Genomic DNA, 55,776 nt, shown 5'->3' with positions numbered 1-55,776 from the left:
TGTGTGTGTGTGTGTGTGTGTGTGTGTGTGTGTGTGTGTGTGTGTGAGAATGCGTGTTTGTGAGAGAATGCGTGTTTTGTGAGTAAGTGTGTGTGATGTGACACTTTATTATTAATATTTATGGTTGTTAAGTGATATGTGTTTAAGAAGTGTCAAGGTTATTACTCACTTTATTAGGGCTAAGGGTCAACTCAACACTACAAAAAAAAACACAATTGACAATGACAATACTTAATGATCACAATTAAACATTAGTGTACCTGATATGTATGACGGGTGTGACAGTGTCACACTAATACCTTATAATTAGTAGTCCAAAAAGGGCTGCTGCTTGATGTCGTGTTGGTAGTAAAAAATATTGTGGAGGTAGTAAAAAAGGTAGTAAAAGGTAGTAAATTCATCTCTATGAATCCTGCAGATACCCTGGTATATAAGTGTATATTTATAATGGTGTTAAGTCTTTGATATTATATTGCTACATCATCTTACTGATTATCAAATCTTCAATTGTTGCTTGTTCAAGAGCTGTGATTTACATTTTTTATTTGTAATAGGTTTTTATAAAAACAGTTTTTGACTTTGTACTATTTGTTTGAAAATAAATCCCCGAATGATTGTCTTCTGGAAAATAAAAGATTGGCATGTAGTTAAAACACACTGCTGTTGTTTTATGCATTTACTTTGAGCATTCTTCCCGTAATATAAACTAAACAAAGTTGCATCACGTCTGCAGTTCAATCCCTGAGAGGCAGTGAGAACTGGTTTTCAAAACAGACATTTTCTACCATTTAAAAAAAAAAAAAGAAGGTTTTTTTGATGTATAGTTACATATGATGTCTAAAGAGCTACATGTGTCCGGCATCAGCTGCATCTCTCACCCCTGTTCCTATGCATTTATTTACAGATCACTGTAGTGTACATTTGTTACACAGCTACCGAACCACCAGGGGGAAGCACTGAGCCGTGGGGAAGTGAGCATAAATGGGGAAAGAAGTGAAATGACCCTTTAATTAAAACAAGAGGGGAAATGTGTTGAATTCACATTTGATAGGAATACAGATATGCTCAAACACATGCATTAGTCCACGTGCTCATTTTTAATCATGTTTTTTAACATTAAATTCAAGTCCTCAAAGAGGCAGTGGTGGACAGTACTTCACTTCAGTACAATTTTTGAAGTACTTTCTCTGACTTCTTGAGTGAGTCCCTTATCTGCTACTTTATAGTCATACTCCACTAGACTTCAGACACAAATACTCTGCTTCTGACCAACAAATATTCAGATTATTAATGCAAAATATAATTGAAAAATCCCTTATCCTGTATTATTATAGGTTTTGATGATCAGTGGGTGAAATACACCGCGCAGTGTGTAAAGTAGTTAAAGTTAACCCCGCCCCCTCTGGCTGCAATATGAAAGCGATAAATCGAAAATGTTAAATAAAAATTATATAAATGATTCTGGAATAGATATAAGTGTAAAATGACTACTTTTACTGTCTGTGCAATAGGTGCATTTTGAAGTGAATTTCAATTTGAACAGAGTATTTACTTTAAAAATGTATATTACTTCCAGCAATGCAAAGAGGATTGATTGATACATACATTTGCTCTGATGCTTAAAATGTATTTCTAAGGCAAATAGTGTGTGATTACCGGAGCAAATTAGAGATCTCAGAGAGGTGAAGATGACACAAGAAACGCAAACTGTATTTCCTCAACTTGTTTGCAACATGTATCATTTGTCAGAAACCAGTTGCGAAATGTTCATAGATTTCAAAAGCTGAATAGCGTTACTTAAAGTAAAGGCTCACCCCACACCATTCAGTCATATGACATACTTTAGGTAATGCAAATTCGGGAGGCATCCAGCGATAGTTAGTCCCAACACAGGACTGTTTGTGTGATTTGTTGTTGTTGCTCGGAGCAGTGCTTTATGAATCTAGTCCCCCCCCCCCCCCCGCCTCAAGTCCTGGTAACCACGTCTGATCTTCATGAAACTATATGAAAGAACAGCCAATTCTTCTTCACATGGAGAATAGTGACACTGGATTCTGCAGCCAGCGTCATGTGCCTCTGCAGAAACACACAGCTCTGTGTTATTCCCTCTTTGACGTGTTAACATAACCTCTGGCATGTTTCCAAAAGGTTCATCCTTTAATCTACTTGGAGTTTGCTGTAAATCAACTCACCATCTCAGCCTTCTTTAGTTTGAGTCACACCTTTAACCCCAGAGAAAAAAAATGGAGTAACATTTGTGACCCATGTCAAATTAGGTTTTTTAAGTGCCTCATATGATCTCTGTTATATAATAACCTAACCCCTCTCTGTCTTTGACTTCCTGCATCACGTTTCTCAACATTTTCATATCGACTTGTTGCCAAATCAAATGCAACGCAGCAAGATGAGAGATGGCTGGATGATACATCTGGAGAAAGATGCAGGACATTTTGCTCAGTGGTGGAAGAAGTACACCTAAGTTTTAAGTAAAAGTAGCAATATTGAATTATATTGTAACAGTTATTTTTTCCTTCAGGTGTGCACATCCTGTCATTCATAAGGACAGACTACAACCAGTGATGGAAGAATACTCAGATGTATACTAGAATAAATGAAGCAATAATGAAATGGAAAAATACTACAATTAAAACTCCCATTTATTAGTTGAATTATATGTTGTATTAGGTAATAATCTGAATCTGTGAAGTAACTTGAAACTAAAGATGGATACATGTAGTCGAGTTTATGTTAGCTAGAGGTGGTAGAAGTACTTAGATCTTGTAATTGGGTAAAAGTAAAGTACCAGAGTGGAGGAATACTCTGTTACAAGTACAAGTCCTGCAATCAAAATGTTACTCAAGTAAAAGTACAGAAGTATATGCATCAAAATATACTTAAAGTACTAAAAGTACTCATTCTGCAGATTGGTCCATTTCAGAATAATATGATATGTTTTATAATGATTGATCATTAAAGTGTTCTCAAAGCTGGTAAAGGTGCAGCTAGTTTGAATGACTTTGTATACTGCAGGGTAACTTGTGAATTTACTCCAGGTGGAACTAAAGTCTGATTTAAAGGTTGATTATATTTCACATCATTAATCCACATCTGTAGAGTAACTAAAGGTATTAAATACATGTAGTGGAGTAAAAGTACAAAGTATGCAAGTAGGATACCTCAAAATTGTACTTTGTTCTCATTGGAGTAAATCTAACTATTTACTTTATACCACTGGGTTTTAGTACTTAAACAATGTTGGATGGTTTAATCCATACCAATTAATCATATTTTAAAAGTCTTTCCTAAAATCAAAATGTATAAAGTAACTAGTAAATAAATCTGTAAAATAAATGTAGTGGAGTAAAAGTAATAAAGTAGCATAAAATGAAAACACTCAGTTAAAGTGAAAGTACTTCAACATTGTACCCAAGTAAATGTACTACATTACCTGCCACTACTGACGCCAGTGAGCACTGCTCGCACGCACGGACGCGCTCAAACTCCCGTCACCATCGGGAACGCGCATTTGATGCACACCCCTCTCTCCTCCCTTGGGCGGAAGTGGGTCCATTTTTTCTCAATCGGATAAGAGTGGCTCCAGGAGTTGCAGCTCGAGCACCACGGCAGCGCACACACCTTATGTTTATGTTAATCCTTAACCAACCGGGAGTAAACAACGGCAACAACAACGCAGTACGGGACGCGAATCCTCTCCGTACGGCCGTCGGGACCGAATTTTTCGGCACCGTTTTCCACGCTGCCAGTGCGCATTCCTGCACGCAGAGAGCCAGAGATCCAGCCCGGCCAACGGAGAGCTGCTAGCGTTCCCCTTCACAACCCCGGACTGGTGCATTCACCCCCGGAGGCTGGTGAAACACACCTCTGATGTTTGGGCTTTACTGGAGACTCCATGCGTTTGTTGTTTTGGAGACCCAAGGTGCACCATGGGATGGTTGCTCTGATGAATACGAGTACGGTCTTGCGTTCCGAGTCGACTGACCGGTGGCTGCGCCCGACGCCGCCTTCCAGGGCCCCGATGGTGGACTAGAGAGGAGGAAAACACAACCACAACACGGGCCTTAATTGTAGAAGAGGAAAGACCCATTTAAATCCTTTTTACGCTCGTCTTGGTGCTGTTGGAGCTCCGCAGTCATGGGCAGGAGAGACGGAGCCTCCGGTTTTTCGTCGCCGATCCAGTGTCACTCCAGTTTGGGGTTTATTTTATGAGCCTAAACAATTTTTCTCGACCATCGTAAGATTATTTGAAAAGAGGGACGCGGATGCTTCACCCTCGCCTTACACACGTGAATGATCATAAACGCCTAAAAAAGTGTTTTGTTTTTGTTGCCTCATCTTCGGAGAACTGCCTACCTCCTTGTTTCGCATTAGGTCAGAGTTATATAATACAGAGACAAATCTGTAAGTCCATGAGCACCGTTTCCACTGTTGAACTGACTTTGATACCTCATGAATCTACCTCAAATACACGTTTTTTCGCTACACCTCACAACTGGCCGATGTGACTCCAGATAAATACCTCAGATTGCGCATGTTGTAAACCTGGGTTTGGGTAAATGCTGCAGATGGCTTCGTTTCCAGACACAGACCTGCAGACCTGCCCGCTCTGCAAGGAGCTGTGCGGGTCCTCTGCTCCCATTTCCTCCAGCTCTTCTACCTCTTCATCTTCCTCGCATACCTCTTCATCTTCCTGCCAGACCACCAGGAGGCTCCACGTCCTGCCCTGCCTCCATGCCTTCTGCAGGCAGTGCCTGGAGGGCCAGCGGAGTCCCGGGGAGCCCCTGAAACTGCGGTGCCCCACCTGCGACCAGAAGGTGTGCATCTCAGAGGCCGGGGTGGACTCCCTGCCTTCCTCAAACTTCCTGTTCAGCAACTTGCTGGACGTGGTGGTGAGCTCCGAGGAGCAGATCCAGAACAAGAACGGCCACCACAACCACCTCAGAGGAGGCTTGGGTGGAGGCTCCTCTGGTTTCCATCACCCCCATGGAGGCCTGCTGCACCCCAACCACCTGGGAGAGCCTGGGTGCAGCTCCTGTGACGAGGAGAACCCGGCCACCTCCCACTGCCTGGACTGCCAGGAGTACCTGTGTGACAACTGTGTGCGGGCGCACCAGAGGGTGAGGCTGACCAAGGACCACTTCATCGAGCGCCTGGGGGAGAACCTCCACCTGAGCCGCCTCAACGTCAACAGCAACTCGGGGCAGCAGTCCCTCGCCCAGTCTCTGCAGAACAACTTTGCCCTGCTGTCCCTCTTCCAGGACCACATGAGCTTCTGCCAGCACCACGACAACGAGGTGAGTGGGGATAAAACTCTGGATGTCCATTCATGTGCAAAACACTCCTGACAAACCAATGAGAAAAATTTGCTCAGAAATAATCATCTTTTCTGATCTATTTTGACACATTTTGCATTGTCCTTGTTGAATGTGTAATTACATATTCTTTTGACATATGCTCCTATAGTGTAATAGCTTTATGTGTGTATTATAGAACCATACTGGGGGCCATATGGCCTTGGGTTCAAAGGGAGCTGAGTGGCTCTTCACCTAGTTCCCTAGAGACGAACAGGCACGTGTGCTGAGCTGGATTTACACACACACACACACACACACACACACACACACACACACACACACACACACACACACACACACACACACACACACACACACACACACACACACACACACACACACACACACACACACACACACACACACACACACACACACACACACACACACACACACACACACACACACACACTCACTCTGTGTAAGCATAGACACATGCAGAGTCTGGTTAATCTGTACCACACCATCCATTCAGGGCGGAGAGAGGCCCTTGTAGTAACGGCACACATGTTTCTATGACTGTTAGAAGTCCTATCCATGGACACATTATGGAGATCTAGGTTTTCTCTGATAATGGGAAAGACAAGTTGGAACTCGGGGCCCAAAGGGCTTTCTTTTCTTTTTTTACTGTGTGATCTGGGTAAAGTAACTACAAAGGCCTGTAAAACAGGAAACCAGCTTTTTCTTGGTTTAGTCATATGGTCAGGAAGAATAACAAATAGCATTGGTAGGGGGTCTTGGAATTTCATTTTTGATCCACTTCTGTTTACTGTTGAGCAGCTCAAGGAGTTTCTCCTTCCAACAAGCGCAGGGACAATAAATGATTGTATCTAAAAATTTGCAAAAACGTCTGTTATCCTCAGTCAGGTAAGTCAGCAAATGTAATCACCCGATATATTTGCACCTAAATGATTAGATGCATTACATTTTGTAACACTTTTGCAAGAGTTAAAGCACTGCTAACTTTCCCACATAACCAGTTATCAGACTATACATGTATCTTTCAGATTACAGTAGCATGTCTTGCTGCCTGTCGCACACAAACACCCCCGAGGGCGCAGCAGGATCCCCTTCATTGTTAACTGAACCTTGAAAATAATGCTGGCGCTGCCTACTGCGATTAAAGCCTCATAATACTTCCAGTGGTACAAAATGGGAAAATTGAGAGAGGTTGGACTAGTACAACCTGTTATACACGTTTTGATTGCCTGCAGATTAGGCTTCCTAATAATTTATGATATAGTTGCTAGGACTTGTTTAAGAAAAGCAATGCAGCCGTGTCCAGAGTTGTAAAAGAGTCCATTAAAAAGTTCTCAAAAGGCATAGATGTAAAGAAAAACTAAATCTGTCTGACATTACCAAACATAAAGTGCCCAGTCACAAAACCCCAGGTCACATTTTCAATTAACTTCCTGTCCGACCTGCCCCCCCTTCCCCCCAAACTCCCCATCCTTTGCCAGTAAATAGGTGAGTGCAGTTTTCCAGTAAGGGCTTCATTTCCCAGTAATGACTCACTCACTCACTGTGCTTCAGCCCTGGGGGAGGGACTGACACAGGAGAAGGCAGCTCTGTCTTTACCTTTGAGCACCAAGCAGGCCGTCATTGTCCGTCAGCTAGCTCCACATCCATCACATATTAAAAAGGTTCCTCATATATATACATATACCCAGTCATTCGGTTGGTATGCTCCGTAATCATTATGCCTTTGGAAAGTCCTCTTTATGTATTCTCAATTCTGATTTAATCAACGTACAAGTTGCCATTTATTAGTTTGTGAAGGAGCCAGTATGCTCCTGTTTCCAGTTCTCTTAACTTTCCAAAAGCGTTGATCTGGTCTTCATGCCTACTTAAGCAGTGCATTGGTGAGGAAGAAACCAGTGTTCGTACTTGTCTCTTTATCCCATTTTTTCCATTCTATTCCCAACTATTTATGTCTCTTTTCTACTGTCTCAAACTGGTCTATAGGCAGGACTAATAAACCTCGTTACTAAGAATATTGTCCAGCAAAGCCCCAACCAGATATTCCAGTCATCTGTTTTTCTTGTATAGTGGGAGCTGGTTACTGGTGAAGACAACAGAGAGCTGAAGTACTGGTTTTCGGACAGGATTTTTTTCTATCCTGTCATTCTATTAATCTAGATTTCCAGTGACGCAAACACAGTGGACTTCATGTTGTCTACTGTCTAGTTATGCCCTCTCACGCAAGCCCAGAATCAATCTGCAGTCAGCTGGCAGTCAGCTGGAGCCTCTGCTGTGTGTTCATCTCTTAACATAACACACAAGGCATTACAAAGCACGCTTTTGTCTAGGTGCTCCTTTGAGGTATGTCAGGGCCCTCATACCAATATAAAGACTGAGTAGTGTGGAGCAGGGTATCATCCAGGAGCCGCGTCCGACCCTTCCAGTGTTACGCGAGCCGGCCGAGGAATTTCCTCCTCTCCCAGGAGAGGATGGTTACTGCTCAGGAAGATTTTGTTAGTGAAGTTCTTGTGGAAGTGACCAGTCCCTCGGGTCTAAGAGGAATACAAGGAGAATTACATTCAGAAAGGGTCAGTAGAAATCCAAATCCCGTTCCCCTTTACTGGAGATTTTGTTGCCCACAAGACGTAGGGTTGGTTAAAAGGGTGCAGCAAGAATAACGGTGTAATTAATAACATTAACAGTGCCTCGATATATCATGGAACAATACTTAATGTCATAAACAACACCTCATTTGACCTTTCCTGGAGAGAGTTTAAATATCTGCTTGGAAATAGACTTTAAATGACTTACTACGTCAAGCAAAATGATACAGTGCTATGTTGTGTATAGTCTTAGCAAACGTTAGCTTAGACTGATCGGCTGAGGTTTTTCACAGCTCTGTATTTCTTGCCATCTACAAGTTGTCGGTCATGTTTGCCAAAGGGCTTGACTCTCTGCGACGTATGGAGCTTTCCATCTTTACGCCATAGATTTGGATAAGGGAGAGGTTATGTTTGTTTTCCCTCTTATGGAGGCCGCGGAGCAAATATCACATTTATTTGCTTTGGCTTGAGTTTGTCTCCCAATTATTTGCGCACCAGTTTATCGAGGTTAACCCGTTGTTATTGTACACTCCTCAATGGAGTATGATTTTGTAGCAGAATTGATTTACGAATGCTGGAAACAGAAGGATTGACTGTGAAATCAAGGGGTTTCAGTGGGAAGATAAGGCAGTCCGCTACACACTGATAAGAATATATAGGTTTTGCACACATGAGTGAATATGTTGGCCTACTTAAAAGCACGAATGTCAGTTGTTACTCATCCAAAGAGGCCCTGCTCATCCAAAAGGGGGGCCAAGTTGTGTGTGTGTGTGTGTGTGTGTGTGGTTGTAGTGGAAATGGAAAATTGGATTACATCAAAAGGGTGCCCTCTGCTTGCTGTGATGTCAGCCCTCCAACACACACACACACAACTCCATCAGAGGCACGACTAATGATATGATAATCCCACAAAACATCGCTCTGTGCTCTAGATTAAATGGTTTGCTGTGCACGTGCGTGGCTTCTCGGACACACACACACAAATAGCCCTTATAAAGTAGAGTGGGAGATGGGGGGTGGGGGGGGTTGCAGATACAGAGTGGTTGCTGGGCGATGAGCCTCTACAATACATTGTGTTTATAATGTTGAGGTGGAGTCGAACCAATCAGTCCGACAGTGCTCTAATTTCTCGTCCTCATTCGGATGTTTGTTTGCAGTGGGAGCTCGAGGAGTGACATTTTATTTCAGAATAAGAACAGTGTTACAGCAAAAGTGGCATAGCAGGTAATAAAGGCATACAGTAATACAAAAGAAAAGTACCCATTGGAAGAAAAATCTGAGAATCAGCAAAGTATGTCAAACTAAGTGACATAAATAACCTATTTCAACCTTAAAAAAATGTATACACAACATTTATAATCAGATTTTTACATAAAAGTGACTACACCACCACGGTACCATTGCAAACAAGCGTTAATATTACACACTGCAGGTTTATTGCACACGATTGTCCACAATTACACAAGTTTACAATCTATGTAGTTCTGTATGGGGAAGACAATCACTTGAAACACATGCTGGGCTGGCTCTCTGATCACCAGTTCTGCTCCCCCTCTCTGGAGCTCACTAGCGGAGAATGTTTGTAAGGAAACCTAACCCAACACTGACGCTGATACAAGGCCAGAGGAATTCCTGTAACTTGAGTTTATACCTCCTGGGTTCTCTTTTCCCCTTCTCTCTCGCTCACACACCCGGGGTATTTCCTCTGGCGACTCCTGCCTTTCTCATCAGCGCTCTCTGTCTGCTCTATGTCAGAGACAATGGACATTATGAATGCAGAAAGTCTCCTCGGCATGATTAAGCAGCTGTTGCTGTGGAGGGGCAAGTGATTACATTTCATCACTCCTGGAAGTATCCGTGTGAGTTTGGGGCTGCAGCGCTTTCCTCTCTGAGAGCATCTCCCATCTGTAGGTAGTTATCCCCTGAAGAGGATTTTAGTGTGTGTGTGTGTGTGTGTGTGTGTGTGTGTGTGTGTGTGTGTGTGTGTGTTTCCACACAGCCAGCAGAGTATATGAAGTTGTACTTCCAGAGGTTTAATGCTCAACATGTGCCCAGTAATTAGAGAGCATTCCCTGTTTCCTGTGTGTTGTGAATGTGTTTCATGTAGACTAAGGGGGATTGTGCATGTGTGTGTGTCCGTGCTTTGATGTCCATTTGAGGACTTTGGGGCCATATAAATTTAATGGATAGAAAGGGAGGAATTTATCACATTCTCTTTGACAACAGGGTTTAAAACCCGTTCACAAAGCTGGACCCTGCCACTTCCTCCTCAGTGGTTGGGCACAAATGGCGTTTTAATTGGCCATTATTTGACCTCACTCAACGGGATTGCGCTGTTAACACATTTGACGTTAAAACTCTCAACCCTATTTGGGGGACATTGCACAGCTTCCAGCCACATTATTATTATCATTATTTATTAGGCCAAGGCTGTGCTTGTTGCTACCACATGCAGATGATTATTATTATTAGATGTGAGTAACAGTTCGCTGTTATTTAAGGTAGCCAGCCTCTTTGCTCTAAATGTTAACTCCCGGTTTTTTTCCGTTGTACAATAGTAGATGCATTTTTCCTTTGGTCCAAGGCTGAAGGAACACTCTACATTCAGTAATGCTCTAACAGTCAACAGCACCAGGGGGGAAACAATTAAACACAACTTTATTAGTTTGAATCAAAACACATAATAGATGCTAATGCCCTCAGCCAAAAAACCAACAATCAGCATCATCTGATAAAACATTGCCAAAAAGCACTGTAACATGGCAAAGTGCTCTATTCAGTCATATATCTACAAGTGCATACTCCTTGTATATCATTAGCAACCCCAATACTTCATGTTCCTGCCATTTACAGCATTGATATAATCCATCAATCCCCTTGATGGATTATAAAACGAGTGTTACCTTCCTTTCTCATAGTTTTAGAAAACACAGATTAGCCTTCAGACTCATGGATCCTTACATCAACACTGGATTACCTCATAATAATAATAATAATAATAATAATAAGGTTTAACGGATATTTTCCTTTCTTGTTTTTCAGGATATAGCTTTTTGGAAGTTGTCACTCATTTATGTTAAGTGTAATGCTCCATGTGACAGGCGTTTGCTCATGTTGACGTTTGAGCTTACTTGTGTAACAGGGCCACTTCCTGTTAAGGTAATGCTCTCTAACCTGTGTTCAGGAGTTGTTTGTGTGTGACAAACAGGCCATGAAAATATATAAGGGACAAAACAATGAATGTTTGTTATCTGTTTTGGGCGTGGAGCGTGTGAATGTCCTGTGTTTTGGTCAAGAGTTGTCACGGACTAAAGTTCATTAAACATATGGGTTGTTTATTATACTCTCTTATGTCACTGACCAGGAGTAGGCTGCTTTGTGACTGTAAACAGGCGCACATTTACATCTCAGCTGCTCCACATTTCATTCACACAGCTTCTCCATTTCACCCCGCTCTCATGTTTCCCTTCTTCACTTTGTTATCGTTGTATAACTCCCTTTCCTCTCACACTAGATTTCTATCTCCGCCCGTGTCTCCCACCCTTTCACTTCCTCCCCCTTTTTCTCTTCTTCTTACTGCTGTAGTAATAATCACACGACAGTCAGTCACGTGCTCGCCGGCAAAAGAGGCCAGCTGACTGTGGTTTGTTTTCGCTCCGGGGCCGTCCAATCAGATCGCCGGCTCACGGCCACCGCCCCCGTCCCCTGTCGTATCTGGCAGGGTTTCAAAACATCGGCAGGCATGTCTGTGTGCGTGTTGTGTCCGTGGCAACGAGCCAACAGCGTTTGAGGGCGGGGCGGCGGCGAGGCAGCAAAGGGAAAAAGAGCATCGAGAGAAGGAGAAGAATGATGGAGGGAACAGAGAGGGGAAAAGGAAAACTATATGTGAGCAAGTTATGGACTGTGTTAGGAAAAGATTAGAGTAGGTGTCTGCGAGGGCCATAAAAGGAGCTTTGTCTGGCAGATGGTGTTCCTGGGATTGCTGGGAATGTCGGGATTGGGTAGTCCACAGATAATCCCGCCTGGACATACCAGACTGGCTTAGGTCTGCTGGTGTCTAGTTGGTGGAGTAACATTGCTAATCTTTCTTCTTTCCCCAAGCCTCACAACGCTGACTATAACAGCTGGAGAGTCAGAGACAGTCTCATCGAAGACAGATACAATAAGATATTCTTTATTGATCCCAATTTGGGAATTTGTTTGCGTCACAGCAGCATGTAAAGAGACAACACATATAAACGTCTCAAAATAAAAAATATATACACAATGACAGTGATAGGTATATTTCTGAAGACTATCTGTCAAATATACACTATGAAGGGCCAATACAGCTAACAAAACATAAAAGTAAGATATAATTAACGTTGATTCTGCAACATCATTCAGAGGAAAGTCGCTGGTTCATTGTTTTTTGCTTTGCTTTGCAGGAAACGCTTCACGCCATATTTACTGCCTATGTTTTCTTTTCTATTTTTGGGTTTGCTTAAGGCATCCTGACCCCAGCCTTTTGTCTGTAATGAGGCCTTTTGTTGTTACTCATGACACTACCTGACTTCAACTCGAAACGGAAAGGATTACGAAGTTTATGACCTAGATCTTTGACCAGAAAAACAAATGGATTTACTGATTTTTAAATTACTCATCATTTACAAGTATTCATAAAAAAATAACAACAATATTTTCTCATGTTGCTGTTGTCAAGGACACCTACCAGGGCAAAGTGTACACATTTAATTATTTGTAAATCATGTCGCTGTAAAAAGTGCATTTCAAGCTCAGTGACAACTAGATAATGTATCTTAAATAAAGCTTATTTAAAGGGATAAACAAATCTAGAAGTATGGTAAATACTGAGTTTTACACACAACGTGTCCGTTTGTCAGCAGGAAAAACATATTCTTTAAGTGTCAAAAGCTGCTAAACACTTAAATCCATCAACATATGAATAGATGTCTCTTCTGTGTATGTATGCTTTGCGTGTGTAAACAGTCCACAGTTAAACTTTTATATCATAAAACTAGGTCTATTTTTGAAGTATTCAGGCCGTATTTGTTCTTGTAGGTAAGAATAACCATTCAGAAGATGTTTTGAATACATTTGACCATCCATCCCTCCCCCCCCTCCCCAGTGGCTTTGAGCAGACATTTGTCTCTCTGGGTTAAAATAATATTTGTCTAACAGTTTATTTACATATCAACTGCCAGCCCCTGCACACTGCTACTGGAAAACTAAAACCCCAAAGGAAAAGAGCTGAGTGTGATCTCATCTTTAAAAATTAGCTCACATCTACAGTATGGACCACTAACAGTATTATCTTTCTGAAATCAAACGTGTGTTTGATTTCAGAAGCTTGTGTACATGAAGTTATAATAATGTGCATCTGTGAAATGCATTTTTGGAGTAAGATGGAAACAGAGGAATCAGAAGTAGGTTTACACATACGAGGAATTTCCCTTGGTGTATATGGTGCAAACATAAACACAGCTAAAAGATGGATTGTAGGAAAAACAGCAAAAATATAAGACCATCTATAAACAACTATTATAACGTGAAGATAAAGGAACATTTTTACATTAAATAGATATACCAAACATCTATGTACTGTATACTAATGCAACATACTCCAAATAATAAAATATGTGAAGTATTGTTATGGAAAGTGGAAAGTTATGCAGTAATAAAGAGAGGTAGCTTGTTTACACATGTGCAAAATATTCAGAGGGTGTGCTGAGCTGGCAAAACTCAAATGAAATAAATAAAGGGATTGTTTGCATAGTGTGCTTTAATGTAATCGAGTGTCTGAGGCCTTTGGACTGTTGCAGATTTTCCGAGCGTTTTTCTGGCACCGCAGTGTGACATTACATGGCCCTCGTCCCCTCCCCCCACTCGGCTGCACGGGGCGAGCCTACTGGCTGGCTGAGATCGTGCCCTCTCCCCCAGTTCCTTCCCAGTACCTCCAAAGGGAGGGAGGAGAGGGGGGAGAGGGGCCGGTCCTCCTCCCCACAGTGTGAGCAGAGGGTTGGCCGTCATGCACGTACACCAACGTTGTTTTTCCCTCACAACTTCAGTGTTGTGCTCTCGACAATCAAGAGCTTGGTGTGATACTGACATCCCCATTACAGCAGGGGTACTCAACCTGCTTTCCCAGGGGGGGCATGGGCCATTTCACTGTAGGGTGGGTCTTCCCCTGGCATTTATTTTTTTGTAAACAAGCTCTGTTAGTCTATTGTGATGCCCTCTGGCTCCTGGATTGTTTATATTTAATTATGTCTGCGCTTTTGGGAGTCTGCTAATTTGTAGTTGTCCTTCAAATTCCTCACTTATCTACACTTTTACTTTGGTCTTTAGATGATATAAATGACTGCAATTAATAATGCATGACTCATTTGTCAGGAGTAATGCACTGGCAGCATTTGGTTATCTGCATTTTTTGTCTGTATAGTATTTCAATTTGTCTTTTTTGGGGGGAAATAACCTACATGTTTAGTCCAATAATATAATTTCCTAATACCAAATGAGACTTCCACACATGTATTTGATTAAAAAAATTCAAAGATATAACAATGAAAATAAAACAGAGTTAAGCAAATCTGTAAACTGAATTAAAAAAACAAGAAGAAAATTCTAGATTGTTTTTTAATTGAATAATCAAATTACATCAAATAAGGTGGTATCAAAAACAAGCTAAAACTAAAAAAACCACCCTAAAATGGTCCTGTATGATGTGAATGAGCAGCGTAATGGGCAGAGAGGGAAACATCCGGTCACTAATGAAATACAATAACTCACTTCCCCCTGCCGAGCCCCTGCTCAGAGCTCACAGCTGATCACATGTTCAGCCGCTCCCCAGCAGCCAACGGCATCACGTTCACTGCTCTGTTTGGTTTGTTTTGCATATTACACGTCAACACACTTTTATTTTTTACATTCAAGATTCAAGGCTTGTATTGTCATTCGTACATAGCTACAGTGTAGTTATGTTGATGACAGTCTTAGGTCCCAGGCTCCTCCCACAGTGCAACACAATAAAACAAATCAAATAGAAGTAGTGCCATAATAGTCTATATACAAGTGATACATGAGCCGATGCTAACAAATGACACTTGCTTTTGACTTAACTCATGTCTCTTCTGAGCAAATAATTCATCAAGTTGGACGTTTTTGTCAGAGCGTGCGTTAGGGCTGCTCGATTATGGCAAAAATCATAATCTCGATTATCTGGGTCAATAATTGATATCACGATTATTAAAAAACGATTGTCCATTTACTTTGAAAACATCAATTTTTTGGAGATTTTTTTTTTTAACAGTCTGTTTTTAACAGTTGATTACCCTGAACTTTAAGTATAACTCAACTGAAAAAAGTTATTTGAAAAAAAAAAAAAGAAATAATCGTTTCATTTCGATTACGTTGTTTTCGTAATCGTTGCAAGCCATAATCGTAATTGCAATTCAAATACGATTAATTGAGCAGCCCTAGCGTGCGTCTAGTTTTTGTGTAACAGAGATACTTTCTGTAGGTGAGTCACCTCAGCCGCCCCTCTAGGGTGTTCTCTGAGGAATTTACAACTTTGTTAGCATGACACCACGCCTACATTTCACGTCTTTCTAGAGTTGTTTTTCACATGCACTCTGGGAGTTTCTGCTGTGTGTTCTTGCTCGTGTGAGTGGAGGTATCCTATCCGGCGTATCCAGTGCATGGCCTGGCTGTGAAATTCCTGTTCTGTTCAAGTACCACGTGTGTAACGGAGACGCTGCTTTTCCTGGCATCTGGAGAATTCGGCTTGTGTGTGTTGTGCATTTTAGTCTCTCAGTTTAAATATACTCAAAGCTTGTGAAGGATGGGTGTCAGAAAGAGGCAAGCGCTAGAACAGCAGCTTCCTCCTCATGAAGACCTCTGGGAAGACGCAGTATCCTGAGCCAGTCGATAATATTGACAGGCATTCCAAGAGGCTGTGTGTTATGTAATATATGAGCGTGTTTGTGTTTCATCTTCAGGAGCTGTTTATGGCTCATGAGCGTCATCAAAAGCCTGTCGCAGGATCTATTTCCTGAAATAGGACTCCAATGTTTTGTGTTGTTTTTCATTTGGCTATTTCTCCACTTACACAAAATCACAAATGGTTACTGTAAACATGAGATAATACAATCATGAGATATTGTAGATTGTTTTGAATGGTCCAGTGTTTCCCACAGAATTTGATTCTATTTGTGGGGGCCAAAAAACCAACAATCACCCCCTCCCCCCCCCCCAACGTTCTTGTTGCTCTGTGTTGCATTGATAATGAGTGAGACACACCGGAGTTGAGGATCTGTGGGGTTTATTCTCCCAAAAATATAATTTACAATTTAGGCCTTATTCCAAATCGACTTACAATGACCAATTACAGGGACATTCTCCGTGGAGTAACCGAGGGCTAAGTACCTTGCTCAAGGGCACACTAGTAGTGGTGTTCCAGGCAGGATTTGAACTCGCAACCTTCCGATCGTCAGCCCACCTCAATATCCGTTAGACCACCAACAAAAACAAAAAATAATAAAAAAATTTTTTATTTTTTTTATGAGATCCATTTGTGGCGGACGATATTTAATTGTGACGGCCCGCCACAAATAAATCAATGTATGGGAAACACTGTGGTCCATATAAAATCGAATGAAAATGGTCAGTTTTTTTATTTTATGTTTTGTGTGTTGAATGTATGGTTTAATTGTGTTTGCTTTCGAATCTGCTATTCCTTACACATAATTAAAGCACTTTATGTTTTACAAGATGAAGACCATATTATAATCTCTGCAACAAACGAATATAGTGATTGTTCTATATTTTGTAATCATTTGGTAACCACAAGAGCATACACCTTCATTAAACAATGCACAAACACGTGCACACATGAACGCAAATCCAACTGAAAGCAAACATAAACACAGCTAAGACTTTTTTCGATAAGATTTTTTTCAAATTTCTCCACCCTTTTTACCCCAGGTTGAATTTGTCTACATGTAGAAACTGTATAACCAAGATTTAAAATACAACATTTGGGACTTTCAATGGGGAAATTAAAACATTTAAACCGTCTTATTTTTTTATGGGAGGAACAGGAAACAGGTTTTTTTGGTTATTGGGAAAATGCCGGTAAAAGGTTTTTCCACTTTGGACTTCCAAGATTTCCCACCTGCATAAATGGGGGATTGAACCACTATATGGGGGATGTCGAGGACCTTTTGAACATCCTTAAAAGTAAATTAGCATATTATATTGCACACATCCTGCTCCTCTGTTCTGTGGCAGGCTGTATAAAAGACCTGATTAGCATTCCAACGTCAATTTGAGTTATATAGCCCAAATTTAGAATTTTGCCTCAAGGGGCTTTACAATCGATCTAGCATACAACACCTTCTGTCCTCAGAGCCTTGGGTCTTCAAACAACTCTCCAAAAAGCCTTTTAAGGAGAAACAAAATAAAGAACTTCCAGGTAAAGAAAGGGAAACCTCTTTTAGGATATGAAATAAATTCTGGGATGGAGATGGTTTTAATACAAGAGAACATCATGAGCATTGATGAAATCAGGTGTGGAGACTTTGTTTGATGGTATTAAAACAATTGATTTAAGCCCAAAGTAATCCTATCCTATCTTATCTATCTTCGCTAAAGAAACAAATCATTACCAGTAAGGCTTTTTGACTGTGATCTGATGTTAGCAAAACAACAAGTGTCAGCGTTGAGGGTTTTGTGGGAGCTGCAGCTTTCAGTAATTGGCCAATAAGCAACAGTAGAGGGATACAATCGTTAGATATTACTCTTCATGTAATCGGCAATATTGGCACAGCTTCCTTTGATTAGCTGCAGATCTCTGTTTTGAAGATATTTTAGGTCACCAGAATCCCTCCCTCACCCCCATCAATCTGCCTGTCCCCATCAGCCCGGTGTCCGTCATCTCCACTTTCCTCCTCCACTCTGGAGCCCAGCTGCATTCCTGGCTTTTGTGTGTGCCGTCCCCTTGGAATTTAGGAGATGGCAATGTGGTGAGGGGGGGGTTGGGTTAGGATGGGACTCACGGGGGAGAACATTAAGTGACATAGCGGTGCAGAGACTGAAGTATAGGACAGCAGAAAGAAAAAGAAAAGGACTGAAGAAGAGCTTAAGGCAGAAAGGAGGAGGAAGTTGGAAGAAGTGTGTGTGTGTGTGTGTGTGTGTGTGTGTGTGTGTGTGTGTGTGTGTGTGTGTGTGTGTGTGTGTGTGTGTGTGTGTGTGTGTGTGTGTGTGTGTGTGTGTGTGTGTGTGTGTGTGTGTGTGTGTGTGTGTGTGTGTGTGTGTGTGTGTGTGTGTGTGTGTGTGTGTGTGTGTGTGTGTGTGTCAGTGTGTCAGTGTGTGTGTCAGTGTGTGTGTCAGTGTGTGTGTCATTAGATTATGCTGCTTCCCTGGGGGAACAGTCATTATTGATGGATTGATTGCCGGCCCCTCCCCATCCACTCAGGTCTCCTGCCATTGGAGGCCATTCATCTGGTGTCTCTTTGGGATATGATGGCTACTGCATATTTAATTAGCCTCCATTACAAACAATCAACATTCAGACAAGGGGTTCAGACCAAAGCTTAGGTTTTAGGAACAAAGGTTAAATAACATCTTGCCTTCTGATCCCATGGGGCTTTTTTCTCAACTGTGATCAGGGATGCTTTTACTTCACCTTTCATACATATTATATACCAAATCGAAGCATACCTGCCAACATAGCACCCTTTCCCAGTGAAATAAACCTCATGTGTTGGTTTAAACAATTGGGAAAGTTGATTTTAAACTGTATTTTCTCCACGCTTGTTTTTTTTGCGGTTTCTTTTCATTTTGGCGTGTCACAGACGCTTCTTTTTGGACCAGGAACCATGATTGGTAAACAATGGTGGAAGCCAGCGAAAATGTAGCATTGGCCTCTTTTTTTAATATATTTGTACTTATTCAGTTTCTTTTTCAAACTCTTAAATCATAGTTGGTGATTGTTGGCACAGTGAAGGAGTAATAAAGATGGATTAAATTAGTCTTATTGTGTTTTTGTAAAGTTAAATTAAGTGGGTTTCATGATGATCAGCGCAGTAAAATCACTGTGTGACTAAGGCCCCGTCCACACAGAGACTAAACGGGTTGTATCTGCTACAGTTCTCTATCGTATAGACCAGGGGTGCCCACACTTTTTTGGCTGGTGAGCTACTTTTGAAATGACCAGCTAACCGAGGTCTACCAACCAAAAATAAAATCCCAAATTGCAAGGGTTGCTGAATAACACGTTTTATTTTTACATGGGATAACTACAATAGGGCTGCAACAAACGACTAATTTGATTATCTATAGATTAATGAAACGATTAATCGACTATTCGGACTACTACTGTGTGCCTTGCACAATTTCTCAAACGCTCTTATTTAGCCATCAACTTTTAGATTTAGTTTGAGGTTGTTTTAGGCATGTGGAAACTAACAATGAAGACAATAAAGATGAATACTTGATTCAAAAATACATATATTATTAAATTAACTTAACAAATTGTGAACAAAATTAACATTGCTTTTTATTTGAATTAAATAAATAATATTTCACATCAAAAGAAACAACAATGTTTTAACAAATCTTATTAAATAATCTGATGACAGAACTGGAAACAGAATAGCTGAAACTTTAACAAAATAAATAACTCAGTTACCTCTAATCATTAACCCATGTTTGTATAATGTAGTTAACTCCGTGTGTTGCTGCTAGCATACAGAACACCTGAGGTGGAAACGTTACTCGTGGATGGGGCCACAGAGCTACTAGAAAGATAGTCGAATCCGGTGCATTCCTCCGTCTGAATGTGGAGCACTTTTGCTAAATGTTTAGACAAATTGCTCGTGTTACCGCCCTTACATGCTAAACACTTTTGGTGACGAGCATTGTCCACCTCAAGACGGGTAACATGTAACCACACCTTGGAGCGCTTCTCTCCACCATCTCCTCCGTGTGTTGCTGCATGTAGCAGATGCGTGTGTGTAAACTGCCCCGCCCCCTTGCAAACAGACGGGGGAGAGAGAGATCTCTTCTGGATTGGAAAGATAGAAAATACACCGACCATAGACGCATTTGTTTGTCTTTTTGCATGTTAGAAACGAGTTGGCGACACTAAGACTAAGAGATAATGTTTGTGTAGCAATAATACATGACCTTTCTCTTTCTCAACTCGCTACTCGGAGGGAAGTCGCTGTCATATGCCTTGTGAACACTCCGATAATGCCTCTCCACGTTACCTTTCTTTGGCAGAGCGACGCTTGCTTTACAAATAAGGCAAATAACCTTTGAATGTGACATCACAAAAAAAGATTCTCCCTCCCATTCTGTGTGGAAGTGGTATGTCTTTAGCTTTTTGCTCGTTCCCGCACTCATTTTGTTGTTTGTCTCTCCCGGCACTTGACTGATTTTGTATCGCTTTGCATTCTGGGTTAACAGACTGGAAAGCAATAGGTCGCTTTTTCTGTCAATCGAGTCAACTCCTGAATTAAGTGGCAGGGAGGCCAAGGGAGGAGGGATCAAAACCTGTTTTGTCTATTTTAACGGAGCTGGATTTTTTATTTATTTATGAATGACTCGCGATCTACCAGCATTGCCCCCGCGGTCGACCGCGGTCGACGTACTGGGCACCTCTGGTATAGACTATAGACGGTTCGTCTACACGAGGCCGACACGGAAACGCGTATAACGATAACGGTTCCCAAGGTGGGTAGATCTGCAGATGAAACGCTCTGGGGGTGCAAACTCGTGTGTACGCCCTATACGATAATTTCCAGATAACGATGACGCCATAGCCCCGCCTCTCCCCACGTCTGCTGCTCATCCCCGATGTGTTTCGCCAACAACAACAATCGCGGATCACAGGGTTGATTTTGTGCACCAGACGCTACTGGCCATGCCACAGATGTTAGTGTAAAATCTACAGCTCCTCTACCACAACCATCAGCAGCAAGTGGACATGGAGAACTACGTGAACTACAAATCCACCGCGGAGAATAAACAGAAGGGCAACCAGGCAGCCATGGCAACCATGCTGTGGTCTTTTTCGCTGCTTTTGGTGTATTTTGTGGCGGAAGTACAGCGCCACTTACAGGCCCGGCATATGTACTCCAGCTTCTCCAGCGGGTTGAGCAGTCTCGTGTGTACGGAAACGTTTCTGGTGCCGATTCCGTGTGGACGGAATACTTTTTTGATATCGACCTCGGTTCGTTTTCGTCTCCGTGTGGACGTGGCCTAAATGTCTAGCTTTGAAGAAGAGATAAGAGATAAATGAACGTGAAGAAAGTATAATTATTGTCTTCATCCTTATTGATTTCCTTTTATTTTGTATCACTTGTGTAGAAAATGGGCATGTCAACCCAGGTGTCATGTTTCCATCACAGCCAATCAGAACTCAGGCTGATAATTAACCATGAACACTGCAAAGTCTATTCTCCTGGGAATCAGTCTTGATTGTAAACCATCCTAATAAAGTCAATAGCCAGCTGTTAGAGATGTTTACTTAATAGTATAAAATGGTTTTCAAAGGTCTATTATTCAACATTTTAAAAAAAAATGCATGTTATTATTAAGAAATAATACATTTACAAAGAAAACAGAATGCTTTCAAGCATTAATCACTTCAGGTATTAGACTGTTGCATTGACAATATTAAATAGTTTGAATTATGTGACATCCCTTAATGAGCCTCCTCCACAGCTGTTGGGAGTTTGTTCTGAATGAGTATTGTAGTCCCTCTGTGTTTGAGAAAAAAGAGAAACTCTCTGGGGTGCTGCTGCCGATGGAGCCTCCCTGCTAATACATTCTCACTAATTAGGTGTGTGTGTGTTTGTGTGTTTGTGTGTGGGGGGGTGTATGTTGCACAATATTGGAAAATACTGACATTGCGATTTTTTTCCCCCCCTGCGATATATATTGCGATATAAAAAAATACAGGAATTGAAGAAAATACCGTTTTTTTCCCCCCCCCCCCACAAACCATCCTTTCTTGAACTTTAAGGCTATACCATTGGTATTTTTTTAACTATATTTAACCGGATGAAGGGTTTTAGTCACGGACGCCTTGATCTTAAGTTGTCAGAGCAACAAGCAACAAGCTGAGCTTGCTCGGTTAGCAGCACCGAACTGCCTTGGAGAAACACATGAAACTACTTTATTTATGTTTTTACCTTTAATCACGGGGTCCGTTTGCTTTGGAGATGTGATTGTGGTTTGCTGTGCATGCAGAGCCTGCATGTCACTCACTCAAGTACCCCTGACATGAGAGCCGCGCAAGTTTTCCTTTTGTAGCAAGCAGCAAAATAATTGTAACATGACGTGTTTGAGTCCACGCGATGTGAATATCGCACATGCGCATGTCGCGATTATCGTCACGACACGATATATATCGTGCAGCCCTAGTGTGTATTAATTTACACTTAGAGTATATTTTTGAATAGACAGGGACTTTTTGGACTTACATTATTTAAACATGAAGATCTTTAAATGTTTATAAATAGTAAGAACGTAATAGAAATGTCATTAAATTAGGCATACATATACAAATGGAAATCTGAGGGATAATGTGAACATTTCAAAATGATCGGTCAGTCTCAAGCACTTTTTGAACATGTCATAGTAGAGGCACAACATACAAATCTGATCAGAAAGCTGATTTGTCTGTCTCCCCGTTCTCCCAGGTGTTTCTGTTCTTCTGTGAAACCTGCTCGGTGCCTATCTGTCGGGAGTGCAGTGTGGGCCGTCACATGGGCCATACCTTCGTTTATCTACAGGACGCCGTACAGGACTGCAGGTCCATCACCATCCAGCTGCTGTCAGACGCCCAGCAGGGACGCCAGGCTGTGCAGGTGAGACATGAACCAGGACAGACACTTTCAAAGGGATTAACCCTCCTATTGTCTTTGTTTCCCCCCCTTACTTTGGTATTCGCTGTCAAATTTGACCGGTCCTGTTTTACCTGCTATTACATTTGCACAAAAACCATTAATCATCACCAAATGTCATTTAACACCCTTTCAAACTGTACATATTGTATCAGACTACTGGTATACATGAAAAACTGCAGTAAATATACAAAGAAAAGACACTGAACATGTATTGCGTGTGCCAGGTGTGATCCATGTGGGGGGATGGGCACATAAGAGCGGGAAATGTGTGAAATTGTTCTGTGTGTGTGTGTTTATGAGTGCCAGGTGTGATTCAGCACATAAGGAGGGGGGGGAGGGGAACACATCTAGAGTATGTGTGGGTGTTTGTCTGTGTTTTATCTGATCCGGATGGTTACTAATTCCTTTTCTTTATGGTGGTCATATTTGACCGGGTACACCGTGGGTTTTACAAAGTTGACTAAATCATCCAAAATTCAATGAAAGTGGTGATCAGCAATGTTATATGCTCAAATGTCTACTGTGAAGGATATCATAAAGCCTTAATGCTATCGAATGTAAAACAAAAAAGTTATGATTGATGAAAGTAGTAAATCGGTCAGATTTGACCCGAAGACAACAGGAGGGTTAAAACATACAATATCCTTCAGTTATTACTTTTTTTACTCCTACTGTAAAAGCTTGAACTTATGCAGCAGTCTTGAGGGAAACATAAAAGTTGCATAAAATAATACTTAGTGTTGTGCTAGAGCTAGGGGACATAAAGAAAACCATATTACTATTTTTGTCCAAATACTTCGATATCAATATTGTGACCGTATTGTAGGGTTGATGCTTTCACAAAATATTTTAACAATGAGAAATTTGACAAATATTGACAAGTAATGTTGATTTATTTCTTAGCGAGCAAAGGTTAATAATGTGATAGCTCGAACAGTCAAGTAAATTCAGAAAATGACATCCATTCATTGTAAAGCAACCTTTTAAGGCAGGAAAAAACAAAATCTAAGACGATACACATCCTCATATCAGAACATGGGTATAATATCAGATTGTCCTAATAAAAGTGTGTAAAAACGGAATATAAATTCAGGACAATACGACCAGATGTCCTTATAATTGGTTCAAAAGAAAACCTGCTTGAATCACTCCACCGGATTCAAAAAGGCCAACCTAATTTAAGTCCTTAACTGCGGGAAGCTCATCTGCATGATTTCTTCAAGGTCTGACAAAAAGACAATCCTTGTAAAGGTCAAACCGCACAAACCCAAACTCATCCATCTCCGAGAGACGCCGCGGAGAGCAGCTGTGTGTTTCCAGCCTCGCTCTGCACAGATGATCAGCCTGAATGTGTTTGAGAGTTTGACCAGTGCAGGGGCTGCTGGAACGCCTGGGGTTAGAGGTGTCCAGCTGGCCCTGAAAGGAGGTGGGTCACATGGGGTGAGGTCTGGCGGGGGCAGGGCTGAAGGTCACAGGGGTGGAGGAGCGGAGAGGAGGATGGGGGAGGGTAGATGAGGTATTTAAAGGATTTCTGAGAAAGGAACACTTTGCCCTACCCCCTTTTCAGGCACTCACCCATCCACTCCTCCCCCCTCTCGCACACACACACACACACACACACACACACACACACACGCATGCACGCACGCACGCACGCACGCACGCACACACACACAGCCTGCAATTAGGTAATTATAGATTGGTTGGCAGCCTCCTAGACCCCCCCCCCCCCCAGTTGTTTCCAAGCCATACAGTGACAAAATAAGTGAAGAAAGGGTGAAGATTAACCTCAAAAGGTTTGATGTTTTAGAGAATCCCAACCTGAACACATATACAAAAATATGCTGGATTACAAAGACTGATGGATTGTTATGTTCCATAATGCTGCCTAATTACCATAAAGGAGCGTCATTTATATAAATCAGAGAGGAAGAGATTCAGGAACTCACACACTTTTCAAAAAAAAAATGCAATTCATGTCAAGAAACGTGGTTGTTTATAACCAAATCTCAAACCCTACCCCTTCTACAATTGCCAGTTTAGCCGCTGTATTCAGGCACAGAAGTAGTCTCAGCTAAACATGAAAGTGTGCTAACATGCTAATGTTTAGCTGGAACTGTTAGCCAAGCTCACTAGCTTAGTGTAGCAAGCTAGCATGCTGCTTACATTTTCTAGTAAGCCCAAAACTCAAAGTATATGGAGGTTGTTGCTATTGGATACATTTTGAGCTCATGTTAGGGGATAATAAAAGTTATTTACGTTGGTGGATATGAATGAGTTATGAGTTGTAGCCACAGCTAAAAGGGGTAACATTACTGGATCACTCCCTAGCGTTGTCTAATGTGCCTGGGAGGTGTGGTTGTGTTATGACCCTTTCCATTAATCTTGAAATACTAGCTGTTCCACTAAGGTCATGTGACACGTGGGCATGTACTGTATCTCTTCTTCAGAGCTTGACAATTTGTGTGATCGGGTCTCGCTTTTTGCCTTAATGGAGAGATACTTGTCACTCTGGGTGTTCTGCAAATTCCCACATATCACAACACTGCCTAGTTAAATAGCAGTCACCAGGCTATGTTTAGTAAAGCTAAAGATAATACCACAACACACACGTTATCTTGACCAATGAGAGACAAATTCCAATAATGTATGTAATGAACAGCACATGGATCTGTGCTGAGTCATAAGAAACCCCCCTACCATCTGGCATTACGTTGGTTTTTCATGCGTTTGTCTATTTTGGCCCAGGTCAACATGAGAGTTAATGCTGACGCCAGATAATACACGCACGCACGCACGCACGCACGCACGCACGCACACACACGCTCCACTCTGTCCCATGAGGTCGGAAATTTCCGCCCACTCCACATCCATTATCTTCCCTGACCTCCGACCCCAGGCTTGTGACCTCCTAGCTGGTCAGAGTTGCGTCACGCTGCAATTTGGTTGGTCGGTTTCACCCTCTTTGTGTTCAAAGATGTGTCTTTCCGAAAATGTTGAGAGGAAGACACTGAGACAGGGAGGGATATTAAGAGAAGAAGAAGAAGAAGCCACTTAATCAAGGAAATTCAGTTTTTCTTTACACACATGCACAAACACATAGATTTTTTTATGGAGGGGTGTCAGAGAGAATTTGAGCTTTTACTCCACTAGGGAGCAATTGGAGGTTTTGTGCCTTGCTCAAGGAGACGTATCTAGTAAGCAGTCCACACTTTGTACTTTTTTTCCAATCGGGACTTGAACCGGCAACCATTTTGTTCCAAAGCCACTAAGAGCAAGAAGCAGTGTTAAAAAGAGAAACTGAGCTGCTGTAAAACCAATCAGAAAAAATAGGAACATTTATTATTGATTAATTACTTGACAAAACAAAAGGGATTTTGCATTTTAGAGGAACACACAAAGCTAACCGGAAAAAAGGGTGTTGGAGCATTCATGTTTCCTCCCTTTCTCTTTCCTCATGTATTGATACAACTCCCCTGATTCTTCCAAAACTCCCCCCCCCCCCCCCCCCTGCTGTTCTCTCTCTGGGGGCCGGATTTATTTGACCATTTAGCTTCCCACCTCAAATGGCCAGGGGAAAGAGAAAGAAGGCGTGCTGCCAGGCTTTGTTCCTGCAGGGCAGCAGTGGGGGAGGACGGTATGTGTCTTAAGACAGAGGTGGCAGATCATGACCTGTAGAGGTTTGAGGGACCTCTGATCCCTGCGGCTGATATCACAAAGGAGGCCTTATCCCACCTCCCCTTCGTCCCTGTGAGGTCCGGCTCACCCTGTGACCTCTCAGAAAACGCCACAGGAAAAGCCAGATAAAACACAGCGGGGAGAGGGAGGGAGACAAAGAGGGAAATTTGCATTAAGCCCAAATTGGGGGTGGTAAAAGCTTACACCTTCAGTTCATGCCATACAGCTGTATTTCAGTGCCTGGGTTTATTTGGGTAATTAAAAAACAGTGTCTACATTATTAAGTAAAAGAGATTCTTGTTCAGGGCCTAAAACACCCAAAAGAAATGTGCATGTTTTTAAAAATAGAATATCAAACATACCGAACTATTTATAGAATAAAAATATAATCTATTGAGAGTATCATTTTAATTTACATCATACAATTTAAATGTATGATTATTAAAATAAAGTTAAGTTAATAACATTTCCGATAAAAAAATATGTAATCAAGCCTAAAAAATCGTACCAAATGTGCAATGCCATTTTTTATTTCTTGACACTTTCTCTCAATTTCTTTGATACTTTTCACAACATTAATTAATCAATTATGAGCCCCAAATGTAGTGCTTATAATTCCCACGATGCCCACTTTGAATATCAGGACCGAGTCTGGGTTAAATCAGCAGGAAGTAGCATCATTTTGTGCAGTGGGAAGGGACTTCCTATTCCTGACCCCTGTTTCCCTTTCCCTTCTAAAGTAGCCGCCAAACGTGAGAAAGGAACAAATTCGCAAAGCTGAGCAGGTGTTAGAGCATGGGCCTGCCAGGAAAGATGTCCCGTTCAGTGTCCTCTGTTTTGAATGTTTCCTGGTCCTGTGCATCCTGTTTCTGGGTGTCATCTGTGTCTCACCAGAGTAATAAAACAAAGCAGGACGTGGTGTGCGTTTAGACGTCCACCTTTCCTTTGTTACACTGCAGTGAGAGATAACTCATTTCCACATATTTTTCCAGGTTTTTTTTGATGATTTTTCTGATTGTGTGTATAACTATACCAATATTACCCTCCCCTAACTCTAGCGATGCCACTATGTAACGGAAGTAAACAAAGGAGTACAATTAAGGGGTTTCAGGCAGGGGGGGTAGTGTGGGCTACCTTGGGCTTTTAGCCCTTACAGACCATTGTCATTTCTATTATACACCACAGGAAAGGGAAAACCCCAAAAAGCATAATAGGTCCGCTTCAAGGAACAATGCCGAGCTGAAACTACAACTTTTCAAGCTACTGAAAATCTCCTCTAGATACTTGGCCCTGTGACATGATGGTGTGGTTTCATTTGGGACTGATAAAGGTGGACATCAGTCATGATATAACTTCATAACCAAGGTGAAAATTGAAATAAAAAAAGGTAAACTATAAGGAAACACTTGCTAACTCTCCTTTGTGTTTTGTTTCGACAGCTAAGCATGGAGAAGGTCCAGGCCATGGCGGAGCAGGTGGAGATCAAAGCCAAGGTGGTGCAGACCGAAGTGAAGGCCCTCGTGCTCCGACACAAGAAAGCTTTAGAGGAGAGGGAGTGTGAACTACTGTGGAAGGTGAGCTGCTGCCCGCATCTTCTATCAGCGTCAACTCACTTGACCATATCATGCTAGTTTTCAGTTTCATATTCCTGTGTTGTGCCTCTACTGTGACAAGTTATTATGTTCAAAAGGCTCTTTATTTTTCTCATACTGCCTGTGCTGCAGCACCTCTGTTCACCCTCTGTCTGAAAACAGAGCCCTGTCTGCTCTGATTGGTTAGCTGGTCGGCTCTGATGTGATTGGTCAACCGCTAAGAGATGTCCCGCCCCTTAGCCTATCACGTACAATGTGTTGGAGTGCTAGGGAGGGAACAAAATCCCAATTAAACACTAAAAGTAAGGGAAGACCCCAAATATGGTCCCTTTGTGAATGTATTGTATATCCTTTGATACCCTCCTGGTACACACTGGTAGAGCCAATCGTTAGGGAGAATAAAGGTGTGCTTTTAAGGCGCATGTTATGTTGATAATCTTGTTTGCTTATTAAAGTCATAAAGAGGCATCAGTATTCAATTGAGCAGGTTCATAACCAGTGAAGAACTCCTTGTAGGTTAAACAAGAACCCTCTGAAGGCCCCCCAGGTTTAAGGTTATCCAGAGAAGGAGCTGGGTTTTGGGTGAAAGAAACAACCCTCATCCCTGAGGCCCCTCCAACTCCCTAAACCTTTTGTTGTGCTACATACATGCATGCTATTATACCATTCAAATCTCTCACACACACACACGTTCAAACACACAAAGTCTGCGTCTATTAACTACAACTGAAAACGGGTAGTTAAATGTGCGTTTATGTACATGTGGAAATGTGTTGCTGTAGCCTTACAGAACATCACGGATGATTTATCCGAACACCCACCGGTCTACCCAGATCTTATTTCCCCTTTCCTCCTGAGAGCAGGCTTGGTGAAATTTGAAAAACTGACCTGTGTATTTCTCCCTCAGATCTTACAGCTCTCAAGTGTGCATGTGTGTGTGTGCAGGTCAAAGTGTCAGCGAGGAGGTTTTCACTTACCCGTGTTCCCTCTTTAATCCTTTATACACCACTACAGTACCCCTTATCCCTGCCCTGATAAAGTCATTACAGGCAACCAAAGCACCCCACACACACACACACACACACACACACACACACACACACACACACACACACACACACACACACACACACACACACACACACACAGTTATAAATATCAATAAGTAGATGTAAAATATTTATTACTCTGAGTATTAAGGTGGGTGTGTGTGTGTGCGCACGTGAGCTCTGCGGACTGCAGCTGCTGCTACAACAACAAAGGGGCGGGGCTTAGCAAAGGGTCATTTTGTAAGAAGCAACAACCGATTAGTCATTAAATAATACATTTTGGTTAAACTAAAAATTAATCATTCCCCCTCTAACGGTAAATACATTAACCTAATCATAGATTATATCGATCATTGCCAATATACGCTACAAAATCCTCAACTTGGGACTAAAAGAACAGAAACTCCTTAGAAATAATGGTCATCTGTGACACCTCAATAATACCGAGTTTGGTCATTTGAGCTGAGTAAGACTGCAGTGGTGGCATGCTATCACGTTCCTATGCTCTCATTGACTCAGGTGAATAAAGCTTGCAAGTTGAGCTGTCCTCTGCTGACTCAGACAAGATATTGGAAATGACTCGGGTAGTGTTTCCTGTACGGTGAGCCTGTGTGATGGCCACGGGCTCACAGTGGTGTCCGGAAAACAGAAACTAAATCTGGGAAGGCGCTCTGCAGTGACTCAGCTCCGTGGCTCTGCTCTAGAGTGATCCATGGCTGTGAGATGACAGCAAAAGCAATAGTATAAAGTTACTCAGGGGTGAAATATTTGTGTAAATCTTGTGTAGGTTGTGAATGTGTAGCACCGGCGTTGGCTAGCATGTTAAATGATAAGGTGTTATTACATCAAAGAGCAGTCCTTCTCGCTGTCTCTGGGGTTTTTCCGCTCAGGACCTCTTTGAAATACATACCAACCAACAATGAGTGTGTTCAACTCAAAGTCCATGTCTGCCCATTAGACAGCCTAACTTGAGTCATTGTCCCGCGTGGCTATAAAGTGTAACTCGAGTCACACAGATGCAAATTGCAGTTCCACTTACGCCAAGGATTAACAAAAGAGCCCCTCTCTTTTGTTTCTTTCACAGTCCCTCCCCGCTATCAGAAGTCCTTCTAGCCATAGAAGCAGTCAGGCTATTGTGTTTTACTCTTTTTGTTTGCTGACGGTAAGCAAGAGCCCAATCTGTGCTTCTCAGGTTCTGCCACCCTCTTTAATGCTTTGTTCTCACCGACTGTACCGTAACTCTACTTGGCTTCTAAAGGGAACAGAGATGTGTCGTGCTTTAGTGGCAAGTTAATTTATTTTCTTCACCTTCGGATGAATACATCACTCCTGAACCACTTTTCATTTTGTGAGCTGCCGACCCTGGTATCTCTTTGTATAGTTGAGTTTGTATGCTCATTGTTGTCCTATTGTCTTCTGTTGTATTGTTCAGACAGAAGCAACAAACCTGCAATAATCCTACAACTGCTTAAGAAATACTAACTGTGATGCAAATTGGACTCACAGCTAACTATTTAGCACTTATAGAATATGCATTAGTTTTGCCCTTTTGTTTTAATGTATTACAAACATTTAAGATGTATCTATCTACAGTTGCAGTATTTCATTTTGTATGTTTGAATGAAAGGATCAACAAGGATTTTCAATTGCGCTTCCCAAAAAAAATAATATCCATATTTCCTGTATCACAATCAGGGAGTCATGAATAGTAATGACACAGGATTAAATATTATGGAACGACCATACCAAGTCAAGCACATTTTGTCAATCACATTCATTTGTTAATTACCATGTAATGTACTAGTTCTCGTCCATGCCCATTAACTTTAAGTAAACATTTAATAGTGTGTCTTGTAGATGTATCTCTGCTACTTCAAGTCACTTCACTTAACCTGCATTGTACCAGACTTTAGACACACTGATGCCCTGTTCAACTATTCTTCTTCTCCTTCCTGAATATCTGAGAGACTTGGCATGGTCAGCACATTGCTGCCACCCTGTGGGCACACTGGGTTTAGATTACCAGGAGACTTGTTTCATTCCACTTTCAATCTTATGTTTAAAATGACATAGTCATGTGTTTGCACAGAGAAGTGTGTTATATCGGGGGATCTTTGAATGAAGTTTACCAGTATGACACACACACACACACACACACACACACACACACACACACACACACACACACACACACACACACACACACACACACACACACACACACACACACACACACACACACACACACACACACACACACACACACACACACACACACACACTTGTATAGAGTGCATATAGTGGCATCACTTCAGGAACAGACAAACCTTAAAATACATAAATGTGTAATTTTTTAATATAATAAGGCAAAATAGTTTGTTTTTTAGTTGCCTATGAAATCTGTGCTGTTTTAAATATATCATACAAGATATAACCTTATAATTTCCTGCAGCAAAAAAAACTTTTTAGAGATTGTTGACGTTCTGGTTCCTGGTTCTGTCTCCTCTCAGGTGGAGAAGATCCGTCAGGTGAAGGCCAAGTCTCTGTACCTGCAGGTGGAGAAACTGCACCAGAGTCTGACCAAGTTGGACAGCACCATCGCCGCCGTCAGCCAGGTGCTGGACGAGGGCCGCCACCTGGACGTCCTGCTGGCCCGAGAGCGAATGCTCACTCAGATCCACGAGTTGAAAGCTCTGCGGGGTCTGCTGCAGGCGCAGGAGGACGACCGCTTCATGTTCACTCCTCCAGACCAGGTAGCTCATCTCCTGTCAAATAAAGTATAGCCTAACATGACAACATCCTCTGAAAGATGAGACTAAAAGAGAAATGAGGCTTTAAAGGTCCCATGTCATGCTTTTCCGGTTATTACCCGTCCCCTTGTGTGTTATGAAGGTTTTTCTGCATGTAAACGGTCTGCAGAGGCAAAAACCCTCAAAGTACACCCTGAAGTGAGTAAAACTCTAACACAGAAAATACCTGTCTGTGCTGCCCCAGAACGCCTCGTTGGGGATTTCTTGTTTTCTTCCTGGGTACAGTGACGTGCCCATACCCAAATGGACCAATCCGTGGAGCCGTTAGGTTAAGTCTGTGGATTGGTCCAAATTGACCAATCCACAGACTTCCTCACACACACACATTCAATCTGTTCTCAGCTGCAGCTCCGCCAATTTCTCCTCCCTGAGACGGTGGGACACGGCAAGGCTGTGTGTGTGTGTGTGTGAGCACACGTTACTCACAGCCAGGCTGCAGGTGTGTGTGTGTGTGTGTGTGTGTGTGTGTGTGTGTGTGTGTGTGTGTGTGTGTGTGTGTGTGTGTGTGTGTGTGTGTGTGTGTGTGTGTGTGTGTGTGTGTGTGTGTGTGTGTGTGTGTGTGTGTGTGTGTGTGTGTGTGTGTGTGTGTGTGTGTGTGTGTGTGTGTGTGTGTGTGTGTGTGTGTGTGTGTGTGTGTGTGTGTGTGTGTGTGTGTGTGTGTGTGTGTGTGTGTGTGTGTGTGTGTGCACATGGAAAATTGCACAATATAAATCTATTTTAGTAGACCTCAACAATGGAATTATGATCAGTAGAAATGGCCATGACATGGGACCTTTTTAAAGAAAAGCAACACTAAAACAATTATGTAGAAACCAAATCCTGAATGGTTATGAGCAGGAGCTGTGAACTCATGCTTGCTATTTCTTGTCGTTATAAAAGTTATTTGTTTTTGTACAAATAAATGATTGGTTTAAAACAATTACCGTAATTTTCGGACTATAAGCCGCACCTGAACCACTCTCGGTTCCACTTTTACTTTTGCGCGCTACCTGTCTCACTCTTTTCCGGCCTCCAGCTTTTCCTGCTGGAACCCGCCGCTTAAAGGTGGGGGTCCGCGGACCGGCCATAGAGCCCATAGAGTTAAAGGTGGTGGCCGTTAGCTGTAAAAATCCATAGATTAGCCGCACCGTTATATAAACCGCAGTGTCGAAAAATAGGGAAAAAGGCGCGGCTTATAGTCCGAAAATTACGGTAATCAAATATAACGGATGCTGATGACGATGACCAAAACCTTTTTCATGAACAATGTACGCTAGAGGGGATAGGACCTTTTTGAACATGACGGAAACTATTTGAGAATTTTTTTTTGTTTTATACCTTGAATTCTTTTTTTTTTGCTTCTTTGTTAAAATATTAATTATTGTTTGTTTTGTTTCTAACATGTTCAATACAAAGACTAATACAAAACACTGATTGGAGGAGAGGGGTTATGTCTGTTTAACCTTGTGGATTATTTAAATGCATTCTGTTAAGAGCGTAAATCTTTAAAACACACTAATGTTTTCCGTCACGCTCAGGCTCTGTACATAGCCGTCCAGTCGATGGGTCTGATCAGCAGCGGAGCCTTCGCCCCCGTCACCAAAGCCCACGGCGAGGGGCTAAAAACTGCCCTTCGTGGCAAACCCTCCTCCTTCACTGTGATTGGATACGACCATGACGGCGAGCCTCGTCTCTCCGGCGGCGACGCGGTGTCCGCGATCATCATGTCGGTCCCGGACGGTCACCTGACGGCCGTGGAGGTCAAGGACCACCAGAACGGCTCGTACACCGTGGGCTACCTTCCCAAGAGTGAGGGGGAGCACCTGCTGTCGGTGCTGGTGTGTAACCAGCACATCCAGAGCAGCCCCTTCAAGGTGCTGGTGAAGTCGGGGCGCAGCTACGGTGCCCTGGGGTCACAGGTGGCAGCCTTTGGGAATGAGGGGGAGGGGGACGGCCAGCTCTGTCGCCCCTGGGGCATCAGCGTGGACAAGGAGGGATACGTGGTGGTGGCCGACCGGAGCAACAACCGCGTACAGGTAGAGACTTCTGCCTGCTCTTTTCAACACGTACATCTGGTTAGAGTTCATTTGCATTATTTTATTCCACTGTATGGTTTTTAATTTTTCATTCTGTTTTATCTTATTCTTTACTACTTTTACATAGTTTACTTGTCTCTGGATTTACATTTGTATTGCACTGTTCTTCTCACTGTTTTTCTTTCTTATTGCTTCATGTCTAAAGTATATGGTATGTATGTATGTGGACCTAAGATTCTGATTGCCAACCACAACGCTTTGGCTTTTTCTGCATACGACAAAAACGCTTTTGAAATGCTTTTTTTAATTTGGATCTTCAATCACACTGTCACAAGAATGTTTGTTATGAATCTTCACTATCCCCGGCCAGTTAAATGTAGTTAAAGCAATTTATAAAGAGGGCTTTATTTTTTGCTCCAAACGCTATAAAAACTCCTTAATACTTTTTAATTGATCGACTTATTTTGTGAACAGATGCACTTTGCCTCGAACACAAACTCATGTTTATGCATAAAGTATAGGTCAATCACAACAAAGACAACATTTATTAACACGTTTTTTTTTAAGTCAAATGAAAGCAACAAAAAAGCATTGATATGCAGAGAGGTCTAAGCTATATTCTCACTATGTCTTCCATTTGCTGCCCCTTGCAGCAATTCTCATTTCAATAACGGTGGTACAAACAGAGGGGATGATGTCATGAATATACATTCATACACACATATAACCAGTTATTCCCTTGTCCATGTATATACATACACATTTCCTTTTGTTTGTAATTCTATCCTTTGTTTCAGTCTGTCTCGACTAAACACCACAGCGATCTGGACTTAAAGTGAATTTAGAGTGGTTATAAGTAATGTACCATCCACTCAGCAGTTCATGCTAACTTCACACTGTTGATTTTTGTGCCAAATGGTTTACATGGGGGAGAGTCTGCAAAACAAACTTTGTGTTTGAGTACGGAAAAGTGCATTTGGCTTCCATTCTTACACACACACACACACACACACACACACACACACACACACACACACATATACATCACTTCAGGGGACATTACATTGACTTACATGCATTTCCTGGAGACTTATCCTAACCTTAACCATAACCAACACATGCCTAACCCTAACCCTTAACCTTACCCTAACCCTAAACCTAACCAAGTCTTCACCCTAAAATTAGTGATTCCCCTCATGGGGACCTCCAATTGTCCCCATAAGGGAAGCGAGTCCCCACACGTGACTGTGTAAACAGATTTAGGTCCCCACAAGTATAGCAATGCTAGGCCACACACACACACACACACACACACACACACACACACACACACACACACACACACACACACATGCTGACACACCAATGTCACTTAAAGAGAAATAGAAAAAAATATTTAATAGAAGAAATGTCCTCAATTCTATGGAAGGCGCTATAAATGTATCACACACCCGTGGGCTTTGCTTTGGTGAAGACATTAGCTGTGTATACATTAGAGTACATTCTGTAGAAACTGCACAAACACAGCTGAGTTTGACCCTTTCACTTAAACAATTAGAGCTTTCATTGAATTGGAATCATCGTTTTTGTTTCTTCGCTCTCCAGATATTCAAGCCCTGCGGTGCCTTCCACCATAAGTTTGGCTCTCTGGGTTCCCGTCCGGGACAGTTTGACCGTCCGGCCGGGGTTGCATGTGACAGTCAGAGACGAATCATTGTGGCTGATAAGGACAATCACCGAGTGCAGGTACGAAATGTTTAGGTGCTAATTTAGCTGGCATTCCACATGTGAATTGGAAGTCCATAAGACATTGGAGAATAAATGTTATTGTAAAAAAGCATGTTAAGCTTCTGAAAACCTTTTAAAGCCGTGTAAACACACAGCTCCACATGCTTATTCTCTCTCCTGCAGATATAAACACGTTGGACTCTAACACATTTGCTTTGTCTGACAGGTGTTTACTTTTGAGGGCCAGTTCCTGCTGAAGTTTGGGGAAAAGGGTACCAAGAACGGGCAGTTCAACTATCCCTGGGATGTGGCTGTCAACTCTGAGGGTAAGATCCTGGTCTCGGACACCAGGAACCACCGCGTGCAGCTCTTCGGCCCCGACGGCTCCTTCCTCAACAAGTACGGCTTCGAGGGGGCCCTGTGGAAACACTTTGACTCTCCCAGGGGCGTGGCCTTTAACCACGAAGACCACCTGGTGGTGACCGACTTCAACAACCACAGGCTGCTGGTCATCCGGCCGGACTGCCAGTCGGCTCGCTTCCTGGGCTCCGAGGGCACCGGGAACGGGCAGTTTCTGCGGCCCCAGGGCGTCGCCGTGGACCACGAGAACCGCATCATCGTGGCCGACTCCCGCAACCACCGGGTCCAAGTGTTCGAGCCCAACGGGAACTTCTTATGCAAATTTGGCACACAGGGGAATAGCTTCGGACAGATGGACCGCCCCTCCGGTGTGGCTGTGACGCCCGAAGGAGTCATCGTGGTCGTTGACTTTGGAAATAATCGCATCCTCAAGTTTTAAGATTTATTTTTTTTGCATTCTCCGCCTCCGTTTGCAGTTTTCTTGATGAAGGAAATGGAGGCGAGAGAATGGATCAACAGACACAACAGGAGGCGGGCGCAGAGAGGGTTGAGAGCAAGCTGCAGTGAAGGGAAATAAAAACAAAAATCATGTGTATTGATATATATTTTCCAATCAGATATCTGTGGTATGTATGACAAAGGGGACCTCTACAAATTGATAATCAGTAGAAAAAGCCATATTTCCATTCCCCCGGTCTCAGCTGCTCTGAAGCCTCTCTGTGAGCTCCTCTTTAGTATCCATCTCAGGGATTTTTTCACTTTTCTTGAAATCTTGTACCCTCTGCTCCACACCTACCTCATTTAGCTCTTTATGAATGTACTCATAGTCACTGAGCAGAGGTTTAAAGTCTGTGAAGTTTTACAAAGAAGAAAAGCCTACCTCTATACTTTGTTATTTAAGAAAGACACAAAAAGAATAGACTGTTCAGTTGATATTTGCACAGGATTAAAGACATTCTTGCTGCGCATTTCGAAATATGAGTTAAAGTGAACCTCCTGAATGTTGTTGCTGAGACAATACTCAGACCGCTGTCGAGGCTGCATGATTTATTCTCATTCGAGGGCTTCTCTCGGAGAGGGATTTAGTTTCCTTTTTAATGTTTCTTTCCGACTGGTTAGTTTTTTGCTTATGCATCGACCCTTGTCTCTTTGTGGCTCTGAATTAGCTCAGGTCACGTAGGACTGATTGAAATGATCAGACCCCCCCCCCCCCCCTCTAGTTTTACTGGCTAATGCTGAGTGAATCTATTGAGAATTAAAAATATTTAAAGTCATCTCCAAAACAATCCCTAAAATAAATCCTGTTCTAAAATATGATCATCCAATACTCCCCTTCCCCAACCGTGTCTCATAAGACTGGAAGAATTATTGTTCTGAAGACAACCTGAGTCGTTATTCTCCAGTCAGCTGCATAAATGCAAATTAAAGTGTGCAGTATCTAAAAGGGAACACACCAAAGGATTTTGGTGATGAATTTTGTTTCCAAGATCTGTATCTATTAGCGATCTTAACATAGAGATTTAATCATTTAATTGAATGACACCTTTTTCATGAGGCATGCTGTGTGACAAAAGCCTCACAAGTAGACACCTGATTTGGCTGTCCAGAGGACGTCAATGACATCAAATTTAAGGCCTGACATTTACAATCCTTTTGATTTGGATGGTGGTTGAAAGCCACCGTCTGTGGCTCCTTGGGGCCCGGGATGTAGTCGAATGAGAGGGCACGATCAGGAAGCCCTGCCCTATTTATTGATGTTGGAGTTGAGGAGAAACCTCCAGCTTAAGCGTCAGTAGACCGATTCCTCTAAAGATGGAGGTCTATAGACTACTGGAGTTAACCAAAGTTAGATTTTCTGTAGAATGGCCAATTGTAGATTTGGCGATTTAAAGAAAGAAAAAAAAAATCCCCTTTAAAAACGTTTTCTTAAATAATCATTGTTGCTGGGAAGTCTCGAGTTCATAACAGGCCTGGAGTTGAGGTCATAGCGTCGTCCATGTAAGGCTTAGAAGAACAAAGTGCACGTGAGTTTATCATGCACGTGCACTTTGACTTCCCGCTATGACCTCCAGCTGTTTGATCCAGGATGTGACAGGAGATTTCTGCAGATGTTCGTGGTGTAGAGAACAGAAGATACCCGCACCAAAGATAACCCCCTTTCCCTCCCCCGCATTTATCGCCTCAATCAAACCTCGCCCATCTTTGGTCCTTTTTAGGCGACCCGTAGACTCAGAATAGAATCTCAGATCTGTACCTCAATAGAAACTAATCGCTACTAACTCTTGCAGGGTTTTAAATCCCCTTGCCCTTTTTTTTTTTATCCGTGTCCCACTGGAAGCACTAGACAATTATTCTGTTCTGTTAGCCACTTCCTTAGCCTAGCGACGAATTTTGGGACCTTTTGAAAAGAATGACCGACCGGCGCTCCCCTCAGAGGAGAGGATTTAGGCCGTCATATCTCAGATATCCTGTACCTCAATGGTTGTTTTACCTCCTTTCTCGTATATTTACCTCAACTCCGGAATACCTCAAGTGTGTCACTCATAGCTACTGTGCATTTAAACATTTAAATACCTCAACTTGTTACACATACTACGTTTTTACTCTTATATTTAAGCATACCTTGTCTGATTTTTAATGCATTACAGATATACCTCATTCTTTGAATCTTCTTGTGTTACAGTGCAGTACGTGTTCCTTAGCTCTTGGACCAAAGATCATGGTTTTGTTGAAACAGAGAAAAATTATATTATGGTCATCGCTCCATCCTGCAACCCTGAGCAGCTTTTTGGTTTGTCTAATCTACTGTAAAATGTCTGGTGAACTATGCCTTTTATCATCAAGAAACCAAATATTTCAGAGGAAAGCATCGTGCCAAAATGCTCTGTGAGAGTTCAGTGCCAAACGGAGTTGGCATTTGGACCAGAAGTTGTAGACGACAAGCGTCACTGGGCCGTTACATCACAGATACACATGTGGAACCATGAGAGCACCTGGGGATAAATCCTCGCTCTCTGATTGGATGCACTTAAGAGGGCTGGGCCCAATTTACCTCAAAATGATGATGAACATGCGGATTACACTTGGGTGAGGGCAAGAGGATGTGGCCTCTTCTAAAGAGTTGATAACTTCACAAATCCGCCTTTGAACGCACAAGAATTACCTCAATTTTCAGCACAATTTACAAATATTTCAGAGTGGATTTTGCAGTTTAAACGAACGCATCATAGGAATACGCTTAAGGCATTACAACAGCCTGGTTTATTATTAAAGTGGAGCTATTAGCACATTAGGCGAGCCAGTTTGATTCCACAGACCCAGCTGCTTTGAACTCAACACTAGTTTCACCAGTAAGATTGTTTTTTGCTTTTCAGTATTAACTCTGTGAAAATGTTCATTCAAGTTGCATCCGTTTTTTTTTTTTATAGCTGAATTCTATCTTTAAGGTCCTTAGGTTCCTCTTAAAGAGGAAACATTTTTATTTTAAAACGTAAATATGTTTTTCATTTTTTTGTTGCATGCTTTAAAAAGTCCTTGTATTATATTGATAGGTGTTGAAAAAAAACTCGGTTGGGGTGGGGTAGCCGACTATTGGGATGGTTTTTACCAAAATATATACCCAAAGATGTGTATGTATGTGTGTGTTTAGGGTTGCGTTGGATGGGATTAACCTTTGACCTTTGCGATTGTATTTCCTGTTCTCAAGAGGCTCTGCAGAGCACAACCTGTTGGGCCAGGCGAGCCTCAAGCCCTGAAAACAAAGGAGGCCGTTTTCAGATTAAAATGCAGAAGGCAGCTGCGCCCTTCCACCATTAGTGCTTAATTTACTTTAACTCCCTTTAGTCTGAATATTAGACATATTAACATATTTTCCTTCTGTAGATGTACCTCCCCAAATACGATGAATCCACAAGGTGGCCGTTTTGTGTTTGACCTAGTAATGGGAACTCGCTCGCTGTCATGTGAGAAGCAGCTAGCTTTCTGCAGCACAAACTAGCAATCAGCTTCCTTCCTCGTCTTTATAAGAACCCAGGAAGTGCGGCGACTGCACTCCTGTTCGGTGTTTTATTTTATTTTATTATTGGGCCCCTGTGGTTTTTGTCCACCATTTTTATTGCTGGCCTCTCACGGCTGTAAGAGAGAAAAAGCAAAGCTGCACCAGGTGACATGTGCAAGGTCGTAGACCCTCTTTTAATGATTGTATACTCTAAACACAGAAAGACAAAAAAAATGTTGGAAAATTTAGAAAGGAAAAAAAAAAAAAACTCAGGTAGTTCTCAACAGCCCTGCCCTGCAGGTGTCTCATTGAAACGTGTCCCGTAGTGATGATGTAGTACCCCCCTCCCCCTCCTCTCCTTATGACCTCTCAGTACTAGTCTGATTCTTTTGTGTGCCCCATTTACATATTATATAACTAATTATTTCTAAATCACTTTCGATTAGCTCCCCCTGATTAACCTTTGGGTTGGTTTTTTGCCAATTTTTCTTTTACAAAAAGTACAAACGCTCTCCACCACCTGACGTCCATTGGCCCTTTTAGAATGTATTTTGTGAAGAAAAGGGTTAAACGGCGTCTTGTTGATGCTTGCTCCCCACAACCAGCTGCCGGTCGCAGAACAAGACACAACGCAGAGTTTTCTATTCGGTGATAAATGTTCCACACCAGCAATACCTCGAGTGAGAGGTGGAATCATGTGTGTGTGGTGGAAACATGCAGCACCTCGTTCGGAACCAGCTTTACGACGGCCTTACCCAAACGGGAGGCCTGAGGGTCTGACAGCCAGCTAATCGTGTCCAAAAATCTTGTTTGCGTTGTGTCCTGTTCTCCCGGCTGTTGGGTGTGTGTGAGTGTGTGTTGTGTTTGTGCGCTGCATCCATGTTGTGTAAGCAGAAATTCACTGAATGTATCCTCCAACAGTCCAAGAGGCAGGGCGGGCCGGGGTGGTCCGCTGAGTTTAGATGGTTGCTGCTGGCGCTTCCTCATGCAGGCCTGGGTGTGTGTGTGTGTGTGTGTGTGTGTGTGTGTGTGCGTGCGTGTGCGTGTGTTTATCAGTCTAACCTTTCCTCCCTCTTTTACACACACACTCACACTCACACTGCTGAGTTTAGTTAGGTTTTCAGTCTAAATAAAGTAAAGGAGACTATAATATATTGGCCACCTGCCGCTCTCTCTGTACTCTGTGGACTTTAAACATTTCCTATGCATTTTTTTGTTTACACTTAAATAAAGTTGTATTTCTTTGACTTCTGTCTTTTTTTCTCTTAAACTAAACGAACGCTATCTATTTACTCTTGTGACCATTTACCTTAGTTGAAGCAAAGAATGTGGTATTATAGTGACTGTATTTTATCTATTGTAATTAGAAATCTCAGTTCTTACCAATTTGTTATGTTTTAAATACAAGATAGTTGAGAATGTACCGTTCTGAAAAAAGGAAAAACTGTGTCGGAAATAATAGTAAATAAAAGATACAAATTAAAATGTAATATATACAGTTTTATATATTCTTAGATATAGAGATCTGGGGCCGTATTCACAAAGCATTTTATCTTACCGCTAGGAGTGCTCCTAACTCGCGCTAAAACATTTTACGTAGGAGTTTTTTCTTAAAAGTTATTCACAAAGCCGCTGAGACCTACTCATACTAAGGGTGAACTAAGAGTGACGCGCCGTTGCTATGAATTACGTCGATTCTCGTGCATGAGTTTAGAAGCGGTCAGTACGGTGATTGGTTGTTCAGAGCAGGCGGTCTCGGTGAAACTCATCCGCAACATCCCACAAACGAGCCCACTAAATCACCAAAAAACAAGGAAATAGCCTAGGCTAGAAATGTATTCCTATGAAATAGTTATGGACAGTGCAGTTAGCAGCATACACGCATGATGACAAGTTTGTGCAGACCACGATAATGACGTTGTATATGCACGGTAAAGAGAGAGAGCAAACAATAAAAATACGTAAATTGCATTAAATCAAGGGGGCAATTAAAAGCACCTTGCAAACTATTATCCAATGAGCATATTTCCAGCACTTAAACACTTTCAATAACAGCCCATACTGCCGTTCAAGTCCCCCTATCATGATGAATGAAAACAATCTGCGTGTTGATGGAATGTACTTTCTTTCTATTGAAGAACACGTCCTCATCTTTTGATGGCGCAATTATTTTTATGTGCGTCCCGTCAATAGCACCGACCACACCGGGCATACCTGCAATTGCCATGAAGTTGGCTTTGATCATGTGTAGTTGTTGATTGTCCAAAGGAAACCGGATAAACTGTTGGATGTGGTCTGCGCGTTGATGGTTTGGTTTATGGCACGGCTGACTGATGGTCGCGATATTCCTAAATCGTCGGCATTGCAAAGTTGCATTTTCCCTGTTGCTAAATATCGTAGTGTTGCCAAACATTTTATTTCCGGACTAATCGGGTTATTCCTGTTAGTCGGGGATGTTATTGCATCCCGCACTAATTCCACAACAAGTTTGATACCCTCACGATTTAGCCTATATCTCTTGATCAATTCACAGTCTTCCATTGTCTCCAAAACATTTAGTCTCGCAGCCATTTTCAGATTATTTGTGAATAGGTCTTACTGAGTTAGGAGTCCTCTCGAGGACTTTTAAGCTCTCCTAAACTTAGGTGCTACTTTTAGGCCTAAAATACTTTGTGAATTGCTCTTAGTGAATAAAATTAGGAGTCCTAAATTTAAGACTGACACGCCCATTATGTTTAGGAGTTTCTCCTAAATTCGCCAGTTAGGAGCTACTTTTAGCCCTAAGATCCTTTGTGAATACGGCCCCTGGTATTTTACCGTTTTAAGATGAATTATTTTAATAAATTGAAGCCACTTTTCAAAAGCCCTTCGAGTAGCATTAGATATTATACAGATACATAATGCATTATATATTGATCTGGGGCCGTATTCACAAATCATTTTTATCTTACCGCTAGGAGTGCTCCTAACTCGCGCTAAAACATTTTACGTAGGAGTTTTTTCTTAAAAGTTATTCACAAAGCCGCTGAGACCTACTCATACTAAGGATAAATCAATAAGAGTGAACTAAGAGTGACGCGCCGTTGCTATGGATTACGTCGATTCTCGTGCATGAGTTTAGAAGCGGTCAGTACGGTGATTGGTTGTTCAGAGCAGGCGGTCTCGGTGAAACTCATCCGCAACATCCCACAAACGAGCCCACTAAATCACCGAAAAACAAGGAAATAGCCTAGGCTAGAAATGTATTCCTATCAAATAGTTATGGACAGTGCAGTAAGCAGAATACACGCATGATGACAAGTTTGTGCAGACCACGATAATGACGTTGTATATGCACGTTAAAGAGAGAGAGCAAACAATAGAAATACGTAAATTGCATTAAATCAAGGGGGCAATTAAAAGCACCCTGCAAACTATTATCCAATGAGCATATTTCCAGCACTTAAACACTTTCAATAACAGCCCATACCGCCGTTCAAGTCCCCCTATCATGATGAATGAAAACAATCTGCGTGTTGATGGAATGTACTTTCTTTCTATTGACGAACACGTCCTCATCTTTTGATGGCGCAATTATTTTTATGTGCGTCCCGTCAATAGCACCGACCACACCGGGCATACCTGCAATTGCCATGAAGTTGGCTTTGATCATGTGTAGTTGTTGATTGTCCAAAGGAAACCGGATAAACTGTTGGATGATATGTGAGCGCGTTGATGGTTTGGTTTATGGCACGGCTGACTGATGGTTGCGATATTCCTAAATCGTCGGCATTGCAAAGTTGCATTTTCCCTGTTGCTAAATATCGTAGTGTTGCCAAACATTTTATTTCCGGACTAATCGGGTTATTCCTGTTAGTCGGGGATGTTATTGCATCCCGCACTAATTCCACAACAAGTTTGATACCCTCACGATTTAGCCTATATATCTCTTGATCAATTCACAGTCTTCCATTGTCTCCAAAACATTTCGTCTCGCAGCCATTTTCAGATTCTTTGTGAATAGGTCTTACTGAGTTAGGAGTCCTCTCGAGGATTTTTAAACTCTCCTAAACTTAGGTGCTACTTTTAGGCCTAAAATACTTTGTGAATTGCTCTTAGTGAATAAAATTAGGAGTCCTAAATTTAAGACTGACACGCCCATTATGTTTAGGAGTTTCTCCTAAATTCGCCAGTTAGGAGTGTTAAGTATTATTATTTGATGACGCCCTTAGTCTGTGTACTACGGTAGCAGTCGCACTGTTATTCTGTTCTTGTATGAAGGTACGTCCTAATGTGACGTCACTACGTTGACTGTTGTCAGTCTGTGAATAAACTTACCGGAGACATGCTGAAGAGAATACCGAGTCTGATTTACTTATTGTTCATACGCGATTCATGTGCACCCAAGCTTAACAGGTTATGGGCCCAGGCAGAGTTGGACACAAACCGACTTGGAGATAAGTGAGTTAGATTATCGGAAGAAGTGTTACGCGACGTATTACGCGTTAGCCAATTAAGCTAACAAGCTAGCGTAGCAAGTGAAGTATATTAGCAAGCTAGTAGCCCTCGCGGTAAAGTTGGCGCGCAAAAATGGCAAGCAGAGCAACAGGTCTCCTGGCACCGCAGCTCTTATTCAAAGGATGTGAAGATAAGTATGACCTTTGGGAAACAAGATTCCTAGGCTGCTTACATACTCTGAGGCTAAAAGAGACTATCTTACATGAGCCCACCGGTGCTGATCAAGAACAGCTAGATGCAGATAGAAGGAAGAATGCTGATTGCTATGCTGAGCTAATAAGGCTGATAGATGATAAGAGCCTGTCGCTAATAAGACATGAGGCCGCAGATGACGGCAGGAAGGCTCTGAAAATACTGAAAGAACATTATTCAGGGAAAAGCAAGCCGAGGATAATAAACTTATACACGTCGTTAACGAGGCTGCACATGGCAGACAACGAGAGTGTTACCGACTACATGATAAGGGCAGAGAACGTGATTACAGCCCTGAGAGATGCAGGCGAGACCATGAGTGATGGACTGACCATAGCCATGATACTAAATGGGTTACCAGACTCCTTCAAGCCATTCGCCGTCCATGTAACACAGAACGAAGATAACGTTACGTTCACAGACTTTAGAAGAAGATTAAGGGTCTATGAAGAGTCGGAGAAAATGAACACAGCAGAATCCACAGATAATGTGATGAAAACATGTGCAAGGCAAGGCCGAGGCACCAAGACGCACGCTAGCAACAGAAGAGATGAAGATGCCAATGTGACGTGCTACAAGTGTGGAATAAAAGGACACATATCAAGAAAATGTTTTCGAAAAGTGTGGTGCGGTTACTGCAAAAGGAATACACACGATGAATCACTCTGTAAGAAAAAGGGGGGAGAAGATGGTGCCAGAAAAGTCGCAGAGGAACAGAATGGCGACCAAGACCATCTCTTCAAGGCCAAGCACACAAAGAGCGGGAAACCACCAGACAACGTGAAGATGAAAGGCATCATGGTGGACGCAGGAGCGACATCCCACATCGTGAACGACATCGGAAAGTTTAAAAGCTTCGACGATTCATTCCAGCCCGAGTCTCATTCAGTGGAGTTAGCTGACGGGACCAAGTGCAATGGAACAGCACAGAGAAGAGGAACGGCGGTGATATGTCTATTAGACGACGCCGGACGACAACACAGAGCACAGCTACGGGATGCACTGTACATGCTCTCATACCCACATGACATCTTTTCGGTGGCAAGAGCAACAAACGGAGGGGCGACAATCACCTTCAAGAAAGGGGACAGTCACATGGTTACCAAAGACGGCAGCAGGTTTGACATCCATGAAAGTGTAAATTTGTATTACTTACCAACTGTTGAGGGGAATGTTGACCAATGTAAAGGGTGTCACGACATGCAAACTTGGCATGAAATTTTGGGTCATTGCAATTACGAAGATGTACAAAATTTACAAGGTGTAGTGAAAGGCATGGAGATAAGAGGAAGTGCAGTCAAACCAGCTCAGTTGTGTGAAGTGTGTACACAGGGCAAGTTCACCCAAACGAGAAATAGGGAGCCAGACAAAAAGGCTAAGATGCCCTTAGAACTAGTCCACACAGACTTAGCCGGTCCCATGTCAACACCAAGCATAGAAGGGCACAGATATACACAGTCTTTTACAGACGACTACTCTGGTACTATTTTTGTGTATTTTCTAAGGTCCAAGAGTGATACAGTGCAGGCCACAGAAAGGTTCTTAGCAGACATAGCACCTTACGGAGAAGTTAAGTGTATCCGTTCAGATAACGGCACTGAGTTTACAAGCCGAGACTTCCAGGCACTGTTAACCAAAAATAGGATTAGACACGAGACGTCTGCACCCTATTCACCCCACCAAAATGGTACAGCAGAGAGAGGTTGGTTAACTCTCTATGATATGGGCAGATGCTTACTGATAGAAAGCAAGTTACCAAATAAACTATGGAACTACGCCATACAGACAGCAGCTTATGTAAGGAACAGGTGTTACAGTAGGCGCACAAAGAAAACGCCATACGAGCTGTTCACAGGCAAAGAACCAAATATATCCAAACTTCAGAAATTTGGGTCAGTGTGTTTTGCTTACAAACAAGAGAAGGGAAAGCTCGACCCTAGGTGTGAGCAAGGTGTTTTCATAGGCTATGATAAAAATAGCCCAGCTTACCTGGTGTATTATCCAGACACAGAGAGGGTCCAAAAGCACAGATTGGTAAAATTCACAACAAAGGGGGATAAAGAAAAGGAAACACAAACACCAGAGTCATACAATGAATATGGTGATAGTGATGTACATCCCAGGGTCAAGGACAGCGATGAAAATGTTGTTGATGAATGTGATGTGGGAAATGTGCCAGGTCAAGATACTCAAAGTGGTGCTTCTGGGACTTTACCTGAACAGACTGAACGTACACAGCCGGGTAAAGTCACCGAGACTCCAAACAGAAAAAACCCACCCAGAACCAGGAGGAGACCAGCTCACCTACAGGAGTTTGAGACTGACGATACGGAGGACAAACTGCAAACATGCATGGATTTTTGTTACAGAGCAGTATGCGACATTCCTCAAACCTTCCAGGACGCCATAGCGTCACCCAAATCAAGGCAGTGGAAAAATGCCATGAACGAGGAGATGAGATCACTGGAGGAGAACGAGACCTTCAACCTCACCCAATTGCCACCAGGCAAACGGGCAGTGGGGGGTAGATGGGTCTACGCACTCAAGAGTGACATTGATGGGTCAGACAAGTACAAGGCGCGATTTGTAGCTAAAGGCTACAGTCAGAAACCAGGAATCGACTATGATGAGACATTCTCACCCACAGCTGATATGACAAGTGTAAGAGTACTCATGCAAAAGGCAGCACAGGAGAACTTAATCTTACACCAAATGGATGTTAAAACAGCCTATTTACATGCACCCATTGATTGTGAAATATATATGACACAACCAGAAGGTTATGAGAAACAGTCAAAAACAGGTGAAGAGTTAGTATGCAAGTTGCACAAATCTCTCTATGGTTTAAAGCAGTCAGGCAGAAACTGGAATGCTATGTTACATACATGTTTGACTGAAAATGGTTTTGTACAAAACCCCGCTGATCACTGTGTGTATACAAGAGAAAAGCACAGCGAAAAGGTAATCCTAATAATATGGGTTGACGATCTCATTATAGCAGCCAGCAACGAGGGTGTATTGGAAAGTGTAAAGGGGATGCTCACTGAAAGGTTCAAAATGAAAAACCTGGGAAAGTTGAAATATTTCTTAGGTATAGATTTTGAGCAAACAGAAGGTCAAGTCAAAATGTCTCAAAAGAGATATGTGAGCAAAATACTGGAGAGATTTGAAATGCAGGATTGCAAGTCCAGAGACACACCATGTGAGCCAAAACTAGAATACACAGCAGACGCTGAAAACATTAAAGAGCCAAGAAAGTACAGGGAGGCAGTAGGAAGTTTAATCTACTTGTCCACATGCACTCGACCAGATATATGTTTTGTGGTCAGTAAACTATCTCAGCACTTTGCTGAACCAACTGAAGAGCACTGGAACACAGTAAAACATGTGTTCAGATACCTTAAAGGTACAGCAGAACAGGGGTTATGCTTTAAGAGAAATGACACAGATAGACTAGGTCTGAGAGTGTACAGTGATGCTGACTGGGCATCAGACGTAACAGACAGACGTAGTACATCAGGATATTGTGCCAGTCTCAGTGAAGGAAGCTCCTTGATCTCATGGAAGGCAAGGAAACAACCTACGGTTGCACTATCTACCTGCGAGGCAGAGTACATGGCCTTAGCATCAGCCATACAGGAATACATCTACTTAGAACAATTACTCAGAGGTATAGACAAATACAAATATGCACAAACAAAGGTGTACGAAGACAACCAAGGTACTATAGCACTAGCCAGAAACCCAGTAAACAGGCAAAGGTGCAAGCACATTGATATTAAGTACCATTTCATAAGGGAGACTGTAAATAGTGGAAAGGTAATTTTGGAATACTGTCCTACTGAGCAAATGATCGCTGATGTGATGACAAAACCAGCCACCAAAATAAAGCTAAAGAGGTTTGCTCAGGATATGTTTGGCACCTAGAAGGGCAAAGAGTTAACATAGTTAAGGTAAAAGAAAAAGAAGCCTTATTTTGTTTTGTTCTCAGGTAACCCAGTAAGCTAAGAGCGAGTGGGGGTGTTAAGTATTATTATTTGATGACGCCCTTAGTCTGTGTACTACGGTAGCAGTCGCACTGTTATTCTGTTCTTGTATGAAGGTACGTCCTAATGTGACGTCACTACGTTGACTGTTGTCAGTCTGTGAATAAACTTACCGGAGACATGCTGAAGAGAATACCGAGTCTGATTTACTTATTGTTCATACGCGATTCATGTGCACCCAAGCTTAACAAGGAGCTACTTTTAGCCCTAAGATCCTTTGTGAATACGGCCCCAGGTGTTTTCCCCACGTTAATATATAATATTCTAATCCCATAAACATCCCAAGCTACGTATGAGATCTATTTTCAACATTGTCACGTAAGCATCAGTGTAATTTTCAACAATAAGAGAAAATGTTTTCCACAGTCTGCATGTGTGTCTCCTGAAGTCGGCTTTTACTTTCAAACACCACCTGCCTCTAGAAATCACGAGCGTGTGTTCATCCATGTCAACTTTACTTGGTTGGATCCTTGAATTTGAGTGACTTGGACCTGGAAAAGTGATGTTTAAGAAGGTTTGAACCACTCCAGACAAGAGGGAGCAACTATATTTTTCCATCCCCTGAATAAATGGTTTAAGGATTAAAAATGCAAGTTTAAAACAAATCAAAACCTGATAACATCTATATTATTATATTCTGGATTTACAATATATTTAAAAAAATGTAAAGTTAATATTTGATTACAATTTTGTATTTACGACATGTTACGTCCTCTTGGTTTTATGTAAGACTTTTAAAAGACTAAACAAAAACATATAACCTTATGTACATACTGAATTTAATACACAGACAAGTGCATCATGGGCTGTCATCCCCCCCTAGTGGAAAAAACAAGAAGAGAATGTTGGTTTCCTCTTTGCTTCTGTCCGAGAGGTCAGAGGTCAAATTAAAACTGTGAGTAGCAATTCAATAAAAGTAGGGGACCACATAGTTTAGTTTATTTATTTTTTTCAAGCGTGTAAAACCAAAGAAAATATAAATGAAACAAAAGATGATACAGACATGATACAGTACTATACAAACGAATGCAATAACAAAACGAAATATTTCATTAATAATTGAATAATCTGTAGTATCATTGTCTGATATCAATAAACAACAAAGATTTAGCTAATTACACGTCCGAAAAGGAGTCGGAAGAAGTTTACACTTATTTAATCCGACCCCTTCTCCCTTTTTTTTTTTTTAGCAATTTCTCCCCTGTACCGTGTGAGAATTGTTTACAATAAAATAGTGATGGTAAATATCTTGAATCAATTCATTACTTCAAGTTCATTTGATAATGATGGCTGATATTATCACAATAAACATATTTCATTTTGAAAGGAAAAGCACTGGTGGGTGATTACTTTTATAAATCATGCTCTTTCCCCATTATGACATGTCAAGGGTAATGTGAAAAATGTAAAGAAGCGGGTTTCTGTTGCGTATCACAACAACTATCTGTCTTTACTGTCTCCCAGTGAGCTGCAGTTGTACTAAAGGGGAATTCAACCTTTTGATAAATGCATGCACGTTGTTCTTATGGCCATAAACTCAAATGTATGATTTGGGGAAGGATGTTATAAAGGACACTACAAGGGTAGTATAAGGGTATGTTTTCATAACTGAAACCACTACTATATAAAGCCAGGAGATCTCAGATCTTGTGCTTGAATAAAAGTACCATAGGAAAGGAATACTGTGTTACAACTACAAGTAAAAGTCCTGCAATCAAAATGTTACTCCAGTAAAAGTAGAACAAGTATTTGCATCAAAATGTACTGAAACTACCAAAAGTAAAAGTAATAATTCTGCAGATTGGCCCATTTCAGAATCATATATATTGTATGGTATGATTATAATTATTTATGTTTTAAAGTGTTATCAAAGCTGACAAAGTTGGAAATAATTAAAATGACTTTATTTAATGCAGGGTAGTATGTGCATGTAATCCAGGTGTAATTAAAGTCTTCATTAAGTAATGATCATAATGTTTATCATTAATCTATATCTGCAAAGTATAAAAAGTTACTACATAAATGTCTATCTCTGTCATGTCTGTATTCATGTTGGAACCTACTTGCAGCAGGTCACCATTGAAAAAGAGGTCAATGATCTCAATGGGTTTTCACCTGAATAAATAAAGGTTTTGAATTGAATTGAATTGAGTGGAGTAAAAGTATAATATTAATCTCCGAAATGTATTGGAATAGAAGAACAACGTAGCATAACATGGAAATACTTAGTTACTTAACACCACTGAATAAAGCTCATTTGGGTGCAAAAAACAATAATGATGTGCAGCAGAATGAGACTCAGTTGTAGTTGCCTGCCTCCACAACTTGATGTCAGCAGCGTTACGTTTCAGATTCGCCCGAGAGCAGAACTGAGGAAAGATGTTTAAGGAGGAGATTTGTGGTTAACGAGTATCTATGAATGATCAGATGAAGAGGAGGACTGGATGAGAGTGTAAACTGTGTGAAATGTACCATGGAGCTTCTGTGTGATGTTCTTCAGAGCCAGGGTACAGAGAGGTAGCAGTGAGGAGGTGGGAGGCAGAGAGAGGAGAAGGTGTTTGGACCGAGTTGAGTCGTGAACTGCAGGTTTGCAAAATCACAATGACAAGACACGACACGGTGTGATCAAACACAACAGCAGGCGGCTGGAACCTCCCTGAGCTGAGGAGCACACCTGTGTGAGTGTGTGTTTGTGTGTGTGAGCCCCAAACAGATGGATGGGAGGTCCCGGGCTGGTGTGTGTGTGTGTGTGTGTGTGTGTGTGTGTGTGTGTGTGTGTGTGTGTGTGTGTGTGTGTGTGTGTGTGTGTGTGTGTGTGTGTGTGTGTGTGTGTGTGTGTGTGTGTGTGTGTGTGTGTGTGTGTGTGTGTGTGCGCGCTGCACGTGGCTCTCAGAGGAGCCAATTAGCTGAGAAGGAGCCACAGAGCACAGAGATCCAGATTGTTTCGCTTTGGTGGCGCCACACACCAGAGTCAGCAGAGCCTCTGTCACCTTTAGTCACCCCGAAGCTGCTCTACACCATTCATAGTTTTACTAATTTGTTTGCGCTGAGCATTGAGATAAATTAAAGGGCCAAGAGAACAAGAAACCCACAACGTTTCCAACATGAAAAAGTAATTAGAAAATTGTTTAAGAATTCTATTTTAATTTAATTACTTGCATTCTAAAATAGATTCAGTACAATACATCTGTTCTCATGTTATAGTGACATGTCATTTCAGTCATTTTCATACTGTGACATGTTTACATGCTTTAATGTTCAAAAAGGTATTTATTTTTATTTTTACCCTATGTCTGAAACCAGAGCCCAGTCTGCTCTGATTGGTTAGCTGGCTGGCTCTGTTGTGAGTGGTCAACAGCTTAGAGATGTACAATGTGCTGGAGCGCTAGCCAATAGAAGCGTGAGTGTTACGTAGTGATGTCACTATGTTTCGGAAGTAAAAAAAGGAGTCCAATGGAGGTGTTTCAGGCAGGGATTTTAGTCTTTGAAGACCATTTACATGCACTAAAACCAATAACACACTGACCATGACGGTTGTCTGACTGAGGTACGGAGGTGTGGGCGGATTTGAGCAACCCCCCCCCCCCTCCGTGCCGAGCAACTGCCGAAGTGTTGACGTTGAGGTGATGTAGGCCGTGACGTTGTCGAGACTCCAGAAGAAAGTGATCCCTGGAGGCGCCTTCATATCCAATTCACAACCTGAGGAGAGTCATTCCTCAGAGTTGAGGAGGTGTCAGAGAGAAGGAAGTAAAGAGGAGGAGGCAGATGTGAGGGAGGGAAGCATTGATTTTATCTTGTGTTTCACACTCTTCAAAGAAGACATGTTTGCGCCCTGTCTCATCATGGAGACGAGCAGAAAAAACCCACGAAATAATGAGCGTTTTCAATCCAGAAAAATAACAATTGAAGTTGAAATTGATGCTCAAAGTGAAAAAACATTGAAAGCAACTTCTCCCCTATCCAGAGTTTGATTGCAAATCGGGATATGTTGGAGAAAGATGAGAAAATTCTTGACTTAATGACAAGATTCACTTTGGGAAATCTGCTGGTTAAAAATATAATTTGGAGAGGGAAGTAACAATTCTCAGCTGGAAGGCTTATGATTTCAATTTCAAACCAGAGATACTTCATCACAGATTTAAACCTGAATGGCACTCTGGGAGCAAAGACATCTGCCAAGGCCAATGGTGCATTCAAGTGCTCCTCTAATGGTCCCTTCCCGAGAGGGGAAGCTTTTCCGCTGAATTTGTGTTCATGAGCTTGAAATCATAATGTGATTTGTGTTTCCGAGGTGTAGTTCCAATATTAAGGGACGTGATTTCAAAGGAAGTAATTTTCCAGATTATTTAGACACAGCATGAATGGATCTTGCAATGGTAACCAAAGTGGACCATAATTCCCCGATGCAATATTTAAAGGGGACCTATCATGCAAAATGCACTTTGTGATGTCTTTTATACATAAATATGTGTCCCCGGTACGTCGGGGAACTCACGCAGCGTCAGAAAATAAAACCCTCTCTCTTTTTCTCCGTACCCGAATCTTTTAGAAACGTGTGTACAACGAGCGGATACAGATTCCATCCGAGCTGACGTCAGCCCGGAATAATTGGTGGCGGACCCACAGAAAATTGCTATCAGAAACAATGCCTGATGTGTTTTGGACGTAATCTCGTCTTTGTTTACATTAGCAAGCCTCGCTAACACTCAGAGCTAACCTATACTGTGTAGAGGACATGTGTTTAAAAAGCAGGAAATAAAAAAAGAACTCACCTTGTGATAAACCTGCAAGAGAAAAAGCATTTGAGCTCCATACTATTTCAGAAATAATCCTTGACGTGGTTTAAACAGGATGGCTTTTTATCACAACCGAATTTAACTTTATCCCCGGTAGAATTCTGATCAGGCATTAGCTCCGCCTCCTCTTCTTCTTTTTTTCAAGCTAAGGACCCAAAATCTGCCTTTCTCTAACAGGGCTTCAAAAGAGGGGTTTGAGCAGTATGAGGCATGGCTACAATGGGTGATCTGTTTGGTATTTTGAAAAAAAAACTTCACATACATTTTTTGTGTAGGTATGGCCCTACAATATATTTGTCAAATATAGCATGATAGGTCCACTTTAATGAAGTCTTTCCTTGCCTATATGTTACACCCAAGTTTTACCCAGCTAGTATTTTTTTTAGTAATCCTTCATGTGTGCTTTCGAGACTAAAGCGTCTTAATACAGATATATAAGCTTGCCAAATTGTTGTACACCTGTCTGACATTCATTTCTGACCATATTAAAATAAAAAGCAAAACAAATAAATAGAAAAACATTCATGCTTTGGCAGAATTGTATTTGTAATTTTACTTCACATAACTCTGATTCTTTACTTCTTGTTGTCATTTGGGTTTTTCCCAATTCTTTTTAGAACAATTCCCAGGAGTTGATAGGAGGGTTATTCAGATCACATGTTGCACAAGGTGTGGGAAACAGCTCCTACTCAATCATTGAGAGCCACTCGGTTTATTTTCCATCGAAATCGAAGAGGCATCTGTTGATCATCCATTGAGGAGGCTTTTTATTTCATTTTAAGGGCACTCATGATAATTATAGTTGATTTGTCTGTTGTTTGAAACTGGTTCTCTGTCTTAGTGAATGTAGGGGCATGTAATGTGTTAGTGTCATGTTTTTTCTGTTGCTTCTTTCATGCGTGTTCTCACCATGAACCGAGCTGTGTCGAGACATTCAGCTCTTCTATAAATATGGTGTTAAAACCATCCTTATGTTATTTAATCACTTCTGCTGCAAGCCAAGAAAATGATCTCAGCGACTGTACATTGATCATCTTATCCACTTCACCCTTTTATAATGTAATCTGTAAGGTAGTTTTCTTGATTTGTATACACCCATAATAGCTTTAAATTACAATCAAACCTTCAGTGTATCAGGTGTAAAAATGAGCACCACGTCTATGCACCACATGCATAGACATTCACACACTTAACACACACTCTCGCTGACAAGTACCCAAATAGCACCTGCATATGCATGTGCACGCTTTTTTTCCATCATCGACGACGATACTCGATGAGGGCAATTGATTCAACTCAAAAATATGATGCCCACTTTTCTGGCCTCGGCAGTTTGAGGTGACATGCTGAGTCTGTCTTAGACACATGTTCCTCCGAGACAGGAGCTCTGCATGATCGTTTTTCCGGTGAACCCCTTTAAAGAAGATTGGAGCGGATGAGTTATTGACGCAACAACTGTTGGACACGTGGTTCCCCTGCAGCCATTGCATTATCTGATATCCTCTGATTAATTTTCTCCCACAAACAAATCGGATCTCTATCCAAACCCCCCCACCCCTGTCAGTGAGTCATGGCGGCCCCACTATAGCAGCGTCATCAGGCATGGTGTGATTGAATGTAAGTAATGTGAAGGGAACACAAGCCAATGATGGGATCATGGACTCCCCGCAGCCTCATGACCTCAAGTTTCATCTAGGCTGACCACTACTCTCCATAGTCATCATGCCTCAGATGTTTACTAGACACTCACACACACCTGACCAAGCCATTATTCTAGGCAGAGGACTGATTTCCATACAAAGCGACAGATGCAAGATGGAGCCATGTAAGAGCTCATTGACCTCTGCTCTGTTCTGGGCGCTGTGTTCGCTGGCGTAAATTACCCGTCTATGCATCTCCAGCATACTCCCCGCAGAATGGGATCGACTGTGGATCACCGCCTGGACAGATATAGCCAGCTTCCATCCAGAAATGTGAGTCCTTTCATGCGCGCGTATGCTGACAAAAGAGAGGAATAACCACAGAGAAAGTGAGGGGGGGAGAGTATGAAGTTCAGCAGTGTTGTATTAGAAGACATCAAAGTGAAGACATGTTTTTGGAGTTGTTGCTGCTCTGATTTGTCCTCTCCAGGAACTTTTTTTTCTGGCTTGGTTACATTTTCAAGA

General features: G+C 42.0%; 1 protein-coding gene across 1 annotated transcript; it reads left to right on the top strand.

Moving 5' to 3' along the window:
* Nucleotides 1–3,540: 3,540 nt before the first annotated feature.
* Nucleotides 3,541–41,327, top strand: trim71 (tripartite motif containing 71, E3 ubiquitin protein ligase). The gene is made up of 7 exons (XM_079655874.1): nt 3,541–5,312; nt 22,645–22,812; nt 27,969–28,103; nt 31,681–31,923; nt 33,498–33,995; nt 35,601–35,741; nt 35,950–41,327. The coding sequence occupies exons 1-7, from the start codon at nt 4,575–4,577 to the stop codon at nt 36,520–36,522; spliced, it is 2,496 nt and encodes an 831-aa protein (XP_079512000.1). The 5' UTR covers nt 3,541–4,574; the 3' UTR covers nt 36,523–41,327.
* The last annotated feature ends 14,449 nt before the right edge of the window (nt 41,328–55,776 follow it).

Source organism: Notothenia rossii (genome assembly GCF_949606895.1).
Source record: "Notothenia rossii genome assembly, chromosome: 10".
Lineage (NCBI taxonomy): Eukaryota > Metazoa > Chordata > Actinopteri > Perciformes > Nototheniidae > Notothenia > Notothenia rossii.
The sequence above is the reverse complement of the archived record's forward strand: the minus strand, read 5'-3'. Positions and strand labels throughout refer to the sequence as shown.

Bases quoted from the DNA above. Each gene is read 5' to 3' on its own strand.
- trim71 (XM_079655874.1), top strand. From the start codon at position 4,575: ATGCTGCAGATGGCTTCGTTTCCAGACACAGACCTGCAGACCTGCCCG. The intron at 22,813-27,968 runs GTGAGACATGAA...TTGTTTCGACAG, and splicing joins AGGGACGCCAGGCTGTGCAG to CTAAGCATGGAGAAGGTCCA. The intron at 31,924-33,497 runs GTAGCTCATCTC...CGTCACGCTCAG, and splicing joins TGTTCACTCCTCCAGACCAG to GCTCTGTACATAGCCGTCCA.